The sequence below is a fragment of the Panthera tigris genome, chromosome C1, assembly GCF_018350195.1.
Source record: "Panthera tigris isolate Pti1 chromosome C1, P.tigris_Pti1_mat1.1, whole genome shotgun sequence".
Taxonomy (NCBI): domain Eukaryota; kingdom Metazoa; phylum Chordata; class Mammalia; order Carnivora; family Felidae; genus Panthera; species Panthera tigris.
The window spans coordinates 11,556,733-11,621,245 of NC_056667.1; the positions used below are offsets into that span (position 1 = coordinate 11,556,733).

Below are 64,513 nucleotides of genomic sequence, written 5' to 3' on the forward strand. Positions count from 1 at the left end.
TAGGAGGCAGGTTTCATTACCATCTCTGCTTTAAGGATGAGGAAACCGGGGCAGACAGCGAGAACCTCACGTGTTTCAGGACACAGCCGGCAAGCACCGAGTCCGGATCCAAACCCCGGCGGCCTGGCTCCACAGTTGACACTTTCAACCACCCCACCAGGATCAAGTCTGTCTGGTGCACTCGCTCTAGCCTCACACCCTATCAGGTGCCTAGCCGCCGCGGGTGGAAGGAAAGAATGAATGAAATAATCCTGTACAGGGGCAGTGTGGACCTCCCACTCTGCCAACACCTCCTGGTCCGGCAAACCCGTGCCCTCCTGCCCCCGACGCGCCGACGCGAGCGGCCCCGACACCGCGCCACGCTGCGGCCGCAGAACGACCACCCGCCACGGCGCGCGAGGTCAAGGGACGGTGACAGCCGGGCGGCGGGGGCGGAGATGCTACGAGCCGGGGTGTCACCCAAGCCGGGAGGCGATTCGCGCTCCCTCGCGGGAACTGCCGGTCCGCTCGCCCCCTCAGCGCCCGCTCGCCTGGCGGCTGCCCCGCACCCCCTTGCCCCGCGGGGTCGTCACCCCCCAATCCCGGTTCCCTTCCCCTTCCACTTCCCTCCCCTCCCCCACACAACCGTCCCCGGCGTCCCGCTGCGCCCCATCCTTCACCGCCTCCGCCCGGCTCCCGGGACTCCCCGGGCCGCGGGCGTCTGCTGGCCCTCACCTGCCATGTCCCGGACCCCACCGTAGAGGGAGGTGCATCACGGCCGCGAGAAGGCCGGGGACGGCACTTCAGAGCAGACAAAGGGCGCCGCCATGTCAGAGTCGGGCGGAACCGACCTCGCTGGCTTCCCGGCTGCAACTTCCGGCGCATGCGCAGCGCCCGCGCCGGCCGAGGCCCGCGGACAGGCGCATGCGCCTACCTGCCCAGAAGTTCTGTATTACACAGTACTTCGGCACTTAGAATTGTCCTCATTGTAACCCTTCCTTGGTTTTCTGTTCCAAACATAACAGTAACAGCTTCTCCGCGTTCAGCGCTTACTGTGTGCCAGGCACTGTTAGGCGCTTTACGCGCATGATCTCAAGTCTTCTCACTAACCGTGGGGTTAGGCTTTTTTCTCCCCCTTTTGAAGAAGAGAAAACGGAGGCCCAGGAAGGTTGAACGAATTGCCCATTGTCACGTATCTTACAAGTGGTGGAGCAGAGATGTGAACCAGTTGTGTGGCTCCAAAGCAGCAGATCCCCATTTATGTTTTTTCTACCTTGTGAGCCAATCATTTCCCCGTTCTCTATTTAGGGCAGAGCCAGGATTAGCCCGGGTGTGAATGAGGGTGCTAGAAACAAAAAAAAAGTGTCTGCAGACGTGAACAGTCCTTCTCTGGCCTCTTTCCAACTTTTCAGCACCTCTAGGCCGTTGACTTCTCTATTTCCTCACAGTTCGCGGGCTCTCTCCTTTCTTCACTTCTGATCCTGTTGATTTCCCATGAATGTTAACCACACTCTTGTCACCATCCTGAACTCCTTTGCTCCCTTGTCTTTTTGTCGTATGGGTTTTGATGAGGTTTCGGGGTGATGGTGGGGTGGTCCGGAGCCAACAGCCAAGAAAGAATTCTTGAAGACATCTTTGGTGCAAAAAGGTGATTTTATTAAAACACGGGGACTGGACCCGTGGGCAGGAAGAGTTGCACCGGGGTCCTGACGGGTAACTCATTATATACCCTCAGGTTGGTGGGGGGGGGGGGGGGGGGGGGGCGGTCAGGGATAGAGTGAGTCCCTAAGGTATTTTTGTAAGCAAGTTTTCCGGGACCTTGAGGGGCTAGCTGTTGCTAGGGAAATGCCATTTATTACCATTTAATAAAACCTTAGTCATGAGACCCTTCAGATGTATATCAGGGGGCCATAAGCTTGGAGTAGGATTGCCAGCATGTATCTTGGAGCAGTTGAGATAAAGGAAGTAGACTTACAGGATCCTCAAGGTTGGGATGATGTTAAGATTCTCTTTTGCCCCTAGCAAAGTGTCATCGAGGCAGCTGGGATCCTAGAGGGAGGTCACTGTGCTTGTTTCAAGGACTTGTCAGTGGGCTATAGGCCTATTAAATTAGGAATTTGATTTTTCACTTGCCTTAGTTTCCCACGTCACCATGACAAGCACTTGAACTGCTTTCCTTTGTTTTGGGGTAGCCAGGAGTGTCCCAGAAACATCACACATGTTCAACCGGGGTGGGCGTGGGGGGTACTGTTAGCCTGTACTTTGCCCTCAGCTTGCCCCACACTCCCTCATCAGGTTTGGTGAGCTTTCCAACCCTCAGTAAATCCAGCTGCTCCTTTTCTCTTTGATTGCACCCACAGCCAAGCACAGCTGGAGGAAGTACCCAAAGGGACAGACTGTTACCTACAAATTCATGATGGCTAGCCTGAAAAGGAGCTTCAGCAAACATGGGTCAGCCAAGTCACCACTCCTCCCTTCACAACAACTAGGAAAACTAAAAGGACTCAGTAGCAGGTTGACTTCACTCTTTCTTTTAAAGAAAATCATAGCAAATCTGATAGGACCCCTTGTGCTCCCAGTATGAAGGACACAGATCTACCTCTGTGTCCATCTGTGTTGGGTATCGTCCACCCACTCCTTCCAGAATCGAAAAAGTTCAAATACCATTTCCCACACTCAGTTGCAGTTAGAATTCCAGATACAGATGAGTTCTGCAAGTTGGTAAGAACTGTCCTACCGATGTTAGCTCATTGCGGCTGGCAAGCAAGGTCATGCACACATGAGGGTCTTCAACAGTGCATGGTGGCCAGTCCCCAGCTCCGCTAGTGTTCAGAAGCCATCTGTGAGATGGTGACAGCCAAACTCAGCATTCCAGCGCCTGGGAACCAGCTTCTAGTCCCAAATCTAGATCCGTGGATTCCTGCTGGTGATCTGTTGAATGCAATAATCTCAGTGGTGGCTTCTTGATTCCTCATTTTCCTGACTGTGGCAGAAGTAAAAGCGTCTGACTGGTGAGTTCCATGGTGTTCTGAGAGCCATTACTAGGGGACCGGTCTAGAGACCATTCTTTCAGCCCCTCCAATAATGTTATAAACACTTAATTTTCTGTATTGAATCCCTTTTAGGTTAAAGGAAGACTAGAGACAGCATGAGGGATCCTTGTAGTGATGGAAATGTTGGGCACCTTGACTGTATCCATGTAAATATCCTGGTCAAGATAGTGTTCTATAGTTTTGCAAGATGTTAGCGTGGGGGTAACTGGGTAAAGGAGGAGGTGGTGGCATTGCTCTGTATTGTTTCTTAAGATTGCATGTGAGGGGCGCCTGAGTGGCTCAGTCGGTTGAGCGGCCGACTTTGGCTCAGGTCACGATCTCACACTCCGTGAGTTCAAGCCCCGCGTCGGGCTCTGTGCTGACAGCTCGGAGCCCGGAGCCTGTTTCAGATTCTGTGTCTCCCTCTCTCTGACCCTTCCCCGTTCATGCTCTGTCTCTTTCTGTCTCAAAAAAAAAAAAAAAAAAAAAAAAAAAAAAAAAAAAAAAATTGCATGTGAACCTACATTCTTTTTTTTTTTTTTTTTTTTTCAAAATAAAAAGTTTAAAGAGAAAGCCCAGCAAGGTTTCTATTTCTGCAGGAAACTGATCCCCAAGGGGTCAGGGCATTAGATTTGAAGGTGATGCAAATCTAGCCTATTTTGTGCAGGGAAAAAAATAGTTACATAAGTTATCACTTATCACAATACGTATTGTTGCCTGGGGGAAAGTGCCTAATAAAGACACGCTTTGGTAGATGGAGTAGTTACTGCAATTGAACATTATGGGGAAAATGAGGATAATGAGGACTAGTGGGTAGGTTGGCTATTCACAATTTCACTGAAGACTTTCAAAAAAAAAATTAGGGTTTAAATTCTCAGCTCAAGACAGGACCAGAGAAGCAAGGGCCATTCGTGACTACTCTAAAAATTTGATCTCCTCTCTTGTAGCTACAGGGCTTATGCAACCAAAAATTCGAGCTGATCCTGTAGGTTGCTGAATTGTAACATAATTGCAATAAAGTTGTATTCACAGCCTGGCCAAGTGCATTGAATGGGAACAAGTGGCAGTTAGGAGTCAAAATAGGGGTGTTTGGGTGGATACAGATGACTAAATGCCCCGCCTCTCCAAATTCGAAATTCAATGAAACTCTTTTGCAGAGAGATGCAGCCCCTTCCTCCCATTGAATGAGACTAACCCTGCTTTCCCTGGGAAGCACGTACTGACCTTATCTGAGGAAGTTATTTTACAAAGAGAGGCTGATTCCTCTCCGAGATCACCATCCTTTATTTGTCCTCAGATCTGAGTCCAGTCCAGAGTGCCCCAGGGAACAAGCACATGGTCTGGCCAGAGAGGTGATGAAAGAGAGAAAGAAAGAAAGAAAGAAAGAGCAAACCTTAGCTAATAAATGAGCCGAAACCTAGAGACTGTCCATGAAATTTAGACATGCTAAGTCAGGGAGGAAGGAACATAGCATTAGATTTGGCCAAATTTATAAATATAAGTGCACATTGCAGACTTTTGAGTTTTACTGTCCCAGCCCTAACAGCTGAGAATGGTTCTAACGGCACCGTTGGTTGGTTGATTGAGATCTCGACCCAACCGTGGTCTTTATTAAGTGAAGCTGAGATGCCAGAAACTCCTTAGAATAATATCCAAGAAGGGATCAAAACATTTGGGCCACGGGGCTGAGAGCAGGAGCTAAGTATACATTTGTTGATGGAATGAGTGAAGGCTTGTGACTTGCCTGGTTCCTCATTAGGGATAATTGTTTAGTCTATTAATAACTAAGGGACTCCCTCCACCCGGGGCTTCCCCCTCCACTGTCCCCTCCCTTTAGCTATCCAAGGGACACACAGGGCTCTTCGCCATCTCTGGAGTCTCCAACCAAAACCCCATCCGCTCCCTACCCTAATGTCCTCCCAAAGCTCAGTAATTGTTTACATGTGGGCCATTTCCCCACGAGGAGAACCTCAGTGGTTGACCAACACTTGTGGCTGTAAACTCGAAGGGTTGTAGAGAAACTGACAAATGTCTGTTTATACAATTTAGTTGATCAGTTTGATTACACACAGGTTGAAAATCACAAGTTAAATAACCGTATATTAATTTGTAAGCGCAATGAGTTTTTTTCTCTGCTTATTTGTCATGAAGCAGTTTTCTTAACACTTCACGGGCATCCTTGGCATACATCCTTGACACACACGTTTTAATTCATCTCCATTTTGGAAATATTACAAAGTACTAGATAAAATAAGGGTATCCAGCTGACTCAGTTGGTGGAGCACGTGACCCTTAATCTCAGCATCATGAGTTTGAGGCCCATGTTAGGTGTACAGCTTACTTTAAAAGGAAAAGAAAAGGGGCACCTGGGTGGCTCAGTCGGTTGAGCGTCCGACTTCAGCTCAGGTCACTATCTCGCGGTCGGAGAGTTCAAGCCCGCGTTGGGCTCTGGGCTGATGGCTCAGAGCCTGGAGCCTGCTTCCGATTCTGTGTCTCCCTCTCTCTCTGCCCCTCCCCCGTTCATGCTCTGTCTTTCTCTGTCTCAAAAATAAATAAACGTTAAAAAAAATTTTTTTTTAAAGTTTAAAAAAAAATAAAAAGAAAAGGAAAAAACAATAAAGTACTAGGTAAAATAATAAAATAAAATAATAGATCTAGAAAAAATATTATTTTCTATATGCCCATCATCCAGATTCAACAGTTATTTTGCTACAGGTACCTAATATATCCTTCCTTTCCTTTTTCTTTCTTTTTTTAATCTCTGAAGTCTAATCTCTAGGGGTGCCCGGGTGGCTCAGTCGTTTAAATGTCCGACTCTTGATTTCAGCTCAAGTCATGATCTCATGGTTGGTGAGTTCAAGCCCCGTGACAGGCTCCACACTCAGAGCCTGCTTGGGATTCTCTCTCTCCCCGCCCCCTCTTGGCCCCTCTCTTCCTCTCTCTCTTTCTCTAAATAAATAAAATAAGATAAAGCAAACCCAGATATGTCATTCTATCCTTATATAGTTCAGTGTGCAACTTTTTTTTTTCAGTGCTTATTTATTTTTGAGAGAGAGAAAGAGAGAGAGAGAGAGAGACAGAGCACGAGCAGGGGAGGGGCAGAGAGAGAGGGAGACACAGAATCGGAAGCAGGCTCCGGGCCCCGAGCTGTCAGCACACAGCTCGACGCAGGACTCGAACCCATGAACCTCGAGATCATGACCTGAGTGGAAGTCAGACACTTAATGGACTGAGCCACCCAGGCGCCCCTCAGTGTGCAACTCTTAAAAAATCATCTTACAGTTCCACAATGTAACATTAAAAGAGGAAGAGGAAGGAGGAGGAGGAGGAGGAGGAGGAGGAGAAGAAAATTCTTTGGAAGCACGTCCCGTAGAAAGTCCCACATTCTGGATTTCTCCATTTGCTTCCTTGTGCTGTCATCTGACTACCTCTTCTCTCCTCCTATTTCCTGTAAATTAGCTACAGAGGCCTGAGTAGATTTGGATACGACATTTTTAATAAGAACATGTCCCTAGGTGCTGCTGAGTGCTTCTCTTGAGTCCCATCAGAGACCCCTTCAGTGGTGCTAAGACCACTGGCAGGTTTCGATGACAGCAGCTGGATTCCTTCTTTGGAAAGTTCCCCATCGACCTCCCATGTAACAGTTTCTTCGTTCGAGTCAATGATTTCATTAGAGGTCGTAAAATGATGCATTTCTGATGTTATCATTCTTTTCCACATTTACTAGCTGGATTGTTTTCAAGTTATTTATTTATTTAAGTAACTTCTACCCCCAATGTGGGGCTTAAACTCCTGAACTCAGGAACCGAGACCAAGAGTCACGTGCTCTTTCCTACTGAGCCACCCAGGTGCCCTAGCTGGAATTCTTGTGTAAACAAGAACTTTTCCCTCATCAACTAGGGCCAAAGTTACCTGGAAATATAGTTCATTCGGTGGGGTGCCTGGGTGGCTCAGTCGTTTAGGCGTCCAACTTTGGCTCAGGTCATGATCTTATGGTTCATGAGTTCGAGCCCTGTGTCGGGCTGACAGCTCAGAGCCTGGATCCTGCTTCGGATTCTGTCTCCTTCTCTCTCGTTCCCCACCTGCTTGCCCTCTGTCTCTCTCTCAAAAATAAAGAATAAAAAATATATATATAGTTCATTCGGAGAAGTAGGATAGAGCTCGTGTCCTTTTAAAAGAAATAATAACTTTATTGAGATTTAATTCATATACCATACAATTCACCTTCTGCAAGCGTATACTTCAGTGGTTTTTAGTATATTCACAGACTCATGCAACCATCACCACTAATTTCAGAACATTTTCATCACCCCAAAAAGAAACCCTTACACCCATTAGCAATCACTCTCCCCCGCCCCAGCTCCTTGGCAACCACTAATCTACTTTGTGTTGATGACCTTGCCTATTTAGAACATTTGATATAAATGGAATCAGACAACATGTAGTTTCTTTCAAGTAGTTTTCAAGCTTCATCCCTGCGGTGGCAGGTATCATCACTTCACTCTTTTTTTATAGTCAAATAATACTGTGTTGGGGCACCTGGGGGGCTCTGTCGGTTAAGTGCCCAGCTCTTGGTTTCAGCTCAGGTCATGATCTTGCGGTCGGTCGGTAGTGGGTTTGAGGCCCTCATCAGGGCTCACTGGAATTCTCTCACCCTTTCTCTCTGCTCCTCCCTCTCCCTCCCTCTCTCAAAAGAAAGAAATAAACTTTATTTTTTTTTTATTTTTTTTTTTTTAATTTTTTTTAATGTTTATTTACTTTTGAGAGAGAGAGAGAGAGAGAGAGGAAGGGCCAGAGAGAGAGGGAGACACAGAATCCGAAACAGGCTCCAGGCTCTGAGGTGTCAGCCCAGAGCCTGATGCGGGGCTCGAACTCATGAACCGCGAGATCATGACCTGAGCCAAAGTCAGACGCTTAATCGACTGAGCCACCCAGGCGCCCCAAGAAATAAACTTTAAAATAATGATAATAATAATAAATATTGTGTCGTATGAATATACCACATGTGGTTTATCCATTCATCAGTTGATGGACATTTGAGCTGTTTCCTTCTATTGTATATATTCTTACTTTTGCTGTTATAAATACTACTACTCTAAACATTTGCATACAAGTTTTTGTTTGGACATATGTTTTCACACTGCCAAATGGTTTTCTAAAATGACTACACCATTGGGGCGCCTGGGTGGCTCATTTGGATAAACTGGAAATAGATTCCAGTCACTGTTCTGGTTCTTGGCCTTTGGAATTGCCCTCGTGAAAGAGAGCAAGAAAGGTGTCTTTTGTTATGTTAACAAAGTGACTTTTGGAAAGCCCCTAGGTCACTTAAGGGTGCGCCTGGTTGCCAGGGGAACCAACAAAGTGATTAGAGTTGGAACTTCCAGCCCCACCCAGTGATCTCAGGAAGGGGAGAGGGGCTGGAGGCTGAGTTCAGTCACTAATGGCCAATGATTTAATCAATGACACCACTGTAACAATGCTCAAAAAAAACAAAACAAAACAAACAAAAACCCCCAAAACCCAAAAAACCCAAAAGGACAGGGTTCAGGGAGCTTTGGGGCTGGTGAACATATGGAGGAGATTCTGGGAAGAGTGGGGCACTCAGTTTTCCACGCCCCGTTTTCCATGCCCCGCCTGTGCATTTCCTCCAGCTGGCTTCACCTGAGTTGTATCTTTTTATAATAAACTGGTAATCTAGTAAATAAAATGTTTCTCTGACTTCTGTGTGCAGCTCTAGCAAATAAATCCAACCCAAGGAGGGGGTTGTGGGAACCTCTGATCTATAAATCAGGAGCACAGATGGCAACGTGGAATTGCAATTGGCTTGAGCAGCGGGGGAAATTGGCAGTCACGTGGGACTGAGCTCTTAACCTGGGGGATCTGACGCTCTGTCCAGCAAGGTGGCGTCAGAATTGAGTTAATTGGTGGCGTGGGGGAAAAACCCACATACATCAGAACTGATGTTAAAAGTGGAATACCCTTAATCACAAATGCAGAGTCCTTTTTGCTGTGCCAGCACACATGATCGCAGGTTCCGGGGACTAAGGCATGGGACCATTATTCTTACACCATACAGAGTTACTTGTGATGTATAGAAGTGATACTGTTTCCATTTAATGTAGCAATACTAATTTTCTTTTTAAAGTAGATTTCCAGTAAATGAGCAAACAAACAGAAACAGACTCATAAATACAGAGAACAAACTGGTGCTTGTCAGAGGGGTGGATGTGGGGGAATTAGCAAAATAGGTGAAGGGGATTAAGAGTTACAAACTTCCAGTTATAAAACAGGGCTGCCTGGCTGGCTCAGTCGGTAGAGCCTGCTACTCTTGATCTCAGGGTTGTGAATTTGAGCCCCGCATTGGGTGTAGAGATTACTTAAAAAGTCAATTAAAAAAAATTATTTATGGGGCGCCTGGGTGGCTCAGTCGGTTAGGCGTCCTCGGGCTCTGGGCTGACAGCTCGGAGCCTGGAGCCTGCTTGGGATTCTGTGTCTCCCTCTCTCTCTGACCCTCCCCCACTCACACTCTGTCTCTGTCTGTCTCTCTCTCTCAAGAATAAACATTAAAAAAAATTTTTTTTTATTAATTTATTTAAGTAATCTCTACACCGAACATGGGGCTCGAACTCACGACCCTGAGATCAAGAATCACACATTCTTCGGACTGAGGCAGCCAGGCACCTCTAAAAAATAAAATCTTTAATTAAAAAAAAAAGGGAAGTACAAAAAACGATGAAAAGTATAGCATAGGGAACGTAGTTGATAATACGGTAATAGTTTTGTACGGTGACAGATGGACAGATGGTAAGCACACTTACCGTGGCGAGCATTTCTTCTTATCCGCAAATGCCAAATCACTGTGTCACAAATCTGAAACTTATATAATATTTTATGTCGGGGCGCCTGGGTGGCTCAGTCAGTTAAGTGTCCGAGTTCGGCTCAGGTCACGATCTCGCGGTTTGTGAGTTTGAGTCCCGCGTCGTCGGGCTCTGTGCTGACAGCTCAGAGCCTGGAGCCTGCTTCAGATTCTGTGTCTCCCTCTCTGTCTGTCCCTCCGCAGCCTCAAAAATAAACATTAAATATATATATATCTTGTAGGTTAACTATGCTTCCCTCGAAAAATAATAAAGTATATATATATATATATATTTTTTTTTTTTTTTCAGTAACAACAGCTGATTTAAAGGATGCTGTGGACTGAATGTGTCCTCCCGAAATTCATATTTTGAAACCTAATCCCGGTGTGATGGTATTAGGAGGTGGAGCCTTTGGGAGGTGATTAGATCACGAGGAGGAAGCCCTCAGGGTAGGATTAGTGTCCTGATAAAAGAGACCCCAGAGAGTACTTGTGTCTTTTCAGCCACCTGAAGACACCGTGGGGAAGACAGCCATCTACGAACCAGTGCGTCCTCATCAAACACGGAATCTGTGGACATCTTGATTTTGGGCTTCCCAGCCTCTAAGATCGAGAGAAATCCATGTTTCTTGTTTAACGCCGGACAGGCTAAGACAAAGGACGTGTGGGAAGCGGCTGGAGTTGAAAGACAGAAGTGTCTGTTTGGTAGAAAAGGCCAGCCTCCCAGCGACCCAACAGCAGTTCTGTTGACATAACCCTGTTGATCAAAGCGATCCCCTAGCTGCCCCAGGCCAGTTCCTGTGGCTCTTGGTGGAACTCACTCTGCAGATCCGGATCCGGATCCGGTAAATATAAAAGCTCTGGTCCTTGGGTGGGGAGCCTCATCCTGGAAGAGGCCGCCGAGAAGTGCTCTGCCATCCAGGCCCTGTGGAAAGCGGCAATGACCCCCTCGGAAGACCCCAGCGACCCAAAGGCCAGCCCCAAGGTCACGGGCCTGGAGACGGACGTGGAGACCAGTTCAGGTAAGAGATGGCGGAGGGGCGTCAGCACTTCCCAAAGACCAGCCAAGGGGGCCTGGGGAGGGCAGATAGGCTCCCCAGAGCCGCCAGGATTCTCAAGCCGTGGGTGGGCTTCATTTGTTTCCTGTGTCAGCAAAGCTACCAGAACGTAAGCTTCCTTCTGAGCCTGTGTCGTGATGAAGGGCATACGGTTGAGAGAATGGATTTATTTGCTGTTTCGGTAGCTCCAAAGTTAATTGTTTAAGAGTACAGGCTTTAGGGGCGCCTGGGTGGCTCAGTCGGCTAAGCGTCCGACTTCGGCTCAGGTCATGATCTCGCGGTTTGTGGGTTCAAGCCCCACGTCGGGCTCTGTGCTGACAGCTCGGAGCCTGGAGCCCGCTTCGGATTCTGTCTCCCTCTCTCTCTCTCTGCCCCTCCCCCACTTGTGCTATGTCTCTGTCTCTCAAAAATAATTAATTGAAAAAATAATTAAAAAAAAAAACCAAGGAGTACAGGCTTTGGATTCACAGAGAGCTGCTCTGGTACTTTCTTCGTTGATGAGTGGGCAGGTTGGCTCAGGGCTTATCCTGGACCTGGGTGGGAAGGGTACCAAAGAAAGATGGCAGGAATTCCTTTCCAGGCCCGACAGCACAGGTGCTCCTGGTGTGCTCTGAGGCTAAGGACAAGGTTGTGTTGGGAGGGGAGGACCAGCATTTGCACAAACTGGAGTCTCAGTTTTCCTCGTCTGCAAAAGGTGACAGGACCTTCCTCCTGTTTGAGGACCTCATTACTTGAACAGTGTGGTCTGTGGACCAGCAGCACCGGCATCCCCTGGGAGCCTGTTAAAAACTCAGAACCTGGGGGGCTGGGTGGCTCAGTCTGTTGAGCATCCGACTCTTAATGTCTGCTCAGGTCTTGATCTCATGGTTCGTGAGTGAGTTCGAGTCCTGCGTCAGGCTCTTCCCTGACAGCTTGGAGCCTGTTTGGGATTCTCTGTCTCCCTCTGGCTCTGCCCCGTCCCTGCTGTCTCCGTCTCTCTCTCTCTCAAAAATCTTCCCTGCTGTCTCTCTCTCTCTCCCTCAAAAATAACTAAATATAGGCACTTGGGTGGCTGAGTCGGTTAAGCGTCCAACATCAACTCAGGTCATGATCTTGCAGTTCGAGAGTTCGAGCCCCGCGTCGGGCTCCGCGCTGACAGCTCAGAGCCTGGAGCCTGCTTTGGATTCTGTGTCTCCTTCTCTCTCTGCCCCTCCCCTGCTCTCTCGCTCTCAAAATAAATAAATAAATAAATAAATAAACATTGACAAAATTTTAAAAAAAGAAAAAGAAATGTTTTTTAATGCAGAACCTCACTCCTCCCCCTCCCCCAGTGTATCAGAGTCTGTTACCAGGAGCCCTGATGCAATGGACTCCTGCTCCAGCCACTCAGATGGCTGATATGGGGAAAGCCAGGATTTAAACTCAGGTCTCCCTGGGGGCAGGAATCCATGCTTTTAGACCCCATTCTCTTCCCGTCTTTGTGTGTCAGCCAACCTTTCGAGGGAAGGGTTGTTAAACCCTTGGGAAGGGAAGGGAAGGGAAGGGGAGGGGAAGTTAAACCCTTTAAGGGAAGGGAAGGGAAGGGAAGGGAAGGGAAGAGGAAGTTAAACCCTTTAAGGGAAGGGAAGGGAAGGGAAGGGAAGGGAAGGGAAGGGGAAGTTAAACCCTTTAAGGGAAGGGAAGGGAAGGGAAGGGAAGGGAAGGGAAAGGAAGGGAAAGGGGAAGGGGAAGGGGAAGTTAAACCCTTTAAGGGAGGGCACCAGGGAACGAAAACCATGAATGGAAACCACACTCCACTGTGCTAACACGGACCTTTGGTCTTTTCCCTCCTTCTAGGTGGGAAGCCGGGCTGCCATCAGAAGGCCATCCCCCCCGCTCACCTGACTTTTGTCATCGACTGTGCTCGTGGCAGACAGATCTCCCTGATAGCACCCCCAGTGCTGCCCCGAGCCCCTGGTCCTAATCTAGGAACCGTCACCCCGCCAATGAAGACTTATATCTTGTTCTGTGGAGAAAACCAGCCCCACCTGACTCAGGAGGCCCCCCTGGGTAGGGGACGCCTTGCCCAGGCCAGGGGGGCCGTGCCACCCTGCAGAGGGACTGGGGCCCCAGATTCCTCCCCAGTCAGTCCACTGGTCCCGCAGGAGGCTCCTGAAGCCAAGGGAAACCCCTTGAAGTCTGTGCCCTCGAGGTCTTCAGCTTGGGGAACTGTCATAGGCTCGCTCAAAGCCCTCTCCTCCTGTGTCTGTGGGCAGGCAGATTAATTGGTAGAGCCTGGCCATGAAGGAGGGGGTTGGCACACCAGGCTCGAGCTCGGGGACTGCAATTCCCAGAACCCAACCCCCCTTCCCCAGCCAAGCAGAAGTCATTTGTGCCTGAGCCAAGGAAAGGCATTGGATCCACAAAGGACATCTGAAACAGCCACCAAGTACACACTCAAGGGTATCCACCTTCCCCCTTCCTATCTTTGCGAGCCTTTCAGCGGAAGCAAGATCAGGCACCTGCACGTGGAAAGAGACCAGACCATTCATACAGCAAATTCTAACGGAGCGGCTTCCACGTCAGGCTCTGCAAAGCACTGGGGAAGATGCCACAGCTTTCTTGGAGCTCCTCCTCCGGGTGGGGGAGAGGGAAAGGGCTAAATATGTAACCAAATAAAGATGATTTTGAATAGTGATGAACTAATGACTATGTAGGAAGGGAAATGGGGTGCTGGGATGGGAAGCCGTTGGGGCAAAAAAGCTTTTCTGACACCGTGAGTGGCAAAGTGTGATCTAAAAGATGAGAAGGGGGGCGCCTGGGTGGCGCAGTCGGTTAAGCGTCCGACTTCAACTCAGGTCACGATCTCGCGGTCCGTGAGTTCGAGCCCCGCGTCAGGCTCTGGGCTGATGGCTCGGAGCCTGGAGCCTGTTTCCGATTCTGTGTCTCCCTCTCTCTCTGCCCCTCCCCCGTTCATGCTCTGTCTCTCTCTGTCCCAAAAATAAATAAAAAACGTTGAAAAAAAAATTAAAAAAAATAAAATAAAAGATGAGAAGGAGGGGCGCCTGGGTGGCTCAGTCAGTTAAGCGTTTGGCTTCAGCTCAGGTCGGGATCTCGCACTCTGCGAGTTCGAGCCCCGCGTCGGGCTCTGTGCTGACAGCTCAGAGCCTGCAGCCTGCTTCACATTCTGTGTCTCCCTCTCTCTATGCCCCTCCTCCACTCATGATCTGTCTCTACCTCTCAAAAGTAATTTAAGTAAAAGATGAGAAAGCCAGCACTGTGAAAATCCACACTCCCCAGGGCCACCTGGCTGGCATCTGATCCCAGGGCCGGCCAGAGCGGGGTCAGGATGCCCCAGTGCGACAGGCAAGTCACTCTCGTGCAAGTCTGTAGGTCACCGGGAGGCATGGATACCAGGTGGGGGAAATTCCCAGGCAATCCAAAATGGGAAATAAGGGAAACTGCTTCTCAAGAGGGGGCAGAAGGTGCTCAGAAAGGTGACGGGGTATCATGTCTGAACAGATACAAATAGGAGCGGTTACTTACTCAGCAGCTACTGCGACCAGCCTCATGTGCCCCTTGGGATACAAGGGACCAGGTGGTCCCCGCCTCCCAGGGCAGTCGTGTTACCCCGCAGGAAGTGGGGTCACTGGAGTGCGTGTGAGGGTGTAAGAGGCACAGCGTTGTGTGAAATGCTGAATCAACTCATCCGAGGAAGCGTGGCTCAAGGCTTTCTGATTAAGATCGCTGAATGTCCATTTAGATATTCAATGGCTATTTTATCGGTTTCCTACAAACATGTGTTGGCCATTTGCTCCAGGCCAGGGAAGCGGCCTCCTTGCAGGGCCAGTGTGAGGCAGCACAGATTAGGGAGGTGAGGTCCAAAGAGCTGAGGGGTGTAGTGAGGCCCCACAGACTGGTGTAGTTGGAATTAGCACCCAGGCAAGCCCGGGTTGCTCCTAACCAGAGGGCTGATGGCCTCTCGTCGCAGCAGAATCCCTCCTAGGCAGAGGGGATCCAGAGAGAACAGACATAACTCAGTCCTCCAGAAGCTCACAGCCTGGTGGGAAGCCAGGAAAGGAAGTGACTATTACTATTACTGTTAGCTTCTGATAAGTGCAACAGTAAGGGTATACTTAAGGGTATACAGGGTATACAGGTATATGTATACAGGATAATGCTGGGTATACAGGATAATGTATCCTGTATACATTAAGGGTATACAGGATAATGCTGGGGCTGGAGGAGGGTGACCAGTCCATTCTGGGGAGAGGAGATCAGGGAGGGCTTCCTGCAGGAAGTGATATCTAGACTAAGATTTGACCAGTGGAGTGAACCACACAAAGGCAAGGGAGCCAGGATGGGGAGTGTTCCAGGAAAAGGGACCAGAGTCATTCAGTCTAGCTAGGGCATTCATTCATTCAGTGCCCGGCTCTGGGCTAGACCCCTCACTGGAGCAGTGATAGGACAGACAGGGCCCCCTCTAAAGGAGCTTCTTCTCCAGTCGGGACAGACGACGTGTGCATATGTACACAAAACAGTTGCCAGAGAAGTGGCAGGGACCACATCGCGCGATGCCTTGTAGGCCACGATGAGGTCTTTAGATTTTATTCTGAGGTAGGTTCCATTGGAAACTGTGAGCAGTGACGGGCCCAGACCCACCTTTAAAAAAAAAGGTTCCTCTAGGGCCAGTAGAGCATGCGACTGTTCTTTTTTTTTTTTTTTTTTAAGTTTATTTATGTAAGTAATTTCTACAACCATCCTGGGGCTTGAATTCAGGACCCTGGGATCAAGAGTCACACACTCTTCTGACTGAGCCACCTAGGTGCCCTGGGAATGCAACTCTTGATCTCAGGGTCGTGAGTTCAAGCCCCGTGTTGGGTGTTGGGTGTTGCATTTACTTAAAAAAAAAAAAAAAAAAAGTTTCTCTAGCTTTTGTGCTGGGACCAGAAGGTAGGGAAGCTTTGGAGGCTGTGCCCTAATCCAGGCAAAGGGAGGTGACGACTTAGACTAGAGAGGTGGTGACAGAGTAATGTGGATGACATCTACCCTTCCTCTCTCCTCCCCTGGTTGAGAATCACTGAATTAGAAGAGCCCAAAGAAATGGCTGCAAAGGAGGAGTTTGAGGCCCTCAAGGGAGAGGGTGGGCCTGTGGCTGCACATCCTACTTTGGAACAGCAGGTGTCGCCCTATCACCAGACTCGAGGGCACCCCATAGGTTCCGGGCCAAGGACAGTTGGAACCTGTAGGGCATGGGGCACCTCGTGGGGCCCATGGTTTCAGAAGCCAAACCTTCATTCTAACCAACACCCGCTTGGTCTCGATGACTATATGGGTATACCTACTTTAAGTTTATTTATTTTTTAGTAATCTCTACACTCAACGTGGGGCTCGAACTCACAACCCTGAGATCAAGAGTCTCAAGTTCTTCTGACTGAGCCAGCCAGGAGCCCCGTGACTGTGTATATTTTTATACGTATCACACATCACCCCTGGGAGAGGTGAGTATGACTTTTATTGCCATTTTACAGATGCAGAAAGAGGCAGAGCCCAAATCCAAACCCCAGGGAGTGTGACCATAAGCCACAGCATCATGACCCTGAGCCATGCGGCTAGGCACTGCGTTCACATCCGTTCCAGCAGCAAACGGTTTTACGAGGACCCAGCCTGGGGCCTGGCAGTGTGCAGGGAGTGTGTGGGGCTGAGCAGGTGAGCAGGGCCCTCACTGAGGTGGAACACACAGGTGAAGGAGAGCAGCTCAGTTAGTCTCGCCACCCACAATCCTGCGCGGCATTATCCCATTTTACAGATGAGGAAACTGAGGCTCAGGTAGGTTAAGCAACTGGCCCGAGGTCACACAGCTAGCAAGTGGCAGAGCCAGGGTTGAAATTAAGGTATTTGACCTCAGAGCTCTGCCTACCAACCACGCTGTAGGAGCTTAGCGAAATTCTGTTGAGGGAATGAATAAATGAAAGACTATTGAACCAATGAGTGAGTTAAAGTGTGAGTAAATGCATGTGTTTCCAGGTTGGTGGCCATGCTTAGGCACTGCGTCCCCAGTGCCTTCAAGTGTCAGTATATAACAGGGGGTGGTCAAGAACTGTGTGAGAAGGGGACGCCTGGGGGGCTCAATCAGTTGAGCGTCCAACTCTTGATGTCGTGGGTTCGAGCCCCGTATTGGGCTCCGTGCTGGTAGTGTAGAGCCTGCTTGTGGATTTTCTCTCTTTCCTTTTTTTTTTTTTTTAAATTTTTTTTTAACGTTTATTTATTTTTGAGACAGAGAGAGACAGAGCATGAACGGGGGAGGGGCAGAGAGAGAGGGAGACACAGAATCGGAAGCAGGCTCCAGGCTCTGAGCCATCAGCCCAGAGCCCGACGCGGGGCTCGAACTCACAGAACGTGAGATCGTGACCTGAGCTGAAGTTGGACGCTTAACCGACTGAGCCACCCAGGCGCCCCGGATTTTCTCTCTTTCTATCTCTCTGCCCCTATCCCACTCATGCTTGGTCTCTCTCTCTCTCTCTCTCTCAAAATAAATAAAATAAACTTAAAAAAAAATGTGTGAGAAGGAGGGGACAGAGAGTGGAAGGAAGATGCAGATTTGCAGTCCTGCCTCCCCCCTCTGGGGCTCCCTAGGGCCAGCAGCCCTGTCTAGTAGCCCCCAGACTTCCATGAAAGATTGTCTCTGGGTCTGGGCCTTGGAAGGCCTCAGAGCTGGGGACTGGCCCAGCTGGCTGGTGACAGTGAGCCGCAGGCCAGCTGTGGGGTAGCCCAGCTGTGTTGACTGTAAACAATTTGCCTCCCCTGCCCAGAGGCTCCTGCCTTGACCACCAGTCCTGCTGGTACTCAAGTCACCACCCACTCAGGACCTTCTGTTATCTCAGGGCAAAGCCAGGTGGGCGGAGCCTTGGTTTTTGTTATTCGGCAAACAAGCACAATTTTAACAAGAGTTTACCATTTACTAAGCTAATACAAAAACACCATCTCTCTCTGGTACATCCTAGCAGCCCCTGGAAGGGTGGTGCCTGATCTTTGCTTATGGGATGAGGAAACTAAGGCTTCCAGAGGCTTCTCTCTGCCATCTCCACCCCCAGGACCCAGACAGGGAGCATTTTAGCTCTGCCCTTACCTGCTTTTCATGGACAGAAGGCTGCAGCAATCCGGCAACTCCTCTGAACCCCCTGCCTGAGTCTCGATCTCCACGGAGCCACAGTGTGGGTGAAGCTGAGGAGGTCGGGATCCAAACCTAAACGCAATAACGGTAGCATTTTCAGTGTGTGGCACCCGTGAGCTACAGCCAGCCACCACACACGAGTCCCGGGTCCCTTACATGCATTACAAAACAACCTTAGCGGGGCGCCTGGGTGGCTCGGTTGGTTTCAACTCTTGGTTGCAGCTCAGGTCACGATCTCCTGGTTCTGAGATCGAGCCCCATGTGGCCTCTGCCGTTAGCTCTCAGCCTGCTTGGGATCCTCTCTCTCTCCCTCTCTGTCTGTCCCTCTCCCACTCATGTTCACTCTCTCTCTCCCTTTCTCTCTCTCTCTCAAAATAAATAGACTAAAAAAAAAAAATTAAAAGAAAAAAACCTCTGGCAAGTAGATTCTATGAGCACCATTTACAGATCGGGCAACTGAGGCACAGAGAGACTATGTGACTCCTCCAGGGTCACACAGGTCAGAAGCAGCAGAGTCAAGATTTGAACCCAGGTGAGGTAGCTCCAGTCTGTGACCGACCCTCCACTATTTACTGAGGCTCGTTAGCTTTTTCAAACACCCAACAAACGCGCGCTTAGCCCCTTTCCCATGCCAGGGTTGGGAGCAAGAGGGCAGAGTGAGACATCTTCTGCCTTTGTAGAGCTAGGATCGCAAGCAGATTGGGGAGGGGGGAGGGGGGGGCGGGGTGTACAATGTGGGAGGTGGGAGTTGTCTCTGGGCCCGGGAGAAAGGTGGCCATGGCATGAAGGGGTTGGTCTGGAAGAGATGCCCTCGCCGGAGGGTCTGGAGGTCTGGGTCTTTATCTCACCTCGGCCACTGACTTGTGTGTGACCCTGGGGCGAGGCGCTGGGCCTCCCTGGGCCTGGGTTCCCCACCACACCAAGAGGACTGTGGAGTGACTCCCTAAGGGCACAGGGCTGGCCAAGCAAGTGGGTCTGCCTTCACCCTTGGCCAGTTTGAACACGAAGTCTGGGCCTCAGGTTCTTTGGGTTCTGTCTGTGCCCCTGAACTGGTAGCTCTAGAAGGCTTTCTGGAGGAGGCGGCTTTGAGCCTAAAAGTGAGGGAAACTTCTAGGTCCTTGGCACCCTTGGGGGTCCCCGGCACCTGGGCTTCTCACAGGTCTCCGGCCCCAGGAGGCTGTATCTTTTCCACTCCCCCTGCCCTCCTGCACAGGCCCACTCCAAAAACTATAGATGTACAACTTTGCCTTTCCGGTGCAAGATGCCAGAATAGGGGCGGGGGAGCTGACTTGCCCCTCCCCCTCGGGTGTAGACAAGGATTCAAATCTCAGCCAAGTCACTTCCAAGCTGGCGACCTTGGGCCAGCTGCTTGACCTCTCCGAACCTCCTTGGTACCTACTTTTCAGGATCCTTGCAAGGATGAGCAGCATGCTGGGCACACACTAGGCACTCAGTGAATGGGGCTGCTAAAATTATCCCTCACGGGGTGGGGGTGGGGCGCAGGGCCCGCAGCCAGGCCTATATTTAGCCTGGAAAGGGTGGGGGGCGGAGGAGACAAAGCGCTGTGGCCAGCCCAGGCGCCCAGGGGGCGGAGCCCATGAAAGAGGGCCCCGCTGTCCCCATCTCCCCACCCTCCTCTCCCACAGGGTCACCTTGGTCGGAGGGCTCTCTCAGACAGCCTCTGCTCTGTCCCCGGCAAAATCTTCAGCTCCGGAACCTCGGTCGGGGGCGGGGGGATGGTTCTGGGGCCCGGGTTGGGGGGGGGGATGGTATTCGGCCCCCCTGGCCGCTTCTGGAGAAACTTCTCCTTTTCTCAGCCCGGGCTGCCAGCGGCCCAGCCCCCAGCCCCCACCCCCTTCGCGCGACCCTGGGAGGGGCATCGCTGGGGTCGGGAAGCCAAGGTGAGCGTGACCCTGGGTAGGGGTCGAGGGAGACTGGGAAGCTGGCCCGGCTCCACCCCCAACCCCCGCGCTGCTGAGTTTCGGGGCTGCAAATAGCCCAGTGGAATCAGTGAGTCACGGAGGCTGGAAATACCGCGCCCCCTCTCCTTCTCCCCTCCTCCGGCCCGCAGCCAGCCGGAGCTGCACCGGAGACTGCCTGGCACTCGGGTTTCAGTAGCGCCTGCTGGTGTTGGGGGTGGGGTGGGGTCCCTCCGGAGAGCACGCAGACTCCCCGAACCAGCCAGCCCTCCAGCCAGGTTCCAGCCCTGCTCTGCCCCTGGCTCTGCGTGACCCCGAGCCCAGTCACTCAGCCAGTCTGGTCCTCAGAGCCCATGTGACACCAGATGGGCTTCAAGAGGGCAGGTGACACAGTGCAGCTGGCCCACCCTCGGTGTCCCTGTGCCTGGGACAGTGCTCGGCATGTAGCAGCAGGGGCTGGCGGTTGGGAGAGAAAGCACCGCAAGGTTTTTCAGGGCAATAATTCTGGGATTCCCGCTCAGGTGGGTCTGGGAGCTGAGGGAGGAGACCACAGGCCACCCACATTTCTGTGAGGTCCTGGAAGTTTACTTGAGGTGCCACCCCTGCCCCCAAATCTCAAGGAAGTCAGATCTGTCTATCCTGGGGTTTCTCCCCCTGGCTGCCTCCAGCCCCCACCCAAGTTTGAGAATTTCAGGCAGGTGATCTCCGGAAGTCTGTGATTCTGTGGTTTATTGTGTGTGCAGGGTACAATGCTGGGGTCCTCCCATGCCCCCTCCCACCCCCCAGCCATCCCTTAAGGGCCCCAGAATGGCAGGGTCACGTCAGAGGCCATCCTATAGAACACCGACCCAAGAGGTGCAGAAGTCAGAAGCTGGCCCCGCCTCTCGCCCCAGGGGGCCTCAACTACTGTGAACCACCCCCTTTCCCCCCACCCCTGCATCTGTAGGTTGGAGACTGAGCCAGTGTCACTGCAGGTGTCTGGGGCTCCTCAGCATGAAGGCTGATTGGGGGTCCCTGCCCTGGACTGGAGACTAGGAGGGAACTGGGCTGGGGGCTCTTCCCATGGTCTGGGCCCTCTCTCCCAACAGGAAGATGTGGGGCAGGGGGACATAGGCCATAAGGGACAAAATGAGGGGAACTACTCCCCAGTGCACAGAGGGGTTGGGGGTGGGGCCGTTTGAGAGCAGCTTTCACAGCCTGGGTTCAAATCCAACCTTTAATGAGTAAGGTGGGCATTCAACCACTCGGAGACTCAGTTTCCCCATTGATAAAAATGGAGATTGAAAAATCTGATTTTAGAATGTTCTGCATTCAGCCTCAACCAATGGTCGTGCTCAGTATTTGAAGGACAGGACAATAGGCGTGTGTGTGGTATGTACACACACCAAGCCTTATAGATTCATTGATTGAAGAAGGGGCAGGGTTGTGGGGGAGGTGACTGGCCGCGGGGGAAGGTTGGCAAGAAGCCGGGGTCCAACCTTGAAGACCCAAGGCCCCATCCATGTTCTCTCTCTCACCTCATCTGGGGGACCTGTCTGCGGAAGCAGCCCCGGGAGCCCAGGTCTCCAGGTGGGAGGAGGGACCAGCCCCACCCCTCTGCCCGGCCTCGCCTGAGGGCACAGCAGGTAACGGAGGGCAGAAGTGTTGCAATTTCATAGTGAACCCTCTGTATCGGAAAAACCCCATCTATGTACAGACGTTGTGTGGCCCTGCCCTGGCACAGCTGGTGGGTGGGGACACCGGGGAGCAGGGAGCCTGGCAGCTGGTTTGGGGCTCGGGGAGTGGCAGAGAAGAGGGTTCCCGCCACGGCCGGGGATCAGCACCTCCGCTAATATCTGCCTCTTCCTCGCCCGCTCCCCTTGGCCAAGGGGGTCCCAGGTCCCTGTCCCCCCGCAGGGACTCCATAGATCAAAGGAGTTGTCCATCTGTCTGTCCTGCAGATTATTTGCCTAGTGCTCCTGCCTGTCCCAGACCCCTTCCCCAAAGTGGGTTCTTTGGGGTCTCCCTTTCCAATCTCAATCCCTTTATTCTGGATTAAGGGAAAGAGGCCACATCTGGAATCTGGAGGCCACAGGTGAGGCAGAAGGCCTCAGTTGCGGGGGGCGGGGTTGACCCACCCGGGGTCTGATGGTGTCAGGGCCTGGAACTTGAGCTGAGATGTTCTGCAAGCTGTCATGAGAGGTGAGGAAAATGTCTCTGGCAGGCCAGTGGGGGAGAAGGGGGGAGTGGGGGGGACAGGAAAGGGGAGGCCCTCAGATTTTTATCTCTGTCCGGAAGGTCTGCTGGACGTGCTCCGTGTGTGGGTGACGCCGGGCCCGGATGGTGAGGCTGCCGTCTTCCCTCAGGGCTGAGGTCACGGAAGTGGGGTCCACGTCCTCGGGCAGCTGGCACTTGTGAGCGAAGGTGTTCATGACTGTGCCGTCGGCTGCCAGCTAGGGGAGGGGTGATGGGTCAGGGCCGGATGCCCCCAGCCCCATCCTGCTCACATCAAGTCTTCCTCCTCTCACCCCAGCCAGGCCCCGACATGCCAAGGGGTTCTACCCTCGGGAGCAGAGGGGCTGGCCCGGGTGGTGGTGGCTGAGGGCTGTATGCAGGGCCAGCCTCAGAGCTGCTCGGAGGCCTTCCAGTGTTTCCCAGGGGGAGGCAAGGGGCTTGGCGGGGGGGGGGGGGGCAGCTCAGAGAGGGAGCTCGGTGGCAGAATCCAGAGCCCCCGGGGGACAAAGAGAAGACAGCACACAGCAGGGCCGTGCCCTCTGGGATGCCCAGACGCACTGGGCGTCCGGGGCCTGGGCTGGGCCGGCAGCCCCGCCCCCACGACTCGGCCGGCACATCGTGTCCAGAGGAGGCTGGGGCGGCTGAGTCACTGGCGGGGGTTACAGGGCTGGCACGTGCTGCCCTCTGGTCCTGGTGCCCACAGTCCTCAGCTTCCCTGGCAGAGGTGCCAGGGCATGTAGCCTCCCCTGCTCGGGAGAGGAAGCTAGGCCGTGGGGGATCTGGAGGCAGCCTGGCAGGCCCTCTCTGATGGGCAGTCGTGACTGGGGCCCTGTGGGTGGGGGTGGGGAGGGTGCAGTGCTCCTGTGCAGGCCGGGCCACACCCTCCACTGGGGTCTCAGCCTCCTGGGAGCTGGGACTCAGAGACCCTAGTGACCCAGTGACCCTGAGGCCCATGGGTGGAGGGAGTGTGGGGTGGGTCCGGCGTGTGTCTGACCCTGAACTGCAGGGCCTCTGGCCAGCCTTGGGCCCAGGTCAAGGATCCCAGGAGGATGGGGGCTGAACCACCGGGTAGGGGAGGGAATGTCACGTGGGGGAGCTCCTCCCTGCCAGCTTCCCAGGTGAGCCCCCTACCTACCCATATGCCTGCCAGGAAAGCTGTCCCCACTCAGCCACTATGTCCATCCTCTGGGCCCCCCTCAACTCACCTCCTCAGGTGCCGCCTCCCTGCATCCCTCCACCCTCTCCCATTCCCCTGTGGCTCCCTCAGCTGCCCTTGGCTCCTAAAGAAAGGACCTCAGAGTCTTGGGGCAGGGAGAGGCAGAGGCTGGGGTCCGTCCCGTGGCCTACAAGTAATAAAAGCAAGGTCTCTAGTTTGTTCTGGGGGGGTTCGGGGGAGGGGCACTGGACAAGATCTGGGGTCCCAGCATGGAGTATGGGGTACAGAGGGTACAGACGTGGAGCCGGGGTCCAGACAGGGTGGGCAGGCTCACCTTCTCAGCCCGCACCTCGATGTGGTTGTTGGAGGTGGTGACAATGATGTCTTCAGGTGAGAAGTCACTCACATCCACTGCAAACTCATAGGCGTCCCCGAGGGTCTTGATGTTGCCCGGCCCCCCGGAACGGGCTGTGGAGGAGGCTGCTGTGAGCTGAGCACCGGGCAGACCTGCGTCTAGAACCCGGGTCTCTGGCTCTTCTTGGGGAAAGGGGCAGGCCCCCAGGCCTCGCCTCCCGCTCAGCTGTTGTTTCCAACCCCCCAGCCCACCTGTCCTCACCTCTCGCAGCCCACCTTCTCCGTGGTGGGGCCAGGCCTCACCCAGCACAGGTGGGAGGACTATGTGTATGTGACCGTGTCTGTGGCAGCCCCCCCGCCCCCCCCCACCCAGGCCTGAAGGCTGGGGGATGCCTCCCACCCCTCAACCCTGTCCTGCCCCCTACATCTCCAGCGAGGACCTGGCCACGGGCCATGTGTGGCCATCGGCATCATAGCTGACCCCTGGGGCCACAACTCTTCCTTGGAGACCAGCCTGTTCTCCTGGCCACATCTGTCCCTGGCCACATCTGTCCTGGTGGCCACACGTGGCTATGGTTGTACAGCACCTGTTCTTGGCAGCTCGGCAGCCGTCTCCAGAGGTGGCCAGGAGCAGGTGTCCCCTACCTGTGCATCGCCCCTCCCCTCAAAGCCCTGACAACTTGCCTGGGAAGGCCCGGGGCTCTGAGTGGGGCCTCATGAAGCTGCCAAAATCCTCGGAAAACATGCTCAAGGCTTTCTCCATGGGCGGGTCCTGGGCTGGGAGGGCACGGGAGGCTGAGGAGGATGAGGATGAGGAGGACGAGGAGGAGGAATGGAAGCTTCTCTCCGCTCTGAAAGTGGAGGAGGTCCTGTGGCTCATCCACGGCGGGCGGCCGGGCCCTGGCCAGGCGGGCAGGGGGACAGCAGAGGGTGTGGGCTCTGGGGGAGCGTGCTGGGCCCTGATTGCCGGCGCTTTATAAGGCCCGACCGTCCCTGGGCTTGGGGCCAGCCCCTTGTCTCCTAGCTAAATTTAGGCCTTGCCACGGCCCGGAGGGGGCTGGAAATCTTCTCCGGTGAGGCAGCACTGCTGACAGTCCGGCACACGCAGGCCCAGGCTGAGCTCACAGCCCAGCATTCCAGGCCGAGAACTCCAGCCCAGGGGCCTCCGCAGCAGCGGGCCGGGGGCAATCTGTCCCCTTGCCACTCGGACCCCCCGTGCCCACCCCAGGACCTTGTGGGTGTGGTGCTTCTGAGTCTCCGTGTGCCCCCATCGGCCTGGGGCTCTCTAAGGACTGTGCCTCCCCCATCAGACTGCAAGCTGCTTGAGGACAGGGTTTTCTATTTCCTGTCCCCCCTCCCCCAACATCCCAGTCTTTGGCAAGAGGGGATCTAGGTGGTGGGCAGTCAGGGCGGTGGGGCCCCAAGCCCCTGGCTCTGGGGACAGTAGGAGGTGCAAGGTGAGAAGGTAGGGGTAGGTGAAGGACCCCCACCTGTTGGACCCTTGTGTGAGGTGACTCTTTCCCTCAGGGCAGATAATGTTTACAGCCATCTCTTAGGAAAGACTGAGACAGCCCTTGATTGGGGGGGAGTAGAATGTGCAGCTGTCCCCCTGCCCGCTCCCATGGGGACCCAGATTCCATGCTTGCCCTCCCCCTACTCTCAGGACATTTTGGGGCCCCAAGAGGAGAAAGCTGGCGGTCCTTGGCTGGGGTGGGGTGTTGGGCTAGGACTCAGGGGAGGAGGGCGGATAATTTGGTAATTGTCCTTAAAGATTTAGAAGGTGGGGGTGCCTGCATGCCTCGGTCAGTTAAGCATCTTACTCTTGATCTCAGGGTCGTGAGTTCAAATCCTGTTTTGGGCTCCGTGCTGGGCATGAACCCTGCTTAAAAAAAAAAAAAAAAGTTCTATCATGTTGTATTCTGGGAACTGTTCACTTGACCTCCAGCTCAATGGAGATGCTGAGGACCGCAGTGGGAGGGGTTTCGGTTAGAGGTAAACGAGAATTCCCGAAGACATTATTCTAGCTCTGACTTCTGGAGTGCCTCCCAGTTGTGAGCTTTCCAGCATGGCCCCATATGGTTTCCCCACAGCTCAGGAAAGAAGTGCTGTTCCCATTTTATAGGCAGGGAAGCAGAGCCTCGCGGAGAGGGTGGGGCTTGCACGTGGGTAAGTGGCAGAGCTGGCCAGATGGGTCTGATTCAAAGCCCTCTAGGAGGCTGGGGTGACCTGACCATATGTGTATGGAGACAGGCTAGCCCAGAAGCTCCAGAAACCCCTCTCTGGCCACCCACGGCTCAGCCGAGCCAGGACTGACATCATGCAGGGCCAGTAGGTGAAGCAGGAGAGGCCATTCTGGGGGGGGTGGGCACTGCCCAGGCTACAGTGTGGGGTTTCTGTTCTTGTCTCCAGATCCTGCCTTTCCTGCCCAGACCAGCTCGGATTCCTCCTCCTCCGTGAAGGCCTCTGTGATTGCTGCAGCCACACTGGGGCCCTTGCCCAGATGCCCACCCCAGCGCCTGGCACTCTGATATGGTCTTCCTGGGGCTGTGACTTCTCTGCTGTGTTTTCACCCCCCCCACCCCCCGCCCTCAGACTGGTGGTTCCCCTGGTGCAGGGGTCTGCCTCTCTCCCCACCAGATTGGGGGCTCCTGAAGGTGGCGACTGTTTTCCTTTGCTTTGGCTCCCACAGAACATCGTCCGTTTTGGGGGAGGGGCTCCATTTGGGGTGATTATTGCTGCTGGTGGGGTATGTGCAGCAGGGGCAGCCTAGGGCTCAGGGTGTAGCCGGGAGCTGAGTGGCGGCTGGGGCGAGAGGGGTCTGTCACTGTGGTGGAGATCACTGCTGGGCCCGTGTCACCCATCCTGTCCGAGGGGTTCCAGTAGGGCTGCCAGGAAGTTACCGGCACGAGGCAGAGATGGAAAGAGGGTAGGGGCGGGGGTGGGGGGCCCAGAAGCCTGCCGCCCGCCAGGGGAACAGGAGCCAGTGGCTAAATGCAGACATACGGTCATGGTGCTGAGGGCCTGAGTCACTGCTCCTGGACCTCAGATCTCGTTACCCACCCCCGCCCACCGTTCCTCCTCCCCTTCCTCCTATCTCTGAGGCATCGCCCGTGAATGTACTGGATCTACTGACTTCAGTGGCCAGGGGGGACCTCAAAAGGTCATCAAGGCCATTCCCCTGTCTCTGGCAATGCTCTCCCTCCAGATCACAGGGATAGAAGGAACTTCAGAGATGATCCAGAACCTCGAATCCCAAACCTACCAGGGCATCCCAACCATCCGGGGGGGGGGGGGGGGACGAACGTTTGACAAACACAGACTCTTCCCTCTGTGTGCCAAGATTCTGATTTGGGGTCTTGGGAAGGGACCAGGAATCTGTTCCCATCAGGTCCCCACACAGCCAGCCCTCAGGCCTGTGTTTGGAAACCACTCATCACTCAGCAGGTATTTATTGAACACCTACTATGTGGGGGGCACCGTTCTAGGCTCTGGGGGACTCAATGATGAATGAGGCAGAGAGAGCCCCCTGCGCCCATGACTCCTCCTGGGGCAGAAGAGGACACCGAGGCTCCGAGTGGTGAGGGACCAATGGGGGTGGCAGAGCTGTTCTGGCACCCCTGCCTGCTGCTGGGACATGACGCAGGAAAATGCCTTTTGGAGGGACTTTGCTGCCCTTTCCCCAGCTTCCTGGTGCTCCCAGGGCTGGGAGGTGAGGCTGGCCCGGCCGATGCCGGCTGTGGGATTGTAGCCTATTCAACAGTTTTCCTGTTACTGTACAGAGTCAGCAGGTTGTGGCAGCAAGGTGACAGCGGGCCCAGGCCCACCAGGTCCAGGCAGAACAACAAGCCCGCACCCCACCTCCCACCACCTCCCATGACAGGCGCACGCGCTCCTACTTTGGATGGACTTGGCCAGGCATCCGGGGGCAGAGAGCAGCTCAGGGTGCCAGGATTTTAACACGTCGCGGAAGGGCCATGATGATTTTCACAGAGGAGCTTTGTCTGGCGGGGGGGCGGGGGGGGGGGGAGGGAGGGCAGTTACCCCAAATCTCTTGCCCAAATCTTTCCAAAAGCGGCATCAGACCCAAATCTATTGCTTTGTGCTCAAACCCTTGCCCTGGCTGATTAAAGCCACAGGGACTGAAGGAACTCCAGGGAGGGGGGAAGCCAGGCAGTCTAGGGCTGGGTTCAGCCTCTGCTGTGTGACTTTAGACACGTGCTGGCACCTCTCTGATCCTCGATCAGAGGCTGTGAAATGGTGATACCGCCCTTGATTCATAAGGCCGTGGGAGGATGAACAGTGTTGCAAACATGAAGGGCCTGGCATGTGGCAGGCACATAACCTTGTTCCCTCACCATGTCCCTCGTGCCCTCAGTCCTACCCTCTGCTGGGGTGGGACCGTCTGCGCCTTTCACTCAGCATTATAGTTTGAGAGGGCAGTTTTCTGAGACCAGAAGGGCCAGATGTGAGGATCGAGTTCAAGTTCCTCCCCAGGCCTCGGGGGTCTGTGGTGCCCCAAATCGCTGCCCCTGCTCCAGCTTGGAGGTCTGTCCCCAACCCCCGATCTCCGAGCAAGGTGGGCAGCGGAGAGTGTGTGGGCTGGAGTTTGACCAACCTGGTTGGGAATTCTGGCTCTGCCCTCAGTGTCTGTGACCTTGGAGCGGAAGCATCACCCCCCAGAGACTCCAATTTCTTTAAAATGGGATAATACCTCCCACCTCGTTGGGTTTCTGTGAGCGCTCACGGGTTTGGGGGAGGGTTGAGCACAGAGCCTGGCACAGCCAGGGGACAGCAGCAATGGGGCCCCTCGCCTTTGCCCAAGGTCTTCCTCCAGCTCCACTGGCTTTCTCCCTTCTCCCTTCTCTGCTGCTGCTGCTTCTGCTGCTGCTGCTTCTTTGGGTTTATTTACTTATTTTGAGAGAGAGAGAGAAAGAGGAGAGCGAGTGGGGGAGGGGCAGAGGGAGAATCCCAAGCAGGTTCCATGCTGTCAGCCCCAAGCCTGACGCGGGGCTCAATCTCACCAACCGAACCATGAGATCATGACCTGAGCCCCAATCAGGAGTCGGATACTTAACCGACTGAGCCACCCAGGCGCCCCTCTTCTCTGCTTTTTTAAACCCTTTCCATGCCCCGATCTGAGAATCCAGGGCCCTGACCCTCAGCCCCCCGCAGATGACCCCTCCCTGTCCTGCTGGTGTGCAGGAGTTTCTCTCTCCCATGTCCCCCAGCCCACAGCAGGCACCTGCAGCGTGCTTGAGTGCCACCCTCCGTGTGGCTGTCCTGGGTTTTGGGAAGCTCCTGCTCCTGGTGCCCCTTGGCCGCTCTGGCCTGCACGGCTCAACCGGCCTGGGCAGTTCTGGTTGGTTTGTCAAGGACATTCTTAATGGCCACGGTAAACCCGGGCAGGGCGGGGAGGGAGGGGGGCCTAGGATGTTGATTGGTGGAACGCAGACCTGCTCAGGTGCATCTGGGCTGCAGGCAGAGGTGTCTCTGTTAGAGGAGGGCTGGCTGGGGCCGCAGCAGGGCCAACGGACAGAGGTGAGGGGCTGCTGGGTGTGGAGCCGGGGCCTGGGTTGGGTGGAAGCTGGGCCAGGGCAGGTCGGGCTGGGGCAGGAGGCTGGGGGGCAGGGGGCCAGCACCTCGTTTCAATCCTCACGGGCTTTCCTTCAGCACCTGCGGTTTACCTGCCTCTGTGGCCTGAGCAGAGGAGAGGGGGGCTCAGGGATGGGCAGGGGGAGTCAGAGCAGCCCCTGGGGACCCCACAGAGTGACTCCGCGGGGCAAGGAGACTGCTCTGAGCAGTGGAAGGAGCCAAGCAGGAGCTGTGTCCAAGCAGGGGAAGGGAGTTCTGAGGCTTGGGGTCCTGCCTTGATCAACGTGCCACTGGACACAGAGGGCACAGTTAGGAACCCCGGTCCCCACCCCGCACCCTCGGTGGCACCCCCTTAGTGATGAGGGCACAGCAGACCTATGTCCCCTCCTGGTAACTTCACACACACACACGCACACATGCACACACATGCAAACAGGAAAACGCTTCTCCTTTTTATCTGGGAAGTAGGGGCATTGGAAGGGCCAAGCGGCAGGGCAAAGCCACTGGAGCAGCTTACCAAGGGTCTGTCTGTCTGTCTGTCTGCTCAGGGACCCGATGGAAGAGCTGGTAGGGCTGCGTGAGGGCTCCTCGGGGAGCCCTGTGACTCTTCAGGAGCTATGGGGCCCGTGTCCCCGCATCCGCAGAGGCATTCGAGGTGAGAGCTAGGTCCCTTCCTCTCCCTGTCGAAGACCCCTCAGGACATCACCCCTACCTACCCAGACCCCACCTCCCCCACCCACCTTGAAGTCCAAGAGCTGCCCTGCCTTGATGTGCCCACAATCACTGGGCGGCCGGGAGGGAAGGGATCTGTCTGCCTGTCCCTTTGCCCATGGGTCAGACGTGCTAGATGTCTGCTGTCTGCCTTTGGGGAGAGCAGGTCCCAAGGCCCGATGGCTATACTGGGGGCTTTGCTCCGGGCCCAGTGGGTGCTGCCTGGTCTGACACCGGCGCGGCCTGTAGGATGGCCCCACGGGTCTGGAGACATGGAGGGGCCCTGCTAGCCCCTTGTGTTCTGGAAGCTGTGGGCCCTGCGGAGACACTGGAGAAGGCTGTGGCTCTCAGCACACACTCCCCACCCCCTACTGCTCCATCATTCTTCCATGAGTGTCCAGTGTGGGTGGGGGGTGGGTGGGGAGGGTGCCAGGCCTCTGTACCCCGCCAGGGCCCACCGTGCGGCCACCTTCACTTGTCCAAGTTCCTGCTCTGCCCCTCGTGTGCAGACCCCCTTCTGGGCTACCCTGGGCTTGACCACGTGGCCCCAGCCCCACACTGCCCCTGGCCTCCCTGCCCTGAGCCTGAGCAGGCCTCCAGGGAAGGGGCCGTGCTTGCCCCACCCCTGTCCCGGGCTATGACCCAGTGCCCCTGCCCCAGGGGGCCTGGAGTGGCTGAAGCAGAAGCTGTTCCGCGTCGGGGAGGACTGGTACTTCCTGATGACCCTCGGGGTGCTCATGGCCCTGATCAGCTACGCCATGAACTTCGCTATCGGGCGCGTGGTCAGAGGTAACCCCTCCCTGGCACGCACTCCTGCTCTGGACACAGGCTTCCACGCACGCTCTCGGGATGCCACATGGGCCGCCAGGTGCATCGCGGGTGGAGGAAGGCTCCGGGTAGGGAGGAGGCCTGGGTCTGTGCAGGCGCTGCTCTTGATGTGCTGTGCAACCCTGGGCAGGCTCCTGCCTCTCTATGGGCCTCAGTCTCCTCATCTGCACGATGAGCAAGAGAGGCCCACATGTGCCCAAGAGCCCTTCGTCCTCCGAGCTTCTGCCCACCTGTTCTTGCTGCCCCTGTTTCTTCTCCTCCCTCCCTCCTTGCTCTCGGCTCAGTAGCTCCGGGCGAGGGCACTTGCTCAGGCTACCAGACCTTTCTTTTCCCACGCCTCAGCAGGCTCTCTGCACCCTGAGATCTCCCAGGAACCGGGATAAGGGGGCAGGAAGGTTCTAACACCCCTCCGGTGGACTTGCTCAGGGGCTCTCCTGAGCACCTGCTATGCACATGCCCCGGCCATCATCTGAGAGCTTTCTCACAATGACCCTGGGAGGGAAGTCCCACTGCTAGCCCATCTGACAGACGGGGAAGCAGAGGCTCACAGAGGTTAAGTCACTTGCCCAAGGTCACTCAGCTAGGGAGTGGCGACACTGGAATATAGACCCAGGGCCCTACGTCTCCCTCCATTTGGGGATCTGCTGCTCCCTGGGTGGTCCCGGGCCTCCCCTCTTTGAGCCTCCACTTCCTGGTCGGGGGACACCTGAGGGCTGACTCCCGGGTGTCCCCAGCACACAAGTGGCTCTACCGGGAGATTGGGGACAGCCACCTGCTCCGGTATCTCTCCTGGACTGTGTACCCTGTGGCCCTGGTCTCCTTCTCCTCTGGCTTCAGCCAGAGCATCACACCCTTCTCTGGAGGTGAGCCATTTGCCTGTGTGCTTTGTACCGCGGAGCCTCGTGCCAAAGCCTTTTCCTGTCCCTCGCGGCTTCTGATGGGGGGAGGCAAGAAGCAGTGACCCCATTTCACAGCCAGGGAGGCCAGGCTCAGGGGAGTCGTGTCACTGCCCCAGAGTCACACAGCGAGAAGGCCAGATCTGGACTCTTGGCTCACTGCTGGCTCTGCTTCCTTTCTTAGGGCTCTTCTGGGTGGTGACGGGGAGCCCTGGGGGCGGGTTCCCCAGGGAGGAGGGGCACAGCTCCCCCAGGGCCTCTCAGCTCTGCCTCCAGCTCCAGGCCAGCGCTGGGGAGCTCCAGGGGCACATCCGCGGGTGGCCTGAGCTTCTTGTCCTGGGTTCCCCCCACCTTGCCAGAGCTGTCTGCCAGGCTCAGCGGGAACGACACGGGCAGCTCACGTCCCCCTCTCTGACCCTCACCTCTGCAAATGAATTTGCACATCCCAACTCAGGGTTTTGGAGGACCCGACAGGTTCACGGCGTGGAACATTTTGCGCAGGGTGAAGTGTTGAGTCTAATCTGGAGACTGTGCCTCCTCTTGCCCCCCTGTCCATCCCCTGCCAAGGTTCTGGAATCCCAGAGCTGAAGACTATTCTGTCAGGCGTGGTGTTGGAGGACTACCTGGATATTAAGAACTTCGGGGCCAAGGTCGTGGGCCTTACCTGCACCCTGGCCACTGGCAGCACCCTTTTCCTGGGCAAAGTGGTATGGGCAGAGCATTCCCACCCCGCCCCGCCCCCTCTGCCTTTCTCCCCCAGGGCCCCACAGAAGCCGGGTCAGCGGGGACTCAGGCCGATGCCTGCCTTCAGGGGCTCAGTCTTGGGGAGGAGACGGGCTGGGTCCCCAGCGTGTGACAAAAGAACCGGGGAAACGAAGAAGGGTGTGGACGGGTATCCATGCGGGCCTGGATGAGGCTTTCTCTGAGCCCCCCCTCCCCCTAACCCTGGGCCCCGAGGGGGAGGGGCTAGGACTCTGACACGCCCCCCACCAGGGGCAAGCCCCGCCCCTGTGCCCACGCCCCCCCTCCCCCCCCGCAGGGCCCCTTCGTGCACCTGTCTGTGATGATCGCTGCCTACCTGGGCCGTGTGCACACCAAGGCCATTGGGGAGCCTGAGGTAAGGGAGTCAGGGAGGGCCGTCCTTGGAGGGACGAGAAGGAGGGGAGGGTGGGGGCTGACTCTGAGCCCCGGATGGCCCCGGATCCCCTCTCGCACAGAACAAGAGCAAGCAGAACGAGATGCTGGTGGCAGCGGCCGCGGTGGGTGTGGCCACAGTGTTTGCAGCGCCCTTCAGCGGTGAGACCCTCCCTCGCACCCCTCCCTGCACCCCGGGGCCCCCACACACCGCTCCTGTCCCCTACCGCTGTGGACTGATCCGTTCACTCCTGTGTCCAGCTGAGGGACCTGCAGGAGGGATGGGGGCCAGCTGAGATCTTGGTTCTTACAGCAGACTTTTGAGGGCACGGCCACCCCTGGGTGGGGTGGACGTGTTTATTGAGACACTTCAGGGTTACGCCAGGCAGACCCGGGTTTGAAATCCAGCTTCCCTGCGTGACCCTGGGCTGGTGGGGTCGGCCCTCTGAGACTCACCTCCTTGTCTATAAAATGGGGACCATAATGGCCCCACCCCCTAGGGCTATTGGAGGGATTGAGATGGCCCGGGAGGGCCCACACAGGCGTCCTCCCTGGGCTCCTGCCTGCCCTCCCTCACCTCAGGTCAGGACCGAAGAGAGACGGCAGGCCTGGAGGAGAGAGGAGAGCAGGACGGGCGGGCTCAGGGTGCTGGGATGGGTGGGGGTGGGGCTCTAAGCTCAGCATCACCTTCAGGCGTCCTGTTCAGCATCGAGGTCATGTCTTCCCACTTCTCTGTCTGGGATTACTGGAGGGGCTTCTTCGCTGCCACCTGCGGGGCCTTCATGTTCCGCCTCCTGGCAGTCTTCAACAGCGAGCAGGGTGAGTCCCCATCAGACCACCTGACCCCAGGCCCGGCTCCCTCCTGGTCCCTTCCTCCCCTTCCCCTCTTTCCCTCTTTTCTCCCTCTCCCCTCTCCTTCCTGACCTGTACTGGGCATGAAGGATGGGGGCCCTGAGAGTACAAGACGGCACAGTGAGCAAAGAGGCAAAGGCTGGTTGTTGGGGCCTTGAATGCCAGGAAAGGGTACTTCGTGGGGGCAGGACTTGGCACGACCCCCACGCCTGTTTGTTGAGGCTGGGACTGGGGTTTGTCTGGGGTAGGAGCGTGGTCCCTGATCATTCCCCTCCTTCCCCAGAGACCATCACCTCCCTCTACAAGACCAATTTCAGGGTGGATGTCCCCTTCGACCTGCCAGAGATCTTCTTTTTTGTGGCCCTGGGGTGAGTGAGTGCCCCCCACTGGGGGCCTCCCCCCCCCCAGGCCTGAACTGCCACCCTGTTTCCGGGCTGGGGCTCCAGAACTCCCCTCCCCTCCCCAGGGCCATCTGCGGTATCCTGAGCTGCGCTTACCTCTTCTGTCAGCGAACATTCCTTGGTTTTGTCAAGACCAACCGGGTCACCTCCAAACTGCTGGCCACCAGGTAGGCTCTGGGCAGGGACTGGGGACCTCTCAGGGGGAACAACCCCCTGACCCCTACTCTCAGCCTCCTGATCTATTTTATAGAGAGCCCTGCTGTCTGTACTGTCGTCCTCCTACAGAGCCCCCCAAACCTTCCTAGCCCACACGCCACTTATGGAGCCCTGGTTCCCTCCTAACACCCCCTCTCCGGGTCCCCCCAGCCACCCCTCCACCACCCCCAGCTTGCTGGGCTACCAACCCCTCACTCTGTCACTGAGTTTGCACCCCCCACGGAAGGCCCACTTTCCCATGGAGCCGGAAGGGCTAACTGAGCCCCTCTCCTCCCCAAACCTTGCCCGCCCCCTGGCATTGGCATCTCAGAGTCGGCCTCCTCTGCCCCAGGCCTGCCACGCGTGGCCCCGTGGCCTGATGGGAGCTCCGCCTGGGCGGGGTGGGGCTGACCCCCACAGGGTTCCTCCCCTGGAGTGGATCCGGCCCCCAGGATGGTGGTGGGGCCCGCTCTTGTCCTTTTCCCCTTCCGGGGGGGAAGATTGGGGCCAGCACTGGAGCTTACCCGCCCCCTCCACCCCCACCCCACAGCAAGCCTCTGTATTCCGCCCTGGCTGCCTTGGTTCTTGCTTCCATCACCTACCCCCCTGGCGTGGGCCGCTTCATCGCTTCTCGGGTAAGGGGTGCAGGGCTGGGAACCCCCCGCCATCTGTCACCCACTTTGTGCCCGTCATCTCGCATAATCCCCACCACACCCGTAAGGGGAAGCCTGTGGGTCATCCTCGAGTTCCAGACGAGGACACCGCAGCTCTGGGACGTCAGAGCCCTTCCCGAGGAGGGACAGGGCAGAGGAAGACTCGGGGCAGGGGCAGGGCAGGGGGGTGGCAGGAAGGGGCCCCCCAGCCCCCTCACCGACCTGTCCCCCGCACCAGCTGTCCATGAAGCAGCATCTGGAGTCACTGTTCGACAACAACTCATGGGCGCTGATGACCCGGAACTCATCCCCACCCTGGCCTGAGGAGCTCGACCCCCAGAACCTGTGGTTCGAGTGGTACCACCCACGGTTCACCATCTTTGGGACCCTCGCCTTCTTCCTGGTTATGAAGGTGGGTGCCAGGGGGCCCCCAGGGGAGCGCACAGAGTGGAGACCAGCCTGGGAGGGGGATGCTTGTCCGTGGCCTGGGCCTCTTCTGCCCGGCCCGCCTGATCTGACTCCCGCCAGCTGTGCGGCCCTGGCCAAGTGGCTTCAGTTCTCTGAGCCTCGGTTGCCTCGTCTTTAAAACGGTTGCTGTGTCGGCCTCGGAGGGAAGGTTGAGAAGGAAGAGAGGAAAGCCCTCGGCACGGTGCCAGGCACACAGTAGGCACTTTGTCAGGACGGGTTTCCTGCCCTCGGTCAGCGCCTTCCTGGTCAACACCAGACACCGGCGATGGGCGCGTGCCCGCGCGACCCCCTTCCCCCCGGGACACTCCCCTGTGCCCCCATCCATTCCCTCTTCTCGCCCACTCCTGTCCGGTTGCCCCTGACCTCTGCCCTGCTGGGTTCCCACCGCCCACAGTTCTGGATGCTGATTCTGGCCACCACAATCCCCATGCCTGCCGGCTACTTCATGCCCATATTCATCTTCGGTGAGTCTGGGGTTCTGAGGGTCTGAGAGGTTCAGGGTTACTGGGGCAGGGCTGGGGCTCTTGGCCCCTCCCCTCCCTCCTCCGAGGGTACTGAGGTTGGTCCCCAGGAACGGAGGGCTGTGGGAGCCGGGTCAGCCTGGCTCCCCCTCCCCCTGCTGTCTGTGGCCAGGAGCTGCCATCGGGCGCCTCATCGGGGAGGCCCTGGCTGTTGCCTTCCCTGAGGGCATCGTAGCAGGAGGGGTCACCAGCCCCATTATGCCCGGAGGGTACGCCCTGGCAGGTGAGTGCGCTGAGTCCGCCCTGGGCGGGGAGACATGACGGAGCTGGGCTGGACCTGGGGGGTCAGCCGGTGGTTCTGCGGGGCATGGGGCGGTCACTGCGCCTCCCCGTGAGCCCCCTCCCTGAGCCCCCGTGACTCTCTCTGGCTCCCGTCTTGTCCCTGGTGCCCCACACTCTCCCTTACCACGCTCCCCCTCACCGAGCCCAGCCACCGGGGCACCTCCAGCGTGTGGCCTCTGGACAGCTGCCATCTAGCGCGTGGCCTTAGCCCCGGGTGGCTCTGCGCTCTGCACGAGGCTGGCCCCTGGCCTGAGCCGCCCCGCCCTGGGTCTGCCCCCTGCAGGGGCTGCGGCCTTCTCAGGGGCTGTGACCCACACCATCTCCACGGCGCTGCTGGCCTTCGAGCTGACCGGCCAGATAGTGCACGCGTTGCCGGTGTTGATGGCCGTGCTGGCAGCGAACGCCATCGCCCAGAGCTTCCAGCCCTCCTTCTATGACGGCACTATCATTGTCAAGAAGCTGCCATACCTTCCGTGGATCCGAGGTCGGAAAATCAGGTGAGAGGTGCCCACTTTGGACTGGCTGATGGGGGTGATGGGTCTGGGTGGGCTGGGGTGAGGCCCCACCTCCAAAAAAAAAACCACAAAACCCTCACTGTGGCTGACCTTGGACCTGGGTGGTATGGAAAAGGCCAACACACAGCCACCTCGTCCCCACTCTCTCCAGCTCCCTGCATGACCTTGGGCAAGTCCTTGGCCTCCTGGGCCTCTGCGTCTCATTAGCCATCAGTCTGTCCTCATGACGGTAGGACAGAGATTGCCGATTTGCTGGAAACTGGCGCTCAGAGAGATGCCTTGTCTTGCTCGCGTCCCACAGAGAATCGGCGCCAGATCTGGGAGGTCCCCTCCTCCCTCCCACTCCTGCTCTGCTGTCCTGACTGGGACACAGGGGGCTGGAATCAGGCTTTGAGGTCCTCACTTGGCAGCCTCTGTTCCCAGAGAAGCAGGACTGAGAGTCTCTGAGACCCAAGGCCCAGCTCCCAACATGTGCAAGCTGCCACCTTGCTCCGGACCTCAGTTTCCCCATCTGTAAAACGGGGGTGGCTACTCCAGTGATTTTCAAACTTTAAAGCCTTTTTTTCATTTTGCCACAAAACTTTCCTTCAAATGAAATTTTTCAGGGAAGGCTTCCGAGTTAAACAGACCGAAGCAGAGACAGTCTGGGCGGGGAGACAGGGGTTTGAGAGCTAGGAATCCAGAGTCAGGCCGTAGGTGAGCCGGTCCCCAAGTTCCTCCCCACCTTGGGGTTCTGCCAAGTTCCTCCCCACCCTAGTTGCTCATCCTAGGGATGTCTCAGCGCCTGCCCACAGCCAAGAACCAGGTACCCCTGCCTCGTCCTGGGGTCTGGATATCCTGCCACTCCGGGACCTGAAGGGGGCACCCTTCTGCCTTCAGCTCTCACCGTGTGACTGTGGAGCACTTCATGAACACTACCATCACCACGGTGGCCAAGGACACACCGCTGGAGGAAGTGGTCAAGGTCGTGACCTCCACGGACATGGCCAAGTACCTCCTGGTGGAAAGCACAGGTGCCCGGCAGGAAGGGGGGAGCGCGGGTGGGGAGGGGACATTCCCTCGACCTTTCTCTTCAGCCTTGGAGGCTCAGGTCCAGGAATGGGAAAGCAGGGCATGGGACCTGTCAGGCACCTGAATCTGAATCTTCTCTCTACAACTGTGTGACCTCAGGTGGGTCACTTCACCTCTTTGAGCTTCGGTTTCCTTGCTGGTAAAATGGAGATAGCAACCGCCCTACTTGGGGTGGTTGACATGTTTAAATGAGAGACGAGAGGGGGCTTGTAAGGCACTCTGTGGATACCTTTAGGAATTTTAGAAACCAGTCCTCGTGTGCTTGGGAGTGGGGATAAAACGATGGGAACACTACCAGGGTCTCCCCTTCAAGCATTCCCCGGCTTAGTCACCTCTCTTGAAACCCTTTGCCATGAGAAAGACATCTCTTTAGAGGAAAATGGATGGGCACCTTTGTTAAAAGACACACGAGCGGGGCGCCTGGGTGGCGCAGTCGGTTAAGCGTCCGACTTCAGCCAGGTCACGATCTCGCGGTCCGTGAGTTCGAGCCCCGCGTCAGGCTCTGGGCTGATGGCTCGGAGCTTGGAGCCTGTTTCCGATTCTGTGTCTCCCTCTCTCTCTGCCCCTCCCCCGTTCATGCTCTGTCTCTCTCTGTCCCAAAAATAAATAAAAAACGTTGAAAAAAAAATTAAAAAAAAAAAAAAAAAAAGACACACGAGCTGAATCTTGGGGAAGGATCTAGCTAGAGCATCATTTCCCACTGGGACAAGTACAGTAAGGGTGGGAAAGACATGCCGGGGGGAGGCAGCTATGTCCACTCGGGCCACCGCCAGGCCGTATGTGCAAACAAGGCAAGGTACACACTTGGCAAGCATAGCACAGCTGGATTTTGATGCCCACTCATCCTTGCAGCAGGTGCCTTGTTCAGGAAGCAACCTGCACAACTGTATGGGTCACCCCCATACCCATCCCAAGAGACCATGAAGTCATTTATGAGCAACAGAAGCCTGGGCAAACCCCTCAAGCTCTAAGAATTGCAGTTTCCCGACCTGGAAAATAGGGACCAATGCAATATGGAGTTGTCAGAGGTTCTCACCCCAAATGCCAGGCCCTCTCCCCACTCAAACTGGGATACTTTTAACATTATCCCACAGAATACACCAAATATCCCGTTTGAAAATACTTGCATATGTCTGACTCCCCGAAGAGGCTTCACCTCCTGGAACAAAGACAGAACTGGCCTCCAAGACAAACTCCACTTGTACCCTTAGAGCCACAGGCGCAGGTTGTGGGACCCTGGCGCTCACCTAAGACACAGCTTTAGTTGTTACTGTTGTTGTTATTTATTGTTGTTGTTTAAAGGGAGAGTATTTACCTATCTAGTTGTAAAGGTTTGTTTTTTTTTTTTTCTAGTTGTAAAGTTTTTTGTTTTTTGTTTTTCTGGTGGTAAAGTTTTTTGTTTTTGTTTTTTCTAGCTGTAAAGTTTTAATTTTGCTTGGCAAGAAGGAAGACTACCAGGACTGCCCCCTCAAACCTGGGCCCGCTCCAGTCATGGCCTGGAGTGAGGCTTGCCAAGCCCTCAGCACACGGTGCATTTCCTGTGGGAAATGAGGGGCAAAGCCCGGCCGTGATGCACAGATATCTTCACGCTAGTTCTCCCAAACCTGCTCTTGCCTTGAGGCCCCGCCACAGGGGCGGTCAGGGTGGGCAGGTAACCTCCCGGCCCCCTGGCAGCCTCACCCAGCTGCCCTCAACTACCAGGCCTCCACATCAAAAGCTGAGTGACCTTGGGCAAGACAATCAGCCTCTCTGTTTCTCTGAGCCTCAGCTTCCTCTTCTGTAAGATGAGTGGTAATAGTTCCTGACCCATAGGCTGCTGTAGGTTCCTGAGAGACACGAGAACACCCAGTACAGTTCTTGGCACACAGTCGGTGCCCAGCAAATGTCAGTTTCTTCTTCCTGATGTGGCTCTCTCCCTCTCCACTTGTGCAGAGTCCCAGATACTGGTGGGCACCATGGAAAGGGCCCACCTGGTGCGGGCACTCCAGGCTGAGCCACCTTCCTGGGCTCCAGGACACCAGGTGGGTACAGGATGGGGAGTGGTCAGCAGGGTAGTGAGGGGAGGGGGCCTCTGGGAAAGGTGGTTCTAGGGGGCCGGCCTGGAGGAAGGGGTGGCTGGCCCAGGCCCCCCATGATTTTTCCACCATCCCCAGCAATGTCTCCAGGACATCTTGGCTGGGGGCTGTCCCGTGGAGCCAGTGACCCTGCAGCTGTCTCCGGAGACCTCCCTGCACCAGGTAGTGGGAGACAGTGGGGAGGGTTGGGGCATGCGGGCATGTGGGCATGCGGGCCGACAAGGACTGTGGGGTAGAGGGAAAGAGCCCAAGAGGGGAACTTAGGCTCCAGCTTTCTTGGCACGCTCCGTCTCCTTCTCTTGGGTCTGCTTCCTCATCTGCAGAATGGACACAGCAGTCCTTGTCCTCTCCAGCCTTTATTGCTAGGATTCTTGGGATGACGCAAAGACTAAGGGAAGAGGGAGAGCTTGGGGGAACAGAAGCCTCTGGGTGGAGAGAGACAGTAGTTAAAAATGTGTCTTTGCATAAAGGTACACGTGGGTCTCGGTTTCGGCTCTACCATATTCTCCTCGTGTGATCTTGGGCACATTACTTAATCACTCTGAGTGCTGATCCCCTCCCACCCTGCAAAACAGAGCCTGGCACATGGGGCTGGGGGCCTGGGGGAGGCCTCAGTTCCTCTGTGCTGCTGGATGATCCTGGATCCCTTTAAATAAACCCGTCCTTGCCCTTGGTCCCTTATGCGGACTCTGGAGACCTCTGGTGGTCATGGTGGATATTGCAGGCCCAGGTCCTGTCTCCCACCCACCACTATGCACGCGGCCGCCCTACCCTTCCCAGGCTCAGAGACAGGCAGGTGGGCACCACTGGGACGGAGCCCTGGCCAGGGCTCCACCTCAGCTCACAGCCCCCAGGCCAGGGCGAGATTGAAGCTAGAGGGGTGGGCCGAGCACATGTCCTCCAATGTTTCCTAACAACCCCTCCTCCAGGCACACAACCTCTTCGAGCTGCTGCACCTTCAGTCCCTGCCTGTGACGTCCCGGGGCAGAGCTGTAGGCTCCGTGTCTTGGGTGGAGGTACGAGGGTCCCAGGGGCGGAGCAAGGCAGAGGAGCCATGCCCTAGCAGGCTGGGGAGGCAAGGGGGGGCACCAGTATCCTCCCATCTAAATTTAGAGGGGTCTCACTGGATTCTGATGAGCCCCACTTCTTGGCCCAGAGTGGCTGGCCACTGTTTTGTGGCCAGTGGCCAGTCTTGCCATTCTCTGGACCTCAATGGTTCCATCTGTGCAGTGGCGGGGGGCGGGGGGCACTGGCTTCAATGTTCACCCCAGAATCAACCCTGAGCAGAGTCAGGTAATACTGGAACCCCCACTCTCAGCCTCTTCTACATCCTCCCTCCCCCCAACCCCTCTTTCTCTGTTCTAGTTGAAGAAAGCAATTTCCAGCCTGACAAACCCACCAGCCCCAAAGTGAGCCAGCCTGGCAAGACGAAACAGGGCGCCTCAGCTGCCCTGGTGAAGGAGGTTGGGCAGGGACCCTGCCTCTCTTCCCCCATCACGGCACACCTCAACTGCTCAGTGTAGCGGGCAGCTCTGACCTAGCACCAAAGAGGGCTCCACGGTCACCATGGTCCATTCTGGGTGACGCAAGCACTATATGCCTTAAGGGACAAGTTCCACCCTGGACAGAGCAGAAATGGAGACCGCAGAAAACCAGCGGACAGTGGGTGCTCATCGAAAAGTCACCAAATTTACAAGGAAGACAGGGGTGTATGCGGTCACCAAGGGCAGGTACAGAGGCCCTCTGGGGGTTGTAGGACTCCCAACCAGAGGCTCCTGAGAAAAATAAAGCCGATTCCCAGAGCTGCAGACCCCCTCACCTCAGCTCCAAGGGCGTCGACGTACCTGTGCGGGCCCTGAGCGAGCTCTTGGGGGCCCCCTGGTGGCCACCTGTGGGCATCGCAGGCCTGGGTTCCTGGCCTCCCACTGCTGCTAAATAAGCAGGAGAGCAGGTCCCTCACCAGGTCTTATGACGCTTGTCCTCACGAATAAGAAGAACCCTGTGGTCCAGCTACCCTCACCCCAGCCCCAGCTTCCTCCTTGGCTGAGCCTGGGCTGATAAAGCAGCGTCCCTGGGTGTGGCTCCTGTGTGCTCCGCAGAATCTTGGGCATCTCCCGTGGGGCCTCTCCGGGCCGGCTGGCAGTGGGTGAACCACCTGTTGGGGGCGGGTGGGGGGGGGGAGGGAGGGGCAGGGCATAGGGCCCCCCCCCCCGAATCCCTCTAAAACCCCCTTATCCCAGGGGCCCAAGGACACACCTTCCCCCAGAGACCAGGCCAAGTTCATTGGGTGAATCCACCACTTTAATTGTCTGCAGAGAACCTTCCAGGGTGCAGGGAAGGGGTTCAGGGAGCAGGTTCCGAGAGTGAGGGATGAACAGACCCTCCAGAGACAGATTCTCAAGAAGGGAGCTGAGGAACAGACACTTAGCTACCAGAGAGGCTGTCCCACCTCTGAGGGAGGGGGGCACGAACACAGAGGGAGGGGGAAGGACTGAGCCCCGGGGTCAGGGCAGGGGCCCCAGGTCCCACTCCGAGTGGGTTTCCTAGGCCCTTCTGCGTCTGTCTGCCTGGGGGCCCAGCTGCAGGGTCCTCTGGGCAGCTTGCCCTGGTGTCTGCTGAGAGTCCTTGAGCCCACTGATGACAGAAACCCTGCGGGGGAAGGTGCCCACCTGAGCCAAGTAAAGAAGGGAGAAGGGGGACTATGGCTCCCACTGCTGGGGCAGGTCCACGGAGGCACAGAGTGGTCCACAAGGAGTGCTGACCCCCCCCATCCCTTCTGCACCCACCCTCTGCCTGCCCTGAGGGGTCAAGAGTCGCCCAGCCCAGACCCCGACGTCCTGATATGCCCGGGCTGCCTCCCCAGGCAAGGTCACAGTATGAGGAGGCTCTGAGCCATGTAGCCCCCACCTCAGTTGTAGAACACCTCGTCCTCCTCCTCCGAGAGGGAGATGCTGTCCACCGAGGGGAGGGAGCCCTGCAGGTGGGCCCCACCCTCAGGCCCCGGGCCCCTAGGCAGCCGCCTCCGATGCTGCTGTTCAGGGCTGGGGGGCTGGGGGTCGGCAGCTGTGATGGGGGGCTCATCGGGTGAGGGCCAGCCATCGGGGGAGAGGCCAGGGGAAGAGAAGGCCAGAAGACTGTCATCCTGGGAGGGGCCGCTCAGAAGACTGTCCTGAAGGTAGACGTTCTCTAGGTCTGGAAAACCAACAGGAGGGGGAGGAGGCATGAGGAATGGAGTCCCGGACCCCCTCCTCACCCCCTCTCCTGGTGTGTGAGGGAAGGTGAAGGCCAGTGTTTTGTCACTGCTGAGCTGTGCGACCCTGGGCAAGTCACTGAACCTCTCTGAGCCCCTGTTTCTCCCTGGGGGTTCCAGGGGTGGTGGAATGAGTGGAGGAGGTAAAAGCAGGCCGTGCCGCCTGGACTCGAATCTGCATCCTGCGCTCTGAAAATTGGGACAGTGTTCTTCCCGGGCCTCCGTTCCCTTCCCTCCCCTCGCTGTCAGAGGAAGGATTAAATGAAGTAGCTGGTATTGCAGGCTTCACCCAGGACCAAGCCCTGCTGAAGCAGTAACTGGGGGTGACCTGGGGTTCTAGAAGACTGGTTGGTTGTGCTAGGGATTAAGGTTCAGGTCCTGGCTCTGATGCCTCTAGCTGTGTAACCTAGGGCAAGTTTCCTGGTGCCTCGGTTTCCCTGAGATAATAACAGGACCTATTTCGTAGAGGTGTCGTGAGGATTAAGTGAGATAATACAATACGCACTTAACACAGTAATCACTTAATCCCCACGATGCATTATTACTATTATTCTTCTCTCCTTTACACTTAGAGCTCTCCTTGGGCAGTGGGCAGGGCAAGGATCCCCAGCCCCATTGGACAGACGCAGAAACCAAGGCTGAGGGGAGGGGGGCGGGGGTTGTCCGAGGTCACAGTGCATTTGGTGGCAGGGCAGGCACCCAGGCCCTGTTCTGCTCCCCCCCCCCCCCCCCGCCCAGCGCCGGCCCAGGAGGTACCCTGTAGCTGGACGATGTCCTGAGGGCTGTTCTCGGGGTGAAGCTCCTCATTGTCCAACGAGGACCAGGCGCTCAGTGTGGCCTCTGTGATGGCAAACTGTTCAGCGACCCCTGGGGGAGGCGGAGGACAGCGGGACTCAGCTCAGCAGGGACACGGCAGAAGATGGGGGCAGGGCCTCGGTGCCAGGCCACATTGGCACTCTGCAGTGAGCTGGCTGTCCATCCAGGCCCCGGTGATCAGAGCGCCCACCTGATGCCCCGTCCACCCCCTGGCATTTTTTTTTTTGCCCTGCCTAGACACTGCCCACGTGGTGACCCTCGGTCCCCTAAGGACCAGAGACCCGACGGTCCCGTCCCCATGCTCCCCCGCCCCCAACCTCTGACCTGCAGCAAAGCGGGCCTCCCGCAGCTCGTCTGGCAGGCAACAGTAATGCTCATCCTCAGCTGGGGATGGCTCCCAGCCTGACCGCTGGGCACGCCAGCCCTTCCACTCGATGAGGTGAGCCACGCGGCCACGCGCCATGGCCGTGGGCTTCGTGATGTGGTCCTTGATGCTCTGCACCACCCCTGGGGGCATGGAGGGCAGCTGGGTGACCGCTCTGACACAGAACCCAGCTCAGGGCCCTACCCCCACTACCCCAGGCCCCCCAGTGCCTCAGGCCCACCCAATGACCTATGCCCTACAATCTGGGCTCACCCAGCACCCCGCGTCCTCACAGCCTCATACCCACAAAGCCCTGTACCTATCTGTGCAAGTCCCCCTGCCCAGCCAATGCCCGTGCCCACTCTGTACCCCACGGGCCCCAAGCCCCAAGGCCCCCCACCTCACTTAGATGCTCCCCACTCATGTGGAGGTCTCATGCACCGCCCCCCCCACCCAGCATCCTGCTTTCAGGCAATATTCCCCTCCACTTGGTGCTTCCTCCCCAGACCTGCCACACCCTTCATTCCCTTTGACCAAGTTTAGACCCTTCTGCCCCAGAAGATCCACCCAAAGATCCACTCGAGATCCACCTGGCCCTCTCCCTTTATGCATTAATTAATAAGTGCTCAGAGAGCGTCCCCTGTGCCAAGCCCAGTGCCAGCTCTGCTGAAGGGGAGACCTGCGTGGGATGCCGTACACCAGGTAGGCTTCCTGGAAGAGGTGGACTGGGGTTTGAGCCTTACAGGTAGGTTGGTAGGTTTGTAGGTGCATTGGACAGAAGAAGGCAAGACTGGAGGCTATTTCAGAGATGAGATGGGAAGGAAGGCATGGAAGAATATGGCATGATTCCAGGATTACCAGGGGTGAGACGTGGGGCAACACTAAGACTGGAAGAGGCTGGAGAGCCCCTCAGGGGCTAGACTGAGGACTCTGACATTTTCCTTCTAGCAATGGGGAGCCACAGCAGGGTAATGAGCAGGAGAGTGACAGGTTAGATCTGCTGTTTAGGAAGAGCATCCTAGTTAGGGAAGGGGCCAAGGGTGGAGATGAGGCTCTGTCAGATACCACTGAAGGGAAGCAAGAGACAGGACAGGGGCTGGGCAGTGTTGGGGGGGGTGCAGGTGGCCTGAGGGGTTCTCAGGAGGAGACTGGCTGGATGTGGAAGTTGACAGAAAGGGCTGTCAGGCATGATTCAGCATCTCTCTGAACCAAGGCTGAGCACACAGTCACTGGGGTCTCAGAGCCAAGACGCAAGGAACAGCAATATTTAAGCAAGACGGGGTATCCACCAAGGAAACCAGAGCCATAAGACTGAGAAAATGGGGAGGATGGAGGCGAGGAAGAAGGCAGAGCCCCCCCTCCCCAAGCTAGATGTGCGGGCAACCGGCAAAGGTCTTTGCAGGAGGTGGTTCGAGAGGCCCCCGCAGGGCCCCTGCAGAGGGAAGGGGTTTCAGGTGGCAAAGCGTCCAGGCGAATGGAGGAAGGGCCGTGAGGGCCGTGAGGGCCATGAGGGATTTAAGGAGACGTGAGCCTGAGGTACGTGGGACAGACCTGTGAGCAAAGAGGCTGGCCCGCTGAGAACGGCCTGGAAGGTGTGCTCTGGGCGACCTGAGGCAGACCCCGTGCTGGCCTGTGCGCCCACCTCCCCGCTGCCACTGTCTCCCGCCTGCAGCCCTCCCCAGAGCCTGCCCTTGGCTGAGGGGAGCGGCCTCACCCAGAGCCGCCCTGGAGGCTGGAGAGCCTTCCCAGGGGCAACAAGGGACCAATGGGGGGCAGTGATATCCAAGCAGCCGCCAGCACCGGAGCGGTTCGTCTGTGCTCCTGAGCTCCCCGGGGGTATCAGGCCGAGAACAGTTTCTCATGCAGCCCCCTCTTTGCTGGGCTCCCTCCCCTGGCCCTGCTGCCCTCACTCCTACACACTGCCCTCGAGAACTACCCCTCAATAAAGCACTCGCACAATCCTCGTCCGGGGCTCTGCTTCTAGGGAACCCGACCCAAGGCGGGGGTGACGGGCAGACTGCATCTGCTGAAGAGATCTGAAGACTCGGGGCCCGCTCCTCAGGGCTTCGGGGAGACCCCAACAACTTAACCCGGCCGGGGGGTGGGGGGGTGGGTCAGGAGCACCAAGTCACCACCCCTGGCCGAACCCGGCCCGGAGCGTGGCATCTGGAAAATGGTGACTCGGGCGGGGCTGCGATCCTTCCCTCTGCGGCCCAGCCCTGCCCTCCCCACGGCTAGTGTCCAGGGGTGGGGGACATGCTAACTCCAAGGCAGGAGAGGGCAGTCGGGGCCTACCCACAAGGGACGAGGTGGCTAGAGCCGCCACATTGTAGTTGCTGGAGCAGGACCTGGAATCAGACAGGTAGCCGTTGGTGGTCTGGAAGCACCTCTGCGGGGAAGAGAGGTGCCAGATGACATCCCCCCTGCACCTGCCAGAGGGCACCCCCCTCCCCACTTCCATCCCCACGAGGCATCCTCCCTGAGCGATTGTGCCCACCCCCACAGGGCCATCCCACCCCGCTGTTCTCGTCAGGGCCCCCCTCCCCCAGGGCCGGCAGGACTGGGTGTTCAGGCTGGGCACTGCACAGTGAGGGGCAACGGTGTCAGCTGCGGCTGGCTGGACCGGGGGGAAGGGCAAACGCACTGACCTGCCAAGGATCCCAACAGAAATCCATCTGTTTGTCCTAAAACGAGAGGAGAAAGAGGGTCAGGCAGGGCCTGGCACACAGTGCCAGCAGAAGGCACAGGTCCTGGAGCCCGGGGCGGTGGTGTTGGTCAGCCTTCTGGTATTCCGAGGTCGGGGTCTGCCTACTCCTGGGTCGTGCCCTGGTTTCCCTTGCCGTGCGGGGAAAGACGGGGGACGGGGGGCAGGCAATGGTGGCTCTGCCAGCAAGGCAGCGAGTGCAGGACCTAGATCCGACCGGGGTTCGAGTTTTGACTCTGTACTTTGCACCTGGGAACGCTTAGCCGAATGCCTTAACATCCCAGAACGTCAGTTTCTTCCTCTGTAAAGGGGTGATACTACCATTTACCTCACGGGTTGTCGTGAGGCAAATGACATGATGTAAAGTGCCCAGCATGACACTTAGCATGTGTATGCCCTAAAAATATATATATTATAATAATTATATCAACAGGTAGGTTCAAGCCACGACCTCTGGGGTGGGGGTGGAAACTATGCAGCAAGATTTGAGACCCCCAGCAAGCTCTTCCTAATGCATCCAGACTAAGAATGCCACTCCTTGGGGGCGCTTGGCTGGCTCAGTCACCCAGCACCCAGCTCTTGATCTCAGGGTTATGAGTTCGAGCCCCACGTTGGATGCAGAGATTACTTAAATAAACTTAAAGAAAAAGAAAAAAAAAGAATGGCACTCTACCCTCCAGAGGGCAATGCAGGCTGCTAAGGGCTGGTGGGCTGGTGGTAGGGGGTGGGGGGGCTTGTTATCTGCAAGACTGAGTTAATTTGGGTGGGAAAATCTCCAGGGCAGGACTCTCTTTTCTAAACAACCCAGGTCCAGGTCCTGGATGCCCAGGGTGACCCAGACCTTCATTCAACTGAGTACCAAACCTTGGGGGTTCTGATCCCACAGGAAGTAGCCAAGTGCGGCAGGAAGGGAAGATTGGAAAGATTTCAGCTCCCCGTGGGGAGCTGTAGGGGACACTCTGGGAACCAGGGCATAGGTGGGGATGAAGGGTGACCAGTTACCTTGCCAGTGACATGGTCTGGAGCGACAGCAGGGGGATGGCTGGAGGGCAAGTCTGGGTTCAGAGGACCCGTGCCCTGGGGCACGGGGCAGTCCTTGTGGGCACTTGTGAACAGATCTGGAAATACAATGACAGGAGGAACTCAGAAAAACCGCACACTCTCCTCCTTATGGGGCCTGTTCAAGCCCCGAGAGATGGGCACTACGATATTATCATCCCTTGTCATCTTGTAGGAAACAGAGACCCAAGGCCACGGCAGATGAGGAGACAATCTGCCTGTTCCTCCGTTTCCCCTAATTCTAGCACCCACACTCCAGAAGTTTTGACCTCATGGAGACCTCCAATCCATTTCCCCTCCTCTTTTCCACTAGCCCCTGGTGCCCTCACTCCCCTCCCGGCCCAGCCCTGGCCCAGCCTGCGAACTGAGCTCTCCTTCGCGGACGCCCTCAAGTCTCATCCGTGTTCAGTCTCCCCTCTGCCTGCTCCGTGCCTGGACCTGCATGTCGCTGGAGAAAGTCACAGGCCTCGCACAAGACACCGTCTGGGGATCCTTCTACCTGTCTCCCATCACCGCTAAGTTTGCTTCCTGCCAGGCGGACTCCCTCGGGCGTCTTTCCTTCTCCAACCGGCAACCCTGGCACCCCCGACCCCACGCCCTGCTTCTGGCTCTTCCCCGTCCCTCACTGAGATCCAGAAGCCTTCGGCAGGCTCCATCCTGGCCCCATTTTTCTACCTCAAATCATTACCCCGCCCGCATTTTGCCCACACCATCTGCTCTCCCTCCTATGACAGAGGAAGAACTATCCCTACCCCATCCGAGCCGAGCCCAGACCAGCCGTCCCAACCAGGGACTGGGACCTGGCCTTGCCCCCCACCCAGGAGCTCTGCTCTCTCTCTCTCTGCTCTTGTGATCGTCCGGTCTGTCTGTCTGCCTCTTGGCCGCCGGTGTGGTGGTCCCGACCCCAGCTCCCCCCAGCTCCGTGCCCACTCCTCCAACCCCTTCCAGGCCACGCTTAGAGTTGTGTTCGACCTCTACTTCCCGGACTCCCATTTTCTCCTCCACCCTCTCCGGGTCGCCTCTCCGGAGAAAGCCCTTGACTACCTGGCCCAGCCCAGCGGTTCATTGGCTTCTCAGCCCCTCCCTCCCTCTCAAGCCACGCCCATCTCGGGCTTCCCTCCCACCTCCGTGGTCCCCCTTCCGCTCCCTCCCGGCCCCTCCTCATCTCCCTCCTCTCTCCCAGGGCATCTCATCGGAGAGCGAGCGGCTGCCGCCCACATTCACACCCACGGCCCTGACTCTGCTTGAGCCCCACACTGAATTTCCAACTCCCTTCACGGATGCCCGGCAGGTGTCTCAAGGAAACTCGGGCCCATCTTCCTCCACTTCTCCGATTTTAGAAAATGATGCAAGGGTCCACCCAGCTGTACCAACCAAAAATCCAGTTTTCTCCGCGCTGCCTTCCCCCAACCCTCCCAACCAGCAAGCCCTACTGGCTCTCTCTCCAACCTCCCTTCCGGATTTACCCGTCTCCATCCCCGCCACTGCTGCCCACGAGGGGGCATCACCCTCTCTCACCTGGACCACAAGGGGGCCACAGCCTCCTGCTTCCTCTCCTGGCACGCAGCCCTCTCTCCACCCCGCCGCACAGGGATGCTACAGGTCGGACTGCACCTTTGCTGAAAACCTGCCGCTGGCTTCCTTCCACTGAACCTGACGGGAGAGCCAGCCCCTCACCCTGCACGCCAGCCTGGTCCCTGTTCCCGCCACTCTGGCCTCCCTGCTGCTCCCCAAATGGCCCACTTGTTCTTTGTCCTTGCTGTCCCCTCCACCTGGAACACCATCCCCAGATCTTCCTGAACCGTGTCACTCAGGTCTCGGCTCAAGGTCACCTCCTCAGGGGGCCCTCTCTGCCCCCGGGGCCAAGCTTCCTTTACAGCAGCCGGCACTCTTTGACACTCTTTGACGTTCTTGTGTTTTGAAGTGTCCGGTGCCTCTGGGAATGCGAGACCATGAGAGCAGAGACCATAGCAAAGACCAGAGAACAGGGCCTGGCACCCAGAGGGTGTTCTGTCGACACTGTGGAATGACCTCTGCCTGTATTATAGCAGTTGGCACAGGCTGTCTGCTAAAAGCATGTGTGGGAGGGCAGGGACCAGTCCCATCGTGATGCATTCTCAGGGCCTGCCACATAGTAGGCTTGCAGAAGTTGCTGAAGGGATGACAGGCTGAAATGAAGAAGAAGCGGGATTTGCTGGACTGAATTCTTGGGCTGAACTGAAGAGGACTCCACCTCCAGAGGGTAACTGGGAGCACCCTTACATTCACTTGAGTAAGCATTTCTTTCTGATGCATTCCAAAGCATTAGCTGAGCACCTACTACGTGCCAGGCTCTGTTATGGGCACTAGGAACACTGACAAACAATGACAAGCAAGACGGAGATGGTTTCTGCCCTCATGGAGCTGATATTCTAGTTGGTTCATTCATTCATTCATTCATTCATTTATGCATCCATTCATTTCTTCTCCCACTAAGCATCCATTTAATACACGTCTGTACCATCCAAGCGCCTGGGCACAGAGGCGGGATTAAGACTTCATCCCCGCCCTCTGGGAGCTCCCAGTTGCATGGAAACCAGTCCCAAAGCCCCTCGTTCAAACACAAGGCTGATGGGCGGTGGGGGGGGGGGGGGGCAGGAGCACCCACGAGTGCTCCCGTTCTTCACCCCCTCTCCTGGTATGATGGAACGGACTCCTCACGCGGATGGGGGAGCTAGCCAGGAGGGGGTGCCAGGAGGAAGGTGTTGTGGGCAGAGGGAGGGGTGTGCAGCTTGCACAAAACCGTGGAGTCTGGGAGACTGGAGGAGCAGGGGTGTCTGGGCCGTGGCAGGGAGGGGGATCTCTGCAGGACGCTGGTCCCAGCCTGCAGCGTCCCTGTGCTGGACGCTGGCTCCCACCACCCTTCTCTGGCTTAGTCTGCAAGAGCAGACGGCGTGGAAGCAAGCAGGGCTTCCTGGAGGAAGCGGAGGTGGAAGGTATCAGGTGCTCCCAGAGGCAGGGCTGGGCCGTGGGCTGAAGTGTGACTAGGGGGCTTTCGGAGGTGTTGGCAGGGAGGGGAGGATGGGGAGCCGGAGGACAGCATGAGTGCTCCACTGGCCTCACTTGTGCCTTTGGATGGCTTTCTCCTCCTGTTTTTGCGCATTCACAGCCCCTGCCCCGTGGGCTTGGCTCCCAACTGGCAGCAACCGTGTCTCCTTCGGGTGAGCCACTCTCTGGCAACCGGAGGCGAGTTTATGACCCTTTGTTTGGGGTTGAAAAGCTCAGAGTCCCCCCCGCGGGATGGGGCTGCAGCCACCCTCGCAGGGCGACAGACCCTTTGCGGCCCCTCTCCTCCGCCTTGCTCTCTCCGTTCCTTTACTGGTTTCCTGTGGAAGATCTCCTTCATACACCAGTTGCACCCAAATCCTCATTCCAGGGTCTGCTCCTGAGGAGCTGGTCCAGAGACAACTGGGTGACACTCTGGTGCCAGATCGCCCCGTTCAAATCCCAACTCTGCCCTTTACTACCTGTGGGACCTTGACTTTGCCTCTTGGAGCCTCCATTTCTTCATCTGTAGAATGGACAGTTGACTGCTCTTGTTCTCTAGGTATTGCCTACCAGGATCCAAAGCAGAACAGACGTACCGGGTACCCCACTTGGAAGAAAGCCACTGTCAAGGGCAGGGGAAGCAAACACCCTCTTCAAGGTGGTTGAGACAGGCTGTTCTACCCCAGCCATGCACCACCCTTCTGACGCTGCTGACTTCACAAGTGAAGTGAGGGGGCTCTCAGAAATCTGGGACGCCTGCACAAGAGAGGCCGGCATCCTTACCCACCCGCCCCACCCCTGGCTGGGTGTCTGCACAGCTGGGGAGAGACAGCTGGGCCGGGAAGAGGAGTGGAGCAGCCTGCCTTATGAGTTTCTCAAGGGTCAACAGGACACTGAGGAAGGGGCCGTGTTTGACTTCTGCTGGTGCCCCCTAAGAGGGCTGCATGAAGGACAAGGGGACCCCAGGCCTCAGAGGCTGGAAGGTGGGCAACTTTAGGGGTCAAGGGAGTTGGGCTGAGAATGGAAGAGGTCAAACCGGGTCAGATCTCCCTGCAGTGGGCAGGCCCCCCAGGTGGCCCCTGGCAGAACTCACACGTGCTAATCTGGGACCTGTGGTCCCCCTGCCACCTCAGCGTCCCTCTCTCTCCCTCTTGCACTCCAGCCACACTGATGGCTCAGACACGCCCAGCACATTCCTGCCTCAGGGCCTTTGCACTGGCCGCTCAGTTCCTCCAGCTGGAACTCTCTCCTCCCACATAGCCGCAGGTTCACTCCCACACTGCATTCAGGTCTCTGCTCAAATGTTAGAACCTCAGCGAGGTCTCCAGCCATTTTGTTTAATGACACCTGTCCTTTCCTACCCCGTGATCTTATGGTGCCCATCACCACACATTATATGTCCCTTTCCTTATTCACAGTCTTTCAGTAGACCATCAGCCGTCTACAGGCTGGTCCTCGTCAGCTTTATTCACCACCACGGCCCCAGCACCTGCCACAGGGCCTGCACATTGCTCACCAAATTTTGCCTCAACAGGGGTGCCTGGGTGGCTCAGCTGATTAAGCGTCCAACTCTCGATTTCAGCTCAGGTCATGATCTGATGGCTCACGAGTTCAAGCCCCACATCAGGCTCTGCGCTGACAGTGCAGAGCCTGCTTGGGATTCCCTGTCTCCCTCTCTCCCTGCCCCTCTCCCCCTCTCTCTCTCTCTCAAAAGAAATTAACATTAAAAACAAAATTTTTTTTTTTGGCCTCAACAGTGAGCCAGTTTGAGCCAACAGAGATCACTAGAACTCCAGATGGATAAAAATATCTTGGCCACTTTTCTACAAGTTCCTCATATGCCAGACCCCAACGTGTCAGAGGAGAATGGGACCCAGAGAGAGGAGGGAGGCCAGCAGAGGAAAAAGCAGGCTGTGGCCCTCAGGTGCGGCCAGTCCTGACTGGACGGCCAAAGGGAACACCAAGTAGGGTGTGAGGTGAAAGTCTCCATCCACGCTGGACGGGACTCAGGATCCCCTGAGACTGGCCCAGAGGCGGGTGCAGGCGGGCAGCTGAGGGAGGTCTGAATGAGCCTGTCTGAAGCAGGACTGGAGAAAAGGAAGGCAGAGTCAGGACTGACATTCCCACGCCCTGAACTCAGAGCTCAATCACCCAGGAGCCAAGAGCAGCGTGGGCCGAGCCGTGTGCTTGCACACGGGAACATTCCACACATCCTGCTCTTTATCCCGAGTCCCGGCTGTGTGTCCCTGAGCTGGGACTGCCCCTCTCTGGGTTTCAGAGTCTCCATGGGTACAAAGACCGTGTTCCAGGTCCCTCCAAGGTGGCGTTCAAGCAGGGGCACATCCTTCAGTGGGTCATGCAAGCCACTTACTAGGTCATATTTTTAAAGAATAAAATAAAATAGGGGCACCTGGGTGGCTCAGTCAGTTAAGCATCCGACTTCAGCTCAGGTCATGACCTCACAGTTCATGGGTTCGAGCCCCACATCGGGCTCTGTGCTGACAGCTGGGAGCCTGGAGCCTGCTTCCGATTCTGTGTCTCCCTCTCTCTCTCTGCCCCCTCCTCTGCTTGTGTGTGCTCTCTCTCTCTCTCTCTCTCTCTCTCTCTCTCTCTCTCAAAAACTAAGCAAACATTTAAAAATAAAAAAATAAAATAAAATACAGGTGCCTGGGTGGCTTAGGCAGTTAAGCATCTGACTCTTGACTTCAGCTCAGGTCATGATCTCATGGTTTGTGAGATCGAGCCCCGTGTCTCACTCAGCACTGACAGCATGGAGCCTGCTTAGGATTCTCTCTCTCCCTCTCTCTCTGCCCCTCCCCTGCTCACACACACTCCCCACCCCCCCCAAAAATAAATAAACTCAAAAAAAAGAGTCTGTTAAAAAAGTGATAAAATAAGACAGAAAATACCAGAACCTACGGAGGAGTCAGGTTAAGTATCGTTTCATGAAACTTCAGTTTATTATTATTTTTTTAACGTTTATTTATTTTTGAAGGAGAGAGACAGAGTGTGAGCAGGGGAGGGGCAGAGAGAGAGGGAGACACAGAATCTGAAATGGGCTCCAGGCTCGGAGCTGTCAGCACAGAGCCCGATGTGGGGCTCGAACCCACAGACCGCGAGATCATGACCTGAGCTGAAGTCAGACGCTTAACCAAGTCACCTAGGCGCCCCATGAAACTTTAAATTGCACAGACACGCATGTGCCCACACAAGTGTGCCTACGCACCTGTGGTAAGAGTTCTCTATGTGTGTGCTAGGTCGTGATGCAAAATACATTTATTGCTACGGGTTCCAGTCAAAAACGTCTGAGAGTGGCCATTCCTAAGATTCCAGAGTGCATAAGCAGGGGCCTGCCGGGGTGCAGGCAGAGTTGTGCTGGCTGCAGGCTGTCCCGGGGAACTTTGAGAGGTGCCGGAATATTTCTAGGGGTCCCTGGTCGTCCCTGAAGCTGTTTTAAAACTGTGTGGTCTGGTAAGGGGAGCTGAGCACTGAGGAAGCTGCTAGGCCGTGTCAAAGGCCTGGAGCAGACATGGCTTGAGCAAGGTCATTGGCCAAGGTGGACTTGGAGGGCTGCTGGCTCTCAGCCCCTCTCCGGCTCTCCTGCCCCCTGCCTCAGTTGGCGTCTGGGAGCCTCCTCCAAAGCTGCCTTCTCCCCCTGAGGACTTTGGCCCCGTGATGTCACAGGCTGGTTGCCATGGAGACGTCAGGTAATGGAGCAGCCCCGGGTGAAGTCACAGGCTGCTCTTCGCCCAGCTGGGACCGGCAGCCTCGTCACCACCAGCAACTGGAAAAACACAGTGTTTCATGCGGGGTGGGGGCTGGGGACAGCCTGGGGGGACCCCTGGCCGTGGGCGTCTCCTTCTCCGAGGCAGTGGTGGGGCCCTCCTTCCTCTCCGGGTCCACACCCTACTCCTTTGACCTCAAGGCCTGAGGCCCCTTTGGAGACCTGCCCCCTCCCCCACCTCCCCTGGCCACAGCAGCGACAAGCCTCTGGTCGCCCTAGCAACTTGGAAGGGGCCATCTTGATCCTGCAAGGAGAGGGGTGTCATCCAGACGTGTCCTCTGTCCCTGTGCCTTCAGCCAGCGCTCTCTCCTGCCTACCAAGCTCTTCAATCTTCTGCAGACAGTTCCTCCTGATGTCTAACCTAAGCCCCTCTTGCTGCAAAGCTCCCACCCTGGTTGTCTCTGCTTGCTCCTTGGGTGCGTCTGCACGTGCAGGTCCCTGTGGGTGTGCACCCTGTGGGGTGCAGACGTGTGGGTCCCTCTCACACGTGCCTCGGAGCCATCTAGCCCCTTTAGCTGTTCTCTGGTGCTCTCGTCCCAGCCCATTAGTCATTGTGGCTGCCGTCTGCCCCTGGAGTGTCTCCCAGGGCTCTGCACCCCAGGAGGGCAGGGAGGGCCCAAGGTAACCCTGTTCTTTCCCAGCAGCCCAGAGAGGGTAAACTTCCTCTTGAAAGCACACAGGAGGGGCGCCTGGGTGGGTCAGTCTGTTAAGGGCCCAACTTGGTTTCGGCTCAGGTCATGATCTCACGGTTCGTGGGTTCGAGCCCCGCATCGGGCTCTGCACCGACAGCACGGAGCCTGCTTGGGATTCTGTCTCCCTCTCTGTCTGCCCCAGCCCCACTTGCTCTCTCTCTCAAAATAAATAAAAATAAACTTTAAAAGCAAGCAAGCAAGCAAGCACACAGTAATTGATACGCAGCCGGGGTGCAAAGGTCCTCACCGTGCCCCGCCCCCCCCACCCACAGCCGCCAAGCTTGGGCTCTAAGCTCCTCAGGACCCCTGTGGCTGAGCGCACAGTGCAGTCCTCCAGCCAGGGGCTCCCCGGGTGCGTGCTGCTGGCCGGCTGAGGTCCAGGCCCTGTCCTAGTCTCTGAGGAGAACACTTTTACAGTCCCTGCCCCAGGTCCAATCCCAGATGCGTCACAGCCCCTGTGAGCTGTGGGCTCTCACCTGTGAGCTGAGAGTCCCCACATCCTCAGGAAAGGGTTGCCGAGGGTGAAGCACCCGTCACATCAAACACTCCGGAAACGGTGGCTGCTCTGTCCCTCTCCCCTCTCAGACCTGAGATCCTCTTTCCGGAGCAGGTGGACAGATCGCGGTCACCACCGGTGACCTCTGGTCCTGCCCCTAGGGCTGGAGCTTACCGTGGGGACTGTGCAGAGGGAGGCCACCGGGAGTGAGCCCTTGGCCTCTCTGCCTGGTGAGTCACTGCCATGACAGCAGGCTGTCGCTCTGAGCTTGGCAGAGGCCTGGCCTCGAGTGGACAAAGTGCCCTTCTGCTCCCCAGGACATTTGTTTATAGGTCACCAGGACCACAGCGGTAACTTCATCAGTGAGTTGATGCAGAGCAAGGGGGTCCGTTTCCATTCCCCAACCAAGGATGGGAGGGAGACAACGGGCCCTTCTCTAGGACCTCCCACACACCTCAACTCCTTTCCATTTCCTCAGCCATCCTGTGGCTCAGTCTCTTTGATGAGCTATCCTAGAGCTCATTTTGTGCTAGCCTCACCTCCTCCAGGCAGCCTGCCTAGATTGGCCTTGGCTGTATTAGCCCTAATGAGCAAAGTCTGGCCTGCAGTAATTTGCTGCCATTATTTATTGAACACCTACTATTTTTCAGGGCCTAGGCCTTGACTGTCCTAGGCCTTTTCATCCATTATCTCTTGTTTAACCCTCACTAAAATCCTGCAAAGTAGATACTATTATGTCCACTTTACAGACAGGGAAACTGAGGCTCAGAGAAGTTAAATCACTTCTGCGAAGTCACCAGCTAATAAGAACAGAGATGGGGGTTCAAACCTAGATCAGTCTGAAATTCCAGAGACTGCGCTCAAACCACTAACCAGTGGTGATCTCCTCAAGCAGTTTTTCTGCATGTGTGTGTGTGTATGTGTCTGTGTCCATGCCCTGCCTCCCCACTTAGACTACTCCACGGGCAAGGTTGTGTTTCTTTCCTCAGACAGTGAGCTCCTAACAAGGCCCGATCTACTCCTTCCTCAGTCTCCCCCAGTGCCCATGTCGGACTGCTCACTGGCTCTGCAAGGGCCAGGGTGAGAAAGAGCTGAGGGGCTGGGACGGGGGCGTGGTCAGTGGGCCCTGGGCGCTGTGGGTGGCTCTGGCCGGCCCCTTCAGAGCTGGAGCCTTCTCCCAGACATAATAGATGTCTGACCTTCCAGAAGAAAGGCTTCAGTCTCCAATTTCTGCCCTCACCCCAGGGCCCAGGGCACTGAGAGCCCCAGGGTGAGGCCAGGAGGCTGATGGGCTGGTTGGAGGACACGGCTGGGGCAGGAGGGGCAGGCGGAGGGGCGCCAGGGGCATGGGGCGGCCCTGAGAGAACCTGCAGCCGGGAGAGAGGGAGGCAGATATTAACTCCCCCTGCTCCATACACTTTGTCACCAGTGGTGGCAGCAAAGCCCCAACCACGTGAGTTATTCGAGAGTTGTTTTTTTTTTTAAGCACTGGCCATGCACTGGGTACCTCTCTCACGTAGGGCACATCAGAAAGCAAAGGGCAAGGGGTCCCTCCTCAGGTGCTCAGCTACCACGGACCTGGATTCAAATCCTGCCTCTCAGTGTCCTGGCTGTGTGACCTCAGGTAAGACTTCCTGTCTCTGAGCCCCGTGTCTCCCCTCCCGGGGTTGAATGAGGACAAACTAGGTCAGAGGAGTAAAGGCTCAGCCGGGGTGAGGCTAAGCCCTTGATAAATGGTAGCTTAGTAGATGATGAATACAAAGTAGCTCCTGGAAATAGCATTTGTTGCCTTACTCTGGTCCCCATGACTTTCCCCAAGTCCTCAGTATCTCAAATGCCTGCCACAGGGCAGTCATGAGGGCAGGACGGGGCTGGAAGCCTCCGAGGCCTCCCCTTTCCCAGACAAGAGGGTCTCTTTGTTATCTCGGTGATAACAAAACATTTCAAATGAAACAAACAGTAACACTTATGAGTGCTTGCTTCCTGCCAGGCACTGGGTCTGAGTGCTCTACAGGAATTAAGTCATTTGATCCCCGCCCAGCAACCCTAGGACATCAATACTGGTATTAGTCCCATTTTAGAGATGAGAGCACTGAGACACACATCCAAGGTGAAGTAACTTGCTGAGGTCACAGAGCTAGTGAATGGTGTGGATGGGAACCTAGGCTGGCCAGCTCCACAGTCTGCACTCCGGACCTCTCAGGCCTGGCACAGAGAAGGGACGTGTTGCCCCATGCTGCTATGGGGAGGCTCTGCCAGGTGTGGCCTGTACCCGGGGCTCGGGTTTGGCTAGGGCGGCCCCACCTGGGTGCAGGCTCTGGGCTGAGCATGGGCATAGCACGAGGCTCGCGATCCCTGGCCTGGCTTCAGGGCTACGCAGCAGGCACAGCGAAGTGCTTGGAGACAGTGGTTGTTATTGGCGCTGGGTGCAGGTGTAGAGAACAACACTCGGAAGCTCATGGAAGCCTGTAGCTGGAGAGGAGCAGGCCAGGCCCCCCCGGGCTACGGGTTGGGGGTGTGGTGCAGGAGGCAAAGGGCACAGGGTCAGCTATTTTCAGGTCACGCAACTCCCCCTCTGAGCAGTTTCCCCATTTGCAAAATGGGTTCTGCGATAGTACCCACCCCAAATTAGCTACTTGTGCCTAAAATGCTCCAACCAATACCTGGTAAGCTGTAATGACAATTAGAGGCTGGGTGGCCTCCACTTAGTGCTTCGGTCCCTGGGACCACAGTTGTCCTCTGCTCAAGTGGTCTCGGACCTTCATCCAACCGGCCCCATGCATGTTGGGGCTGTAAGCCCCAGGAAGCAGACAAGGTTAGAACACACAACTAGATCTGGCGGGGGCACTGGGGAGCCCAAGCCGCAGAAGGAACGGTGCCTGTGTGACCTCAGACAGGCACGGCAGAGGGTGCCAGCCCCTGGTTGGGGGGGTCAGAGGACCTTGGCAGGAATCTCTTCCTCTCTGGCCCCTGTGCTGTGTTCAGTGGGTCTGCAGCCTTCCAGCTCACAGACAGGTCCACTCGGGTCCCTGGCGCGGGATGGCCAAGTGATGTGCAAAGGACACAGTCACCAAGGAAACACTAGATCCCAGCTGCCCCACACCCAGAGCCTGCCCAGAGCCTTCTGTTTTCTGGAAACGCACCGAGAGGCTATCAGTCCTCAAGGATCTTAAATACTCTCCCGGAACCCTTGAAGCTACCTTCCCCTCTGGCCAGCTTTAGGCCTCACAAGGGCAGACGCTGTACCGGACCCATCTCCGCTAGATGCCCACCCAGCACGCACACAGTAGGTGTCGCGCTGACATCAGCGTAATGAATGAATAAGTTTGTGAACCTCGCACAACCTCAGTCCCACCCACGATCCCAGCCCTGACACCCTCCTGAGACACCCCAAGCTACTAACCTGAACGTCCCACTTGGACTGATGAGCTCCTTAGAGGCCAGAGGATGGGGGAGGGGTGCTGCGCTCCTTCCTCAGCACCCCCCCCCCAGGACAAGACCCCCTCCAGGGCCTGTGCGGCCCCTCCCCAGTGCATGTTCATCCCTCAACCCCTGAAAGTAAGCTATTGGCTGTGTGGTTGGGGTCAGTGGGTTTGGCCTCAGTCTGCAGAGCTGGGGCCAAGGCCTCAGTCACTTCCACCCCCCTAGGCCCCCCTCCCCCATCTCCAGCCCCCCTGCTCTGTGCAGGACTCCACCGCCACCCCCTCCGGGCAGTTCACTCCCCACTCCTGGGGTACCACCTTGGGAAGTGCAGGAGAGCAGAGGGGGCCAGGGCAGGGCCGAAAGCTCAGAGGCAGAAAGAAAGGCCCAGGGGTTCCTGGGAACATCAGCTGTCTCTGTCCCTTCCAGTCCCCTGACCACGAATGGGGGTGGGGACGAGGCGTAGGGATGAGGGTGGGGGGAGGGATACCTTCTTCATAACCTGTGCATGTCCGTTAACCCATTGCTGTCCGTGGGGTTCCGGGACCCTGAAGACAGGGGCCTGGGGTGAGGGGACAGAAGTGCCCGCGTCGGGCAAGTAAGGCCTGTGCCTTGGGGGAGTGTGGGAAGGAGAGTCGGCCTGCTCCCCTGGTGTCCCCACCGCCTCTCCAGAGAAGCCAGGAGCAACCAGGAGCCTCCCTCCCTTCAGAGCACACGGCAGGGGGTGTGTGGCTGCCGGCTCGGAAGCGACCCCGCTCCGAGCCACCTGCCTGGGTGTGGTTCCAAGCCGGGCTGGGGATGCGGTGACCTCCCCGTGCTCTCCCCGCGCTGCCCCCCTCCCCCGTCCTCCCGGGGCACCGCGTCCCCTGGGGCTCGGTGGGGTGGCGCGGGGTGGTACCGGTCGCGAAGGCCGGGTCGCCCCCCAGCCCCCGCTCCCACCCCCCAGGTTCCCGGGAGCCGGCGAGCGGACGTGCGAGCGTCCTCGGCTTGGGGCCCCGGGCCCCCGACCCCCCACCCGGGCCGGCAGCCCCCTCACCTCGCGACACGCAGGAGCCCATCACGGGGCCGCGGGGCCGGGCCGCTGCGCCTCGGGTGCGTCGGGCCGCCGGGCGCTCATCTCTCCGCGGGCCCGGGGCTCACGCGCGGCGCCGGCGCAGCGGGCGGGAAGGGGCTGGGGCTCCGCTCGGCTCCCCGTCGCTCCCGCCGGGTCGTGCCCGCCGCCGCCTCCCGCGCCGCGCCCGCTCCTGCCAGCCGCGGGCAGCACGGCGGGCGGGGGGACCCGGGGGACCGCGCGCCCCGAGCCCGCGAGCGCAGAGCCGCGCGCAGGGCGCCCCGCCCCTTCCCCAGCGCCCGGCGCCGCCCGCCGCGCGCACCTGTGGCCGCAGCCCCGGCTGGGGGGCGGGGTCGGCGGGGCGGGGTCGGCGGGACGGGGGCGGGGCGGGGCGGGGCGGAGCGGGGGTGCCCGGCGCGGGCGTGGCGGCGGGGGTGCGGGGTGACCCGGGCTGGACGGAGGGAGGGAGCCACGGCGAGCGGCGGGGAGCCGGGGAGAGGGGATGGAACCTCTGACCCTCACCCGTCGCCACCTGGTGACCGGGGCTGAAGGTCAGGGAAGGGGACCGGCAGCGGGGACGCGGAGATTCCAGGATTTGGGGCACAAAGCACACAACCTTAACTTAATCGGGACCAGACGCCTGGCGCAGCGCAGTAACACCAGTTCCACTCCGCCCATTGAACAGGGGAAGAAACTGAGGCTCACCGAAGGCTTTGCCTGAGGTCCCTTAGGCTGGGAGGCGACTTTGAGGGTCAGCTCCTCCTCCGGGCCCACTGGCGGCACAGAGGCTGGGCGGGGCTTCTTCTCAGCCCTGGGTCCCTTCTCTTGGGGCAACCGCGGCTCACTCACGCGCACACGCTCACGCGTGTCCCACGCGTCCGTACCCACTCATAGACACGAGCTCGCATGCACTAGCACACACATGCAGCCATCCGCGTTTGCACACGTCTTACACACTCACACACCCAGCTCCTGAGCGAACCTTCCCTTGCACCAGCACTGCAGTGTCTGAAGCGCTGACTTGCACTCGTATCTCACCCCATCTTTACACCTACACCTACCTGGGCACCTTTTTCAGGTGAGGAAGCCAGCTTCGCTGGCTCCCTTCCAACACCTGGCGATGGCCGTGCAGGGTTGTGAGGCGTGAATAAGGTTTGAGGCATGAGCGTGGGTTGGAGCTGGAGGCCTCTGGCAGGGCAGGGTCTGGGCCTGGCGGGACTGCCAGGGGGGTGGGGGAGGGCGCTGACCTTTTTGTCTCCCCCCCCCAGCCCCAGGCCTGGCGCCCTGTCTGAAGTAGGGTGTGGATGGAGAGTGGCTCTAACCATGGGCGTCAGCAGACCTGGTGTGAATGCTGGCTCAGTTCACACGAAGTTGTGTGACCTGGGGCAAGCTGCCTCACCTCCCTGAGCCTCAGTTTTCTTATCTGTTAAGTGGGGGGTAAAAAAAAAAAATCTCACCTCACAGGATTGCTGTAAGGATGAATGAGAAATATAGGCAGAATGACCGGCACATAGTAGGTACTCAGGGCTAAAAATGAGTAACAGTGACGGTGAACACAGGTGTGATGCGTTCTTGCCTCACCAAGTTTCTCTACGCCCACGGGAAGCCTGAGGAATCTTCATTCAATGAATGTGCGTGAAGTGCCTACTATGTGCTGGTGTGAACAAGAGAGATGTGCCAGCCTTAGAGTCAGTGCTATGTTCAGCCACGTGTGCTCAGAGCCCCCCATGTGCGGCCCCTCTCAGAGCAGCCCCCACCCCCCAACTCTGGCCTGAGGGAGGATAGCTCTGAAGGGACAGTCTGTCCAGGTCACCCCGGATGCCTCCGGGCCTTGCACAGTGCCAGGTGTGGGCCTGCCCCGGTGCGGAAAAGGAAAGAAGAGAGGAACCCTTCCTGTGTGGCCTGGGGCTGGGGGGCAAGGTGTCCTTTCTCTTCTTCTTGTCGTGGGGTGACTGGGCTTGGCTTGGAGGGATGGCTCTGACTCACCATGACGCAGGACGCTGGTCACAGCTCCTGATGTTCCCAGCTGGCAGCCTAGCAGCTCTGGGGGCGGGAGGGACAGGGGGGGGACCCCAGCCGAGAACGGGGCAGTTCGCAGGGGAGAGGACGCCTGGGGAGCCCACTGTGCCCCTTCAGCCTAAGACAGGGACAGGTGGATGAGGCTGGGCAGTGGCCCCACGCAGAGTCCCCCGCTCACCGTCTCAGAGATATGGCCAGGGTGCGGTGGGGTGGCCCTGGCTATCCCAGCCTCTGGCATTCATGCTGCTCAGCTCCACACTGACTCAATCCTGTCCGTGTGCAGACTGGTGCTCAGAGAGGGGCACGGGCTTGCCCAAGGTCACACAGCAAACTGATAGAGAGTCGAACCGGGGTCGCCTGCCTGTCGGCCCAGCTTGGCACTCACTGCAAACAGGGCCTCGCAGGGGTGGGCCGCTCCCCCTTGTGCGCCCACATTCACCTTCCTAGTCCTTGGGATTTTGCTGAAGCTGACGATTCCCAGATTCCCAGACAGCTCTAACATGTGTGGTTGTCTTTCCCCGGGGGCAAGCTGTCCTTTCCCAGAGCAGCCTACAGTCCATCTGCCCTGTGACCTTCTGTTACCCTCCCCCCAGTCCCCTCCTTGCTTCACCATCTGTGGGAGAGCAGGGAGAGAAAGAGGCCCTCATGAGTGAGGGGACCAGGGGAGAGAGTGCCCAGGCGGTGCCCTGAATCCCATTCTCCCATCAGGACTTTGGGGATCCATCCAGAGCCCCTGCTTCTATGGCCTGCCGCTGCTGTTCTTAGCAACAGACATTCACTAGCCAGCGCTGAGTGCCTGGCCCTGGGCTGGGCGCTGGAGCGTGGAGAGCAGAGGCTGCAGGGGCTGACCAGAGAAAGATCAATCAACCGGAGGCTTACAGCGATGAATCACACTCAGTCTAAGCCCAGGTGCTTCTGGGATCGGGGGTGGCATGGCGGGGGGGGGGGGGGGGGGGGGGGAGCCATGTGCATAAAGAGCTTGGGTCAGTGTGGACAATGGTGTATCCCCATGCCAGCCGAGTGTTGTAAGAGCAGAACTGCTTCTGCCAAGGATCGTGGGGATGCCTTCAAGGTGTTGGTGACCCTGCCGTGGGAATTTGAAGGTTGAGCGGGACCTCGGCAGGCAAAGATAGGGGAGTGCTCTGTGTGCACAAAGGTATCGAGGCAGGGATACTGTGGGGCGTACAGGGGACTGGCTTTTCTGATGTCTCGGGGGGGGGGGGCAGTGGGAGCGGACAAGACTTCCGGGTTGCCCATCTCCAGGCCTCACACATCTCAGTACTGGTTTCTCAGGAAAGCAGTTGGAAGCCCAGCAGATCTGCGTTTGACGGGTATGCCCAGAACAGTGCCTAGTGGGTGCTTGGTAAGTATTCGTTAACTGAATGACAGAAAGTGAGACTTGTCCAAGGTCACACATCTAGAAACTGATTAGGGCCAGGACTGACTCAAGCAACCTTTCCTTCATCCAGCTGATGTTTACTGAGCACCTAGTATGTGCCCAGCCCTGCGTAGCACTGATTAAGCATAAATGAGACAGATGAGGTTCCTCTTCACTGGGGGAGGGAGAAGAGCTGGAGGGAGGGAGGCATTAATCCGGTAATGACCCAGGTAAGTGGAGAATCACAACCCTGAGAAGTGCTAGGAAAGAGCTGTTGACAGCGTGGAAGAGAGGGGCCTTATCCGGCTTTAGGCGCCTCAGGAGGCATCTGGGGGAAGAGATGGTGACCGAGTCCACAGCCGAAGGGGGAGTGGGACTCGGCCTGGCCGCCTGAGTGGCATGGGCAACAGTCTGAAGGGTCGGGAGGTGGGAGGAGGGACAGACTCCCAGGAGGACGAGAGGGCTGTGGTGGTGGCTGGGGCACAGAGCGGGAGGAGCGGGTTAAAGGAGCCGGTTTCCACAGGGTCTCACACGGAAATCTGCCCTTTATGCAAAGGGC

The 64,513-nt window shown here is 57.1% G+C and overlaps 5 protein-coding genes across 5 annotated transcripts in view; 2 read left to right on the forward strand and 3 right to left on the reverse strand.

The window, feature by feature from the left end:
- ZBTB17 (zinc finger and BTB domain containing 17) overlaps positions 1-839 on the reverse strand; it is a 33,175-nt gene extending 32,336 nt beyond the window's left edge. Inside the window, exon 1 of the mRNA XM_042996196.1 lies at positions 715-839. The gene's annotated coding sequence lies outside the window, so the exon portion shown is untranslated. The remainder of the gene's footprint in view (positions 1-714) is intronic.
- A 1,528-nt stretch (positions 840-2,367) lies between these two features.
- SRARP (steroid receptor associated and regulated protein) lies at positions 2,368-13,579 on the forward strand. The gene is made up of 3 exons (XM_042996347.1): positions 2,368-2,990; positions 10,372-10,889; positions 12,741-13,579. The coding sequence occupies exons 2-3, from the start codon at positions 10,808-10,810 to the stop codon at positions 13,166-13,168; spliced, it is 510 nt and encodes a 169-aa protein (XP_042852281.1). The 5' UTR covers positions 2,368-2,990; positions 10,372-10,807; the 3' UTR covers positions 13,169-13,579.
- A 7,068-nt stretch (positions 13,580-20,647) lies between these two features.
- On the reverse strand, positions 20,648-24,669 carry HSPB7 (heat shock protein family B (small) member 7). The gene is made up of 3 exons (XM_007083781.3): positions 24,385-24,669; positions 23,681-23,814; positions 20,648-22,408 (listed from the first exon to the last, which is right to left on the reverse strand). Exons 1-3 carry the CDS (start codon positions 24,578-24,580, stop codon positions 22,229-22,231), a joined length of 510 nt encoding a protein of 169 aa, XP_007083843.1. The 5' UTR covers positions 24,581-24,669; the 3' UTR covers positions 20,648-22,228.
- A 4,543-nt stretch (positions 24,670-29,212) lies between these two features.
- LOC102964811 (chloride channel protein ClC-Ka) lies at positions 29,213-41,688 on the forward strand. The gene is made up of 20 exons (XM_007083779.3): positions 29,213-29,238; positions 29,841-29,947; positions 30,664-30,792; positions 31,566-31,694; positions 32,295-32,434; positions 32,767-32,844; positions 32,945-33,023; positions 33,555-33,680; positions 33,997-34,081; positions 34,180-34,281; positions 34,860-34,944; positions 35,201-35,374; positions 35,825-35,894; positions 36,064-36,174; positions 36,517-36,730; positions 37,628-37,761; positions 39,752-39,840; positions 39,973-40,056; positions 40,824-40,910; positions 41,260-41,688. The coding sequence occupies exons 2-20, from the start codon at positions 29,848-29,850 to the stop codon at positions 41,305-41,307; spliced, it is 2,064 nt and encodes a 687-aa protein (XP_007083841.2). The 5' UTR covers positions 29,213-29,238; positions 29,841-29,847; the 3' UTR covers positions 41,308-41,688.
- A 963-nt stretch (positions 41,689-42,651) lies between these two features.
- On the reverse strand, positions 42,652-60,570 carry FAM131C (family with sequence similarity 131 member C). The gene is made up of 7 exons (XM_042996286.1): positions 60,543-60,570; positions 48,031-48,146; positions 46,973-47,008; positions 46,620-46,713; positions 44,285-44,467; positions 43,901-44,011; positions 42,652-43,086 (listed from the first exon to the last, which is right to left on the reverse strand). The coding sequence occupies exons 1-7, from the start codon at positions 60,562-60,564 to the stop codon at positions 42,803-42,805; spliced, it is 846 nt and encodes a 281-aa protein (XP_042852220.1). The 5' UTR covers positions 60,565-60,570; the 3' UTR covers positions 42,652-42,802.
- Between the last annotated feature and the right edge of the window lie 3,943 nt (positions 60,571-64,513).

What these genes read in the sequence shown, in the direction of transcription:
- SRARP (XM_042996347.1), top strand. Translation starts at nt 10,808, where the DNA reads ATGACCCCCTCGGAAGACCCCAGCGACCCAAAGGCCAGCCCCAAGGTC. An exon ending in GGACGTGGAGACCAGTTCAG is followed by an intron (nt 10,890 to 12,740) that starts GTAAGAGATGGC and finishes CCCTCCTTCTAG; the next exon opens with GTGGGAAGCCGGGCTGCCAT.
- FAM131C (XM_042996286.1), bottom strand. Translation starts at nt 60,564, where the DNA reads ATGGGCTCCTGCGTGTCGCGAG. An exon ending in TCTGTTGGGATCCTTGGCAG is followed by an intron (nt 46,714 to 46,972) that starts GTCAGTGCGTTT and finishes TCTTCCCCGCAG; the next exon opens with AGGTGCTTCCAGACCACCAA. An exon ending in AGCCACCTCGTCCCTTGTGG is followed by an intron (nt 44,468 to 46,619) that starts GTAGGCCCCGAC and finishes CCATGCCCCCAG; the next exon opens with GGGTGGTGCAGAGCATCAAG.
- HSPB7 (XM_007083781.3), bottom strand. Translation starts at nt 24,580, where the DNA reads ATGAGCCACAGGACCTCCTCCACTTTCAGAGCGGAGAGAAGCTTCCAT. An exon ending in AGAGCCCCGGGCCTTCCCAG is followed by an intron (nt 23,815 to 24,384) that starts GCAAGTTGTCAG and finishes CCTCCTCCACAG; the next exon opens with CCCGTTCCGGGGGGCCGGGC. An exon ending in TCGAGGTGCGGGCTGAGAAG is followed by an intron (nt 22,409 to 23,680) that starts GTGAGCCTGCCC and finishes CCCCTCCCCTAG; the next exon opens with CTGGCAGCCGACGGCACAGT.
- LOC102964811 (XM_007083779.3), top strand. Translation starts at nt 29,848, where the DNA reads ATGGAAGAGCTGGTAGGGCTGCGTGAGGGCTCCTCGGGGAGCCCTGTG. An exon ending in CATGCCCATATTCATCTTCG is followed by an intron (nt 35,895 to 36,063) that starts GTGAGTCTGGGG and finishes GTCTGTGGCCAG; the next exon opens with GAGCTGCCATCGGGCGCCTC. An exon ending in GCTCCGTGTCTTGGGTGGAG is followed by an intron (nt 40,911 to 41,259) that starts GTACGAGGGTCC and finishes TCTCTGTTCTAG; the next exon opens with TTGAAGAAAGCAATTTCCAG.